The sequence below is a fragment of the Podarcis cretensis genome, assembly GCF_951804945.1.
Source record: "Podarcis cretensis genome assembly, chromosome: 9".
NCBI classification, from domain to species: domain Eukaryota; kingdom Metazoa; phylum Chordata; class Lepidosauria; order Squamata; family Lacertidae; genus Podarcis; species Podarcis cretensis.
The window spans coordinates 41,210,726-41,282,814 of NC_137178.1; the positions used below are offsets into that span (position 1 = coordinate 41,210,726).

At 42.7% G+C, this 72,089-nt stretch overlaps 1 protein-coding gene across 1 annotated transcript; it reads left to right on the forward strand.

Moving 5' to 3' along the window:
• The first annotated feature begins 2,927 nt into the window (after positions 1-2,927).
• On the forward strand, positions 2,928-52,158 carry FHDC1 (FH2 domain containing 1). Its single transcript, XM_079990410.1, has 12 exons — positions 2,928-3,082; positions 15,492-16,119; positions 25,708-25,769; positions 26,372-26,474; positions 32,938-33,023; positions 33,112-33,212; positions 36,168-36,238; positions 36,365-36,472; positions 37,414-37,484; positions 39,185-39,302; positions 43,599-43,763; positions 47,832-52,158. The coding sequence occupies exons 2-12, from the start codon at positions 15,646-15,648 to the stop codon at positions 49,854-49,856; spliced, it is 3,384 nt and encodes a 1,127-aa protein (XP_079846536.1). The 5' UTR covers positions 2,928-3,082; positions 15,492-15,645; the 3' UTR covers positions 49,857-52,158.
• The last annotated feature ends 19,931 nt before the right edge of the window (positions 52,159-72,089 follow it).

The window sequence follows — 72,089 nt, forward strand, 5'->3', positions numbered from 1 at the left end:
ATATCAAATCCAAACTCTTCTTCTTCTAGCAAATGCAGGGGAATTGAGCAAGGGGCACCCAAGTGCAAAAAGAATTAGTGAGAAGTGGCACTTGGCATAGCGTTTCAACTGAGGTTTGATAGTGGAAAGAGTAAATGTGAAAACATGACGGCATCTCAAGTGGCTCTGTTTAACTGGATCCAATGTGGTGTGTGGGTGTCCCTGTGGCATTTCATTCATTCACTCCATACTATTGTATAGGGACGTTTTAATGTTTGATCATTTTATTTTGCTTTTATATTTGTTGGAAGCCGCCCGGAGTGGGTGCAGCAACCCAGTCAGCTGGGCAAGGTACAAAAAATAAACTAGTAGTAGTAGTATGGCCACCCAACCTCTTAGACCACTCTGTTTTCCCCTCCTAGGCCCTTGGTCACTCTGCTTTATGTTCAGGAGCATACCTGAACATATTGAGAAACAAACTAAGGTAATGGAAGAAGTGGAAGAGAGTGAGCTCTTTGAACTTCCTCCTTCAGCACTTTTCAAGGGGGAAGGGAAGGGTAAGCATTCTTGGCACCTCATGACAGTGGGTGGGTACACATAATGAAATACGAATGGATTCAGGTTGTAGTAGCGCGCGCTCTCTCTCTCTGTATAATATGTGTGTGTGTGTGTGTGTGTATATATATATATATATATATATATAATCTGATTCAGATCAGACATACTGAAATCAATAGACTTAAAGTCAATTTTTTTTCTGTGGATCTACTCTATGACTATCAAATGATCAGGAATAATAATGAAATGCAGCATTAGAGCCTGGAACAGAAGTTGTGGAAATTATCTATCCTAGAGTTTCTTCAGGAGATGGGATAATAAGCACCTTCGGGGAATGACTGTAGTGGGAAATTTCATCCCTGGAGAGAGTTTGACACTGACTATCAAGGTCCCTTTTCAGTTGTCCAATATGATACATATATTCATATTCATATGTGAGTAGCCTATAGATTTCTAAGGGATTGCTTTCATGTAATTGTCAGGCTGGTTGAGCACAAAGTGTGGAATGTCAGGAATGCATGCCAATTGCCATTTAAATTGTTATTCAACTACCAAGCAACCAGTTACCCACAGACATAATTAATTTCCTTTACATTGTGTAATACATTTTTATCCCTCTGCGTTTGCTTCATATTATACAACAAAAATATTACACAGTCACAAACCTGGTAGAAGTTTCTTATCTGTCATCCACCACCCATCTCCTTTAGATTCAAATTCTTCCTATTTTAGCCTTCTGCTTCTTTTCCTGTGGAGCTATAAACAAGGTGATTCACTCATATCCCCTTCAAATCCCCCTCCCCCCCCTGCCGTTGCACAAATATGCCTTGTACCTGTTTTGGGTATAACCTCTGAGGATCATCTTGGCCAGCCCCTTGCAATGCAGGAATCTCAGCTAAAGCATCCATGACAGATGGCCATCCAACTTCTGCGTGGAAACCTCAAAGGAAGGAGAGTCCATCCTCTGCTAAGGAGGACCATTCTACTGTTGAACTGCTCTGTCAGAAAGTTCTTTCTGATGTTTAGCCAGAATCTTTTTTCTTGTAACGTGAATCCATTGGTTTAGGACCGGTTGTAGCTTGCAGCTTACACAGTGAAACCCTAGCTCTGTCTACACAGAACATAGAGTGAATTCAGTGGGGCTATCTCCTACATAAGGGGGGGGGGTTAGGATTGCGGTCTTTCTGTACAAAGCCAAGAATCCAATCCTTTGCTCCACACACTGTTCCCTCTGGCCTCGCCCTCCACTAGGATGCAGTCCCTGAAACGTTGCAGAAGATGGAATGCAGTGCCCAGCTGAAGAAAGATGCCCACATGGATCTCAGTAACTTTTCGCATGTAAGTGGACTCCTCTCCAGTCAATCTGTGGTGAATCCCATTTTCAGTTTGCATTACTAAAATCCAGCAAAAAAGGACTGCAGTGAAGGGAATAAATGCAGAACAGGAGATACCGTAGCTTTACCTTACACATTTTAATTGCTCTTCAAAACTGTACAGAAACTCTCAAAAGTGTGGCTCAAGACATTTTACTCTCCAATGTAGACTACATTCTTAGCTACGGAAGCCAATTAGTCTGAAAGTTGAATCCTACTTCAATGGGATAGCATTCTCTACCATGTCACACCTGATGCAACATACTAATGGCGGCCATCTAAGGTGTTTGCAAAAGGTGGCTTTAGGGTAGTGCAACCGGTTCAGCTGCACTAGGTGCCACTCTGCAGAGGGTGCCACAACAATACTGTAGAATGGAGTGCAAGAGGCAGGGGGCTCTGAATTGTAGCGTTGCACAGGACACCATTGGTGGTTGCTTCACTCTGCCATGTAGCAGCAAAAAGGCTTGCTTGTGTGCAGACAATGGGCCTGGCTTCTTTCCTTCTGTTCTCTTTACCAATCAGAGACTGTTGTGACCCCAGCTTTGCTCCAGAACTTTCCCCCTGTACTTTCCCACCTCAATGGCCCTTGTCCACGTGGTCTACTCAGAAGCAAGCCCCATGGAGCTCAATGGGACCCCCACTCCCAAATCAGGATCTGTAAGGGTCCGCTGAGTCCAGTGAGGACCTACTCCTCCCCAGTGTAGGATCTGTGAGCCCCATTGAGTTCAATGGGAGGTCCTCTCCGTATAAAACGCCCAGCTCGCATCCGGGGCACCACCGGCTTGCCTCTCAACTTTGGCCATTCATTCCCACGAGAGCCTGCTCGAACCGAGAGGCTGGGAGGAGGAATCAGAGAACCTATATAGACAGAGTGTCCCCAGCACCAGCAGGAGCAGCGACTGCACCTTTCGGCTCGACTCGGAGAACAGGCTGGTGGCGTTACCTGAAACAGCCCCGCCTAACGCCGCGCCTGCGCGGTGCCGCCTCTCTCCTCCGCCCGGGTCCGGGCCGCAGTGAGAGCGAAGGGAGGAGGCAGAGCAGGCGAGGCAGCGGCGGCGGCGGCGCAGCAGCTCTCTCTTCGCAAGAGTTGGACAGGCAGCGAGAGCGAGTCCGGCGTCCGCGAAGGAGCCCCGGGTGGCCGAGGGCAGCGCGCACACAGCTGGGGGCTCCGGGTAAGTCGAGGCAGCAGCAGCAGCCGCTCCGTCTGGGAAGGCGACGCGTAGACGGGTGGGGGGGGGGGCGGCAGTGGCTCTTTCCAGGGACAGGTTCTCGAGCCCTGTGCAGCTAAGCGGGGGCTTCCCACGCCCGCCCCGCATCCCTTCGCTTCATAGGGGTGCCTCGGTGCGCATCTTCCACGGGACCACGGAGCTGCTTTCCTCGAAATTGCGATCTGGTAGCTCTCCCGCCCCGCGCGACATCCTGGGCACTGCAATCTAGTAATCCGATCTGTAGGTGTCCGGGGGGGGGGGAATTAAAATCCGGGCACGGGCCTTGGGCGAGAGAGGACCCGGCTTTTTTTTGTGGTCCTCTAGAATAACAGAAGCCGTGAAACCTCCCCTCCCCACGGCCCATTTAAGACCGATTCCTCGCTGAGCCCCGGCAGAGGCTCCTGTAATTATGATTCGACGGCGGCAGGCGGGCTCTCCGGGGATCCTCGGCGCCCCCCCCGGGTGAATCTCCTTCCCAGACTTCTCCTCGCTCGCTTGGGGTCTGCTGGGTCCTCCTCGAGGGCAGCAGCAGCAGCAATGTTTGCTTGCGTTCCGGGGAGGCGATCTGCGGCTTTCCTCCCGCCGGGTTGCGCGACTCGGCTGGCGAGCGTGAAAGGGGAGGGGAGGCTGAGCAGCCCTCGCAAGGGCAGAGGGAGCGCAGCAGCAGCAGCAGCAGCATCGGCTCTCCGGGCGTTGCAAGATCATTTTCTTTCTGCTGAAGTTGGAAGTCTGTAGCTGCTGCTCCCCCGCTCCAATTAGTGTGAGGTGGAAGCGAAATAGGGAGGGAAGGAAGAAACCTCTCTCTCTCCCCCCGCCCGCCGTCTCCACACTTTTAAAACACGCCGCGTATTGGTGACCCTTTGATTCCGGCCGCCTCTTATCTCCTCCGGGCTGACCTAAGGCTGCCAAACGCGATGCTCTTATTGCCCTTTTCCTGGGAACCATAAAGTTGGGCGCGGGGTGAGGCCGGGAGAGCGAGCGAGACGGCGCACGTGAGAGGACTTGGCCGGCTGGCGGCGAGAGTTGGCGGGGGGAAGCCGCCGCTGGGTGTCCTTTCCCGGGGAGTCGCCCTCCTCTCCGTCTCCCGCCGCCGCCGCCGCCGCCCCCGGCCAGCCTCGCGCGCTTCCCTCGGGCTGTGAGGGGAGGAAAACGGCGGAGATCTGATTACAAAGCGCCGAGGCCACCTTGGAGCAGCAGCCGCCGCCGCCTCCCGCCAGGCGCTGCCGCCGCCGCAAGGTGCCTGAGGAGCTCGTGTGGGGGGGGGGGCGGCGAGGAGGACAGGCCCCCCGGGGAGCGCGCCGGGAAAACAAGAGGGCTGCCTGCTTGGGCTGCGGAGAGGGCGAGCTTTCTTTCACACCCGGTCGAGGAGAGGAGGACACCGCCCGCGGGGAAAGGAGCTAGGGTGGGAACTCCGGAGCCGGCGTGAGGCGGAGGTCTTGGGACGGGGCAGCGGGGGGATTCGGGGCGTCCGCCGCCTGGGCTGCTCTGGCGGCGGCCGAGGTCTCTTCGCCGCCGCGGCTCCCGAGGGGGCAGCAATCTGGTCTATGCTGCCGCCTCGCCCCGTCTGGAGAGAAGAGGAGCTCTGTCCCCCAACGTGGTCTCTCGTGGCGGTGGGCTTGTTATTTTTAATTGGCCTGTTCTGTCTTTCTTTCTTTCTTCCTTCCCTCCCCCCCTCCAGGATCCGCCCTGAAACAAAACAAGCAATTAAGAAATAATAATAATAATAATAATAATAATAATAATAAAGGTTGGGGAGGGTGATGATAAGGAAAGGGGCGTTTTACACTTTTGTTGCCGTTCATCTGAAAAAGGGGGCCAGGAGGGAGAAGAGCCTTGTTTTTTTTTGTTGTTGTTTAAATCACACCACACTCCCTATAAAACACTGGCTAACAATGGAGTTTCCAATTTCAAGTGTTGCATCCAGGCAACGATTGTTAACCAAACCAGGACCGGGGCAAACGTAGGTGAACCTTTTTCTTAATGATCAACTAGTAGTCGCATTTTCATGCCCAGCCCCTCTTGGGTGGTCTTGTGGGGGGACAAGACAATTCTATTCTTCTGAGTTCATGCCCCCTCCACTTTTGCTTTTATTAGCCTTTTAGCTTGTGAAGTGCAGGTTGCAAGTAGGCAAAAGAGAAATTAAAATTGTTTTTCAGATATTTAAGGGTGGGGTGTATTTTTTTCCTGTTGCAAAAACATGCTTTTTTACAACCTCCAGTAGCCTTAAATTGCATGTTGTGCTGCTAGCCAGAGGGACATTTGGGTTAATTGCTTGAGCTAGGACGATAATATTTCTTTTGGTCTGATTTATACAAAGTATGTTGCTTTTAAGAGTACTCTTTTTTATTCCAGAAGGTATCTGAAGGTTAATTCAAGGTGCTGAAACCCCATCCTTTTAGTGGCTTACTGGTGGTAGCCCCAAAGAACACCAGTGCATCATTATATCTCAGTATCCTCTTTAAAGAGAATTGTACGTAGGCTTCTGGGGAGGATAGTCTCTCCAACTTTGCAAATTCAATTTTGGAAAGCAACATTTGAGAAGAGGGTGCTCTGAGGTTACAGGTGCCTGCCAGTAGATGCCAGCAGCAAAATCGCCAGTAACATTCACACATCACTTTGCTTTCAGTAGTTGTGCTACCAGAAGTAATGTTCACCTGGTTAGTGCAATAGTGTGGTTTTCAGTAATGACAAACTGAAAACTGCCAGCAATGGATTTGCTTCTGAGCAATGGGGTATTATGTGAATTGCTGGCAAGGAACAATTAGCATTAGCACTGCATGGAAAGATTCCTTTCCATGGAAATAACATGGACTTTGTTCCCAGTTTAAATGTATAGGATTGGGCTATATCTTTTATTATGCTAAGCAAAACAGGCTTGTGTTTGTTTCTTTTTGGGAATGAGTTGGATTTCAAGTGCCATTCATTGAGCATAACAGTAGTTGCTGCAGTATCTGTGGTTAGTTGCTCTCTTTACCCATTTTGTATGAATGATGTTATGTTACATTGGAGCACTGAGTTGATTGAAAGGCTGTGGTATATGTGAAACTTTAGGCATCACAGTTCTGATATGGAAGCAGGTATTTTGAAGTCTATTCTGCACTCGTTGCTTGTGGCAGGATCTCTGCCTTCTATGCTCGCTTTATATTGAATGCAGCTGAATATTGCTGTAGACCTTTTATTTTATTTTACAGATATTTTAATGATAGCTCGTTTGTTTGGAAGAATATAAACAAATGGTGAAAAGGCAAATGTAGCTTATTTCTGGAGCAATCCCAATTTGTCTATGGATCCCTGGTGCTAATTACTATCAGACAGATCCAGATGAATGAACTATTTGTAATTCGTTGCCTAAACCTGGTGATGGTCTACTTGCTTTAGATGTAGACTGGAATTCTGTTCTCTCCCATTAGTCTTGTCTCTATGAAATAATAAAGTATAAATTGGTCTTACATATTCTAAGCAGCACCATTCCATTGCACAGTTGTCTTGTTTTGGCATAATGTACTTAAAGGGATCTTTGCTGTGCACACAACATACATTCAAAGCAAATATTTTCCTTCAAAGAATGCAGGAAACTGCCGTGTGTGTCCTGAAGCCACAGTTTTCAGGTTCCTCTGGGGAAAGTCATGTGCTTTAAATGTATGGATAGCTCAGTTGGTTAGAGTATGGTGCTGATAATGCCAAGGTTGCAGGTTCTTATCCCCAGCTGCATATTTCTGCATTGCAGGGGGTTGGATTAGATGATCCTCAGGGTCCCTTCCAATTCTATGATTCTGTGATTCCACTCAGCCTTGCATGTCACTTTTGCAGCAAGGTGTTCAAGTTCCTCTGGTGTGGTACCATCAGTACAGAGGTCCTTGGTCCCACTAAGGAGGAGGAGGGTGAGTAGAGAGGCTCTCCAAACATAGTAGAGCTAGCACACCACAGTTTTGAAGCATGTGAAGAGATACACGTTACCAACTGAAAGGTGCCCCCTTCCTCTCCAGAGTTTAGAATTGCCTAACTGTGTCATTGTGCATCAGCTTTTACATTGCAAAGCAGCTCTGAGTATCTTTTTTGTGCAGAACACAGGTGTGTGTGTATGCTATGTATGATGGCGCTGTGAGAGCGAGCCTTGGGTATGCACATCCCCCTCCTTGGCCGCCCAGCACTCACTCACACCCTTTAATGTAAAGCAGGGCCCTATGTGAGGCTCACTACCGCACCCCACCTGTGTAACCTGAACACCTGGGTTGTATGGGAACCAACCCTAAGACCTCTTAGAATTGAAACACCAGTTCCTTTCAGACTGGTTGTTCAGGCTGTTATCCCACATGCAGCAAAGTGTGTGGCAATAGCCTCCAGTTTTGTACTTGCTTACAGGGTAGGAGACACCTGCTGAAGCAAACTAAGCAATAGTTTTCCAGGCTGCTGTGTAGTTTGATAAGTCTCGTCTTCCTGAATCGCTGGGGGCTGTATGGTGAATTTGCCTTAAGGCAGACCTTGGGTAAAACAAGAGCATCAAAATAAAACCATATAATTCCTTCTCCAATTGTTGGGTTTCCGTGCTGTGCCACAATGAAGTACACCCTTGCCTAAAGCAGATACAACTGACACAACAGTTTGCGTGCATGTTTGTGTGTGTGTATATATATATACACACCCTGCAATAAACAAAAATTGGATGTTTTATCTAAAGCAAACCTTCAGCAAGACTAAGAAACGTGCCTGTAACAAACCTGAATTGAACTGAAATATGATACTTCAAATATAGTTCTGGAAGCAAAATTATTGGGTTGTGCTGTTTTAATATTAAATTTTGTTCTCTGAAACATTTTACCAGGAGAAGCCTACCCAAATCTAAAATTGGCTACAGAATCTGGAATTGAAATACCAAAGTCAGATTTTCATCTGTGCCTGCTTAAATTCATTTTTATTATAAACTCTAGGTTTCCTTGAAAATTCTGGCATTAGGTGGATTTGACAACAGGACAGCTCAGTCGGTTAGAGCATGGTGCTGATGACACCAAGGTCGCAGGTTCGATCCCCATATGGGGCAACTGCATATTCCTGCTTTGCAGAGGGTTGGACTAGATGATCCTCAAGGTCCCTTCCAACTCTACAATCCTATTATTCCCTATCCTATTCCAAAAAAATCTGGAGTGGGTCAGAGATGTAAATGTGTCAAAGCAGCTTACAGTAAAAATTAAACCTATATTGGTGTCAATCTTAAAATAGAATAGGTTATGTCTTCCCCTCTGAGGATGGTCACACAATCCCTGAGGAAAAAGAAAGTAACATGTGAAATAGTGTTAGGCGTGTGACCATGGCAAATCCATATGTACTGGAGCTACTACCATTTGCTGTGCTGCTTGTCTGAATGGTGTGTCTTTGGTAGGGGAGATGGTGAAGCCCATCTGTGGATATCTTGCATGTGTGATTTCACTACTACCTTACCATTTCCAAAAACCTGGCAATTCTCTAGTTTTGCCAAGAAAAAAGGCTGCAATACTGCAGAAAGAACTTAACTGCAAGTTGTGCATGGGGCCTAAATAACCACTGAAAGCTGCTGGTATTTAGATATCTTTTTTTCTCACCTTGCTGTTTCTCAGCTTTTGTGGGGGCAAAGGAGCTTCAGAGAGAATTCTTTCACAATTGTATCATAAAGTTATGTACATAGAAGGCCATTTTCAATTCAGTTTGTAAAACTTGCATCGAAGTGATGTGTAGAATAGAATTATTAAACAAAGCAGTGGCTTCTCTTGCCACTTCCCAACGTCTTTGCCACTCTATGATGCTGCTCAGGAGGCGTGTTTTGTGTCTTCTCCTCTTGACTATAAAGGAATCTCCTTCCTCAACCTCTTGCATCTATTCATTCTGCACATCAGTGCAGTATTAGGAATGTATTAATCACTTCCTTTTAGATCATCCATCACCTGCTTCCTTTACTGATGGACAGAGCAGAGAATAATTTGTAGCATTCATGCTTATCTTGCACATGAGATGTAATTTGGGATTACTGGGCTTCTGTGAATGTTATGTATGTGTGTGATACATTTAGAATGGTTACTTATTAATGCACATATTGAAAGCTAGACGGTCTAGTGTGGAAGGTAACTTCAATTCAGTCCTGCCTGTTGCAACAAAACGTCCTAAGTTAGATGTCTTTTTCTTAATCTCTCTACCATTTTCTCAATTAAGTAGCATGTTGTCAAGCACCCCTGCTCTGTTTTAGAATGCATCAGTTGTAGATCAAAGAAGCCAGTCTTGGAACAATGGCAGTAATCTCATTTAAAAAGCAACGTGATTCTTCAAAACATATTTTAGAGCTGATGGTTAAAGTACCAGCACCCTTGAGCAACTGGGCACAAACCCATGCAAGTTTGCAGTGACTGGGAATTGCATTAAAAAAAACCAACACTGTGTGACTTGCAAAGAAAAAATGAGTTGCAGCCATGGAGAATAACCAGAATAAGGGAAAATATCCATTTCTGTGGATGTCTTGAATAGCTTCTGAAGCCACTTGCCATGCCGGCAAATCCTTGATATATTTCATTATAATTATTGCATAATCAACTCATTTTTTAAATATCCCAGCAATCCAAAATAAACCTCTGTTCTTATAGATGATATTTGTCCAGGATGTATTTACCTTTAATCCAACATCTTCATTCTGTCTCCCCCACTCCCAGGAAGTTTTAGTAATCTTTCAGTATTCCTATAACAAAGAACTACATTGTTGTGCTAATGCAGAATAGTAATTGTGCTCTTTCTGCTGCAAGCTTTTTCTTCTCCTCCAAGACTTGCTTGTGATCTTACTATCCTATGTCTGTTATGCACAGTTGAGTAAAACCCCTGCTAATATGCCTTTTTTTTGCCCAGCATGGTTTTAATTTCACTGTATGCCTCAAACCTACTTCTTGGTCCTTGTAATCCATATTTCATCATGTATTGAAGTTGAATTTTTAGATCTAACAAGTTACAGGATAAGGATCCTACTTCAGGTCTGTTAACTGGTTCCTGGTTACCATCAGTTTAGTAACTTGGCTCTGTGTACCTTTAGACACTGAAAAAAAGCCCACTTGTTGTGCATCCTTGCACAACAACACTTGTGTGTTGCTGTTGTTTTAAAAAAATATTATAAAAATGTTTATATACCTCTATTCATAAATATCAGACTAGGTTAGAACAATAGCGCAAAAAACCCACACAATAAAAACCATATTAAAAAAGCTAAAATTAGGAATCTGCTAACTACTGTGGAAAGATATCTTAAGTTTTTAGTATTTTATCCTAGTAGCTTATACTTGTGGAAGGAAGCACCATGTGCCAGTATAGTAAAATGTTTTTCCCCAAACTATCAAGGGGAAGAAACTGCTTTGATAAACTTACATTTTTTCCCCTAATAAAATATTGTATGAGTGTAGTGTAGTGTAGTGTAGTGTAGTGTAGTAAACTCTGCCACTGAGATGCAACCTAGCATATAGCAGACCTGATTTACGGATGGTGTTTTTATCTTTAAGTTAACGTAAATTGCTTTGCCCTTGCTTTAATGATAAAATTAAATGATAAAACTGGACACTAATAAAGAGAAGTATCACCATTCAATAGAATCATAGAAATGTAGAGTTGGAATGGACCACGAGGGTCATCTAGTCCAACCCCTTGCAATGCAGAAATATTTTTTGCCCAACATGGGGCTTGAATCCACAACTCTCAGATTAAGTGTCTGATGCTCTACTGACTGAGCTATTCCAATAGCTTTCTTCAAAGGAAAGGAGAAAGCATACAAGAAAAACTCTGTAGTGGTATTGTCAATCACTTAGAGAGTAATAGCAAGCATTTGCTATATGCTCTATGCAGGAGGAAATGATCTAAAGTATGGCTTGCATGTTTCTAAACATCTAGTACCTGGATGCCCTGATGGCCACAACTGCATAGTTATGTGTCACACCATAATACTTACTATGGCACAAAAAGTCTGCTGCATCAAGCATGAATGGGCCCTTATTCAGTTCACTTAGTCTCACAACAGCCATACAGATAATTACTACTCCCATTTTATGGAACTCAAAAACTGAGGCTAGGAGTGAGGTTCTTAGGTGACTTGTCCCAAGGTTATTCAACAAGTCTCATGCTCATCTAAGGTTTAAACCTGTTCTGTGTAGTTCCAAGTCCAGTACTATTGACTGCAGTTTTAGTTTTCCTTGCCTGTTTTTTTTTTTAAGTTGTACCTTTCACACATCTTTAAAACGTGGTTCATTGGATACATCTGAAACCTATCTGGTCATTATACGGTGACTCTGTAGCAGTGGAATTCCTTCTCTGTGGAACCTAGTTTGTCCTTCTCAGTGACAACTTCCCAGTATCCACTGAAGTCACAACTGGTCACTTGGGCTTGCGGGTAATGACAGCGATATTGAGCCTCAAAGTTAGTCTTTTTTTGATTGCTGTGTTATGGAATTTGTTTTGGCTGATGGATATAGTTTAATACTCTTAATTATTTTTAAAACTGGTTGTTTTGTGTGTGTTTTGTCTATAAACCACCCTGGGATCCTATGGGAGGAAAGGCAGTTTAGAAATTAAGAATATGTGCTCTTTTTCTGCTATAACTGTGTCTGATATCCCATCTGCATGTTACTGAAATGAAAATATTTAGCAACTTTTGTATGTTTCTCCACACATGTTTAGGGAATGCAAGTAGGGTAATTGGTTGCTAAAATTTCTGTTCTTAGCAACTGCATCAATCCTGGTTTGGCTTCCTTTCTACCAGTTCTGCTACATTTGTTTTCTTGTGGGTTTTCCATTCACCTTTTTCTGTTCACTGTTTTCAAATGTTGTAGTGTTCCTGTAATGCAGTTGTGCTGTTTACCACATCCCTGGTTAAGCCCTCTTCCTTATCTGATTCTTTTGCTTCATCATTTGAATTAGATAGGGTTTCATTGAAGCATTGGTAAAGACTGAAAATAAAGTTGTTGTTTTAAAAAAAGAGAATGAATTTACACTTTAGGATGATTCAGATTTCAAAACCATAAAAGACTAAATTTAAAAATACGTATTTGCTTCCAATGCCGCCTTTACTTGCTGGATGAGAGCAGTACAATTATATGGTTGTTGTCCCGGCTTTTAAAGTTCCCATTAAACTGGTATGAGGCAATCTGGACATACAGGTTTGCCTATGTAAATTCTTAGCTTTGCACATATGTTGAGTTTAAGGTACACATCTTCCTCTCCACATATGATCATTTATTTTACTGACTTTGCAGTAGCAGTCTAAGCAGTGAAGTGTGTCCATGGAATTATTATTTTTTAAACCCAATGTTGCTGAATTTCATTACATAGTTTTGCCAACAGGTGTTGGACTGTTGGGCTGCTCTCAAAATATATCAGGATTGCTTGGGTTTATCCAATATCCAGAATTTGGCCTTCAACAATTATATTAATTTTACAAAATTGTTAATACTCTTAGTGTGTGGGGTTTTAAGATTAAGACCATGGCTTCTGCAATAAACTGCCTCTTACATTTAGAGTGAAATATATATTAGGAATTTCTAACTAGTTTATCATTTTAAATGCTCTTGTGCCCACCAGTAAAGGGTTAGGTTGTCAAGCATGACAGAAGCAGCCTTCTCAGTGGAGGCACCACAGTTAGAGAACTCTCTTCTGAATAATTGAAGTATACTGGACCCCACTATAGTGCAGGCTCTCTTTTCAATGCTCCCTTTCCCCAAGGGTACAAATCGGGTGGCTAACCTGTGGCCGTCCAGACGTTGTGATACTCCAACTTCCACCAGCACTCAGCTAGCATGCCCAATGGTAGGGAATGATGGGAGTTGTAGTCCACCAACATCTATAGCACCACAAATTAACCACCTTAGTGTACATGGTTTATGTGATTCAGGGAAGCTTTCGCATAGATAGCAATGTGTTCCATTCTGATGTGTCTTAAACAGTACATCTTGTGTACATTGCGTTGCGACAGCATGGCTCTGAAAAGTGCCATATAAATACTTTGAATGAATCAAAAATTAGTCCATTGTACAGAATCTCTATATTACATTTGGACAGTTTATTAGCATTTCATTTTATTGCCATGGTGATAGAGGGGTAAGATCATTTTCTTTGTATACTTTGTTACATTTCAATTAAATAGCTAGTTTTAATCTTTATAATGGTAACTGGCTACACAATTAGGTGTTTTTTAATCTGTTTTATAATAAAGAACCATTTTCTAAGGCAGGAAAAATGGCATTTGGTTAAATAGACGTTTCAGGTCCTGCTATGTATGTGGGCAGTGGTTCGGAAAGTCAGTGTGTGACTATGGCTGTGTACAGACTTCTCCTTTAAAATCTGAATTTTAAAAATGAGGATTTTAGTTGGTAAACACCTGACTCCAGAAAGTTGACAGTTCACAAGATCTCATATTAATTTCTCAGAGTTTAAAAACTGTGGCTTCCTATATGTACATATCTTTCATAGGAAGCCTTGACTTCTGCACTCGGTTCAGGATAATTCTAAACTTGCTGTTCCATACAAATGTTACTCTGAACAAGGTGAAATGACTAAATTGCTAAACAATTCCAATGCAATTAAATAAATGTTTGGCACATTGTTCTATTATTATTAGTCATCAAGTTCCCATGGCAAGCTTTGTGGAGAGTCTTGAATGCTTAAGGATAACAATGTTAGATAGTACTATGCAATATGTAAAGCGTGCCTTCCTACTGTAGCTTGGCATCCATACTCGTGATATTAATGATATGAAAGAAATGTAAATGATAAGCAGTGATGATGAAGTGATGAGTCCAAGGTCTACAATTAACTTTTTGTTAATGCAGTTATAACAAGGTTTTAAGTGTTGGTATGATGAGTTTGAGAAGACTACCTCAGTATTTTTTTCATTAAGCTAGTGTAGATCTAGTTATCATAAAAGTAGCTATTAAGCGTTCGGATTACCTTTGTGTTGCATTTAAAACAAGGAAGCTACATTTCAAGTGGAAATATGAAATAAAAGTGTTAGACAGTATCAAATTTTCACTCATTAGGTGAATGGAGATTTGTCTTAACTTTTGAAGTACAGGCTATAGCAATACAGTAATAATAAGAAGAAGACGAAGAGGAAGAAGAAATTATTTCTACCCCGCCCATATGGCTGGGTTTCCCCAGCCACTCTGGGTGGCTTTCAACAGAACATTAAAAACAGAATAAAACTTCAAACATTAAAAACTTCCCTAAACAGGATTGCCTTCGGATGTCTTCTAAAAGTCAGATAGTTGTTTATTCCCTTGACATCTGATGGGAGGGCATTCCACAGGTCAGGCGCCACTACCGAGAAGGCCCTCTGCCTGGTTCCCTGTAACTTAGCTTCTTGCAGTGAGGGAACCACCAGAAGTCCCTTGGTGCTGGACCTCAGTGTCTGGGCTGAGTGATGGGGGTGGAGATGCTCCTTCAGGTATACTGGGCTGAGGCCAAGGCTAAAATAAATTTTATATTTACTCAATTAATGGAATGAATAATACTTGCCCTTTTGCGAAGCTGTATATGTAATTAACATCCCATATTAGCTCAGTGGTAGAGCATCTGCCTTGAATGCAGGAGGTCCCTGGTGTAATCTCTGACATCTCCAGGTAGGGCTGGAAGAGCATCCCTGCCTGAAACTCAGGAGAGCAGTTGCCAGTCAGTGTAGACCAGGAACCCCCAATCTCGGCCCTCCGACTGCTTTGGGACTACAATTCCCATCATCCCTGACCACTGGTCCTGTTAGCTAGGGATGGTGGGAGTTGTAGTCCCAAAACATCTGGAGGGCCAAGCTTGGGCGTGCCTGCTATAGACGATACTGAGCTAGATGAACCAATGGTCTGATTCAGTGTAAGGTAGTTTTCTATGCTTCTGAAAAATAAGTAACAATGTCCTAACACTGGTTGCATAATAAACTTCTTTGAGTATCCCTGTGGATTGTCATGGCTGTCTCCTTCATTAAGGTGCTGCCTCCATTGGTTTGGTCTTGATTTCATTGCTCACTTTTACTGCCAAAGAGGCAAGGTCCTTTGGTGTTTCAACAGCACATTGACCCATTAGGAATGGAACTACTTCAGTAAAATCATGGGCATCCCTGATGCGCATGACCTCCTCCTTGGGATCATAGTCTGTACACTCAAAGACTAGGTTAACAAGCTTTGGGCATGAAGGTTTAAAGCAATGGTCCTTGCCTCTGTTGTTTACAAACATGGCACTGGGGTGTCTCCAAGAGCCCAAGAGCCATAGGGTGGGGCTACTAATTGGTGTGGCTGGATTGGTCATCCTATTTGCACACAGCCTACAAATTGATGCTTAAACCATGCTACTCAGCATATCCAGTCTAATTTTGTTTCTCTCTGCTATTATTTTGTTGCAGGTTTCTGAGAAATGACTGATTTCCTGCATTCCCCGTAGCTGATGGTAAATTAACAGTTCTGGTGTGCAGATAATAAGTTGCCGCTGTGTGTTTGGTGCTCCATGCACATCTGAGGAAGTAAGTCTCTCTCTCTCATAGAGAGAGAGGCTGTAAAATGCACGTTATGAATTGTGTCTCTTTGGTCAATGACAAAGAAAATGGAGCTATTTCAGTTGAAGCTGGATTAATGATTGGAGATACGACAGAACCAGAAGAACAACTGCCTCCAGCACCGCCACCGCCACCACCTCTACCATGTCCACCTGCAGAAGCTGGATTTTCTTCACTAGAAGTGGTGCCACCTCCTCCACCCCCTCCACCTCTAGCACTGAGCAGACCTCCACTGCCACAGCTGGTAAATGGGCATGGCCACCAGAGCAAGAAAAAGAGACTACGTAGCTTCTTCTGGAAAACTATACCTGAAGAACAAGTCCGTGGCAAAAACAATATCTGGACTATTGGTGCTAAACAGAATTATCAGATTGACACAAAGACAATGGAGGAGTTCTTTGGCCAGCAAGAAGAGACGCCACCCCGAGGTTCTAAAACCAAAACTTTAAGGAGGTCCTTTAAAGATACTAAACAAGAGGTAAGTGTGAGCGTACTTCCTCTTCGTTAAAGAAAACCTTATGTGTTGGAAGTTCTTGCCTTCGTTTCCCTTGCCCACTGTTCTTGTGCTGTAGCCTTATTCCTATCAGGAAAAATGTTTGTTTATTAAATCTGCATACTACTCTTCATCTGTAGCTAGAGCCTAAATTTGTGCATCACTCAGAATTGATGGTTGAAGGTGTATGTAAATCAAGATGTTTCGTGCAATGATATGGGGTTAATGTATTTGTAATTTGACATTGCCTGAAGTATTTAAGGATCGTTTGGACTTTGTATATTACTGTGTGGTTCAGATACATCTGCTCTCATGAAAAGGGCATGCCTCTAGCTCTCATGAAAAACTTGGACAGTGTCTCAAAACTTGTGCTGTCCAGAATTCCCACTCATTTTTTATTTGTTAGAGCTTGAGGGGACTCTATGCTTTACTAACCAACCCAATATTTGTTACCAGAACACACTCTCTTTACTGGGTAGAGGCTTGCCTGAAATGCAGCTCCTGCTCCTCAAAGTCCCAAAAGTTCAGAGCTGGAGTGTGCTGAGGCTCTTTGTTCCTTGGCGCCTCCACCATTTGAGCTCCAAGCTTCCAGCATCGGAAGGGAGAGGTGAACTGTTTTGCTGTGCCTCTGTGCAAACAGGTGCTCAGAGCTGGAAGGGAGCGGCAGAAGCTGGTTCTGCCTCTATGCCTGACTAGTGTTTAGGAGCCCTCATGCCTCCACCTCTTCATCCCAGCTGCTAGAGCTGAAGGTGGGAGGTAGAGGCTTGTAATGGATCTATGATAGCACCCTGTAAATCAAGAGTGGCCCTACCATTGGGCATAGTGAAGTGAAACCTCAGGCGGCACATGTTCAAGTGGTGGTATTGCAGGAAGCTCTCCTGGCTGTTTCTCCAAAGTCTCCCCCCTAGCCATTCCTGTCTGTTGGTGGGTGGAGACTCTATTTTTTTTGCTACTTGGTCTGTCCTGCCCTCTCTCCTGCCAAAAAAACCACCCCATCCTGCTGTCTCAGGTACAGTGGAGGATATAATCTTGTCACTAGTGATGAAGTAAGATTCCAGCACCAGTCTATAGTTAGTTTCTCTATTGGGAAGGGGTGCTTTACCCATCTTGATTCATTTAATTTTTAAAATTTGAGGCAGTGTAAAATAGATAAACTAAAGCAGCTTGTTTTATTGCATTATTTTGCGTGTAGCATTTGCATTGTTTGACACAGAATACATGAGAGTGGTGGTATTTTTCTTAATACATGGCTCTGTAGTCTGCAACTCACTTCTTTTCTTCTGACTTTGAGGCAGTGGAGGTGACCCTAGTTCCTGAAGCAAGGAACCTTCCTGAGTCAGTATGGGCACACATGTTTCTGGTGTGCTTAAGGTCTTTGTCTTGGCTACTTGTTAGATCTGTTTGCACATCATTAATTTCTTCATTCAGGAAAATTGAGGTCTTGCTTAGTGAATGCACACTAAGGAAGTCAGATTATCATCCACCGGGGTCAGGGCCTTCTCAGTGATGGCTCCAACCTGGTGGAATGCTCTGTCCCATGAGACCAGGGCCCTGCAGGATTTAACTTCCTTCTGTAGGGCCTGTAAGACAAAGCTATTCCGCCTGGCTTTCAATTTGAACTTAGCCTGATCTTTTATTCCCCTTCCTTCCCTCCCCCTCCCCTTTTTATGAAGATTACCCACTCTGGGATCTCACAGCTAATTCTCCCCTGGTCTCCTTGCTGGCCCAAATAGGACTAATTTAGCCATCTAGCCCTGGTGATCATCTAATGTTAATTGGATGGTTTTTCCCCCTAAATTGATTTTTGAATTCTGAATTTATTGTTATTCACGTTTTATATTGTATTTTATGCTGTTTTTTTGTTGCATCAAATAAGTGTTTTGAATTTGTTGTTAGCCGCCCTGAGCCCGGTTTTCTGAACCGGGAAAGGCGGGGTATAAATAACTTATTATTATTATTATATGATCTGTACTAATGAGCTGGTGAATATTAAAGGGATAAGGAAGTTGGTCCACTAACTATGTACAGTAGAAAGAAGTAAAAGCAGTCTAAAACTTGGAAGTTGGGTACTGCATGCATGAAGGGCTTCCTTCAGCAAAGAAATATTTGTGTCAGAAGTGGCTTTCTTTTCAGAAAATGCTGTATAAAAATGGTGCATGGTGCCATTACCCTCATAAAGTTAGTTGTTTGGATTGTAGCCAGAAGAGCTTGTAGGCAGCACATTTGCTGCCATGCATCCTAAACTGTGTTAGGGTGTTAGGGTTGCAATCCTAAGCACACACATTAGTGAGTCAGCTCCTTTGAGCTCTGTGGACTTGCAATCCTAAGCATGTTTACTGAAAAGCATCACATGATAGGAACATGTTAGCTCTTCTTGAAAATTTAAAACCCATTTAACTTTCATCTCGTGGCAAATGCCTCTAAAATAACATGGGAGATTATTACAAATGTATAAGGAAGACTAAATCCATAAAACAACACTGCATTTTTGTGGAAATATCCTTGTGTAAATATTTTATCAAATTATGTGCTCCCGAAAAAAATAATGTATATCATAAGCAGTTCCACTGCTTATTTATCATTCATGAATGTATGTTCTATAAAGTGATCGTTCTTTTTTTATAATACGCTAATAAGTTTGGGCTGTGCCTTTAGAAGCTTTTGCCTCTTAGCTTTACTGTTGTGTTGAAAATGCAATCTAGACAGACTTTTGGAAAGCTGCTAATGTTAGGTTTTGCTAGGTTGGGTGTCTGTGTGAGGACGTCATCATGTGGTTTGGGAAAAATGTCTAAGATAGTGTGCAAGCACAATTAGAAGAAAATAATGCAGTCTCTGGTAGAAATTCACAGAAAAGACAAGTTCATGCATATAGAACTAAACAAGAACCACCTGATAATTCTAGGAGCACATTTAGAAAAATCTACTTGGAAGCATCTTTCTGTCTGACTACAGATTGTTACAAGTTGGTAAAGGAGTTTGTATACTATGACTAAACACATACACATATTTGGTAAGATTGAAAGGGAGGGTAGCAAAGTGGGTGTATATACTTAAGTGTATTAATCATAGCTGTGTGTACATTTGAAAAGTTACTTCAAGTTCTTGTCCACCTTCTGCAGAGAGGTTGCTACTTGTAGTTTTTTTGTTGATTTTAGTAGCTGACCTCAAACCACTTTATTTCAGAGTGGTTCTATAAATGTTTAATGGTGTTGTCACACAGAAAATAGTTTGAGGTCTCAAAACAAGTTATTTCATTGCCATGGAAAAGCAATATATACATAAAAGGTAAACGTAAATGACCCCTGGATGGTTAAGTCCAGTCAAAGGCGACTATAGGGTGTGGTGCTCATCTCGCTTTCAGGCCAAGCGAGCCAGCGTTTGTCCACAGACAGCTTTCTGGGTCATGTGGCCAGCATGACTAAACCACTTCTGGTGCAACGGAACACCATGATGGGAGCCAGAAGGTAAATGGCATTTACCTTCCCGCCACAGCAGTACCTATTTATATGCTTGCAATGGTGTGCTTTCGAACTGCTAACTTGAAAGAAGCTGGGACAGAGCAACAGGAGCTCACCTAGTCATGCGGATGTGAACTGCTGACCTTCCAATCAGCAAGCCCAAGACTCAGTGGTTTGGACCAGAAAACATACTGCACGTAAGCAGAATGTGATGATCTGAAGGAATTTAAATATTTTGCCTGAAACTGTTGGGTTAGATTAAACCCCTGCCAAGTAAAAATCAGCAGTGAAGACCAGGTTGTTCTATGGCAAAGGATGCAAAGTTGACCCATGGCACAGTTTAGCTTGCCCATCACTGTGTATCTGTAATATTTAACCAAACTATGGATTTGTATGAGTGCAGACAGAGGCTGGGGAAAAGACAGGTCTACCGTTAATACTAGGGCTCTGGACTAATCACAAATCAGGCCAAACTGGATTGATCCAGGATTTGCCACAGAGCAGGCTGAGGCAGTCTCTTGAATGGCCTGGGTTGAGGCCACCTGGAGTGATCTGGGGCTGTCACAGCAGGAGGGGCAGCTGGGCAATTGGGCCTGCTTCTACCCCCCCCCCCACTACATGTTCAAATAAAGTTTAAAACCCTGATTAAACATGTGATTCGGAGGGGGATCACATATTTAATTAGGATGCATCATAGGCATACCAACTTCCAGACACTGGTATACAATTATGATGGTAAACTAAAAGTCATTCCATGCTGTCTTCAGCATGTGGCGCAGGCATGTGTATGCCTGGTTCAGTGTGACTGGAAAGCAGCAGAAATTGATCGGAAGCTTTTGATTCCCACTATTACAATCCTGAGAACAGGCCCCTAGAGAGCAGTTGAACAGCTGAACCACAATTGATTGAATGCTTTACAGCAGGCATAGGCAAACTCTGGCCCTATGCCTGCTTTCCAGTGTTGCCATGATGAAAAAACATGGATCTGAGGCATATCTCCATATGATCCCTCATATTTTTACAAGAGATTCCACCTATTAAAAAGTAGGCCACCCAGTATATGAGTTCTGTGATTTGGTGATGGTGTTCTTGTCAGCCTATGTGAAAATCATGAAGATCCATGTGGATCTGTGCCTTGGATTGATGTCTTTGTGGCAAGCACTGGATCTGATTTTATTTTATTTTTTTTACTCTGCAGTCTACAAGCATTAACTTTTTTTTGCTGGTGTTTTGGAGAATTCACACAAATTCAAGACAATTCAATTTAATTCCGCTGCATCTGATTTTTATCCATATCTCATGGAAATTGAAGAATGTGTGCACACACAACCACATACAGTGGTGCCTCGCAAGACAAAAAGAATCCGTTCCGCGAGTCTCTTCGTCTTGCGGTTTTTTCGTCTTGCGAAGCAAGCCCATTAGCGGCTCAGCGGCTCAGCTGATAAGCGGCTTAGCGGATCAGCTGATAAGCGGCTTAGCGGATCAGCTGTTAAGCGGCTTAGCGGATCAGCTGATAAGCGGCTTAGCGGCTTAGAAAAAGGGGGGGAAAGGGAAAAAAACCCGCAGGAACTCGCAAGACATTTTCGTCTTGCGAAGCAAGCCCATAGGAAATTCGTTTTGCGAAGCACCTCCAAAATGGAAAACCCTTTCATCTAGCAGGTTTTCCGTCTTGCGAGGCATTCGTCTTGTGGGGCACCACTGTATTGTGTATTTCTGTTTTGGACAAGTGACAAGGGAGGGAGAGGGGAAAGAATGAACCAGAGGGACTGAGGTGCTATGGCACCTTTCCAAAATTCCAGATGTGATCATGGGGCCCAAAAGAATGGTGACCCCGGTGAGAAAGGAATATACAAGTCTTTGTTGATGCCCCAATATTATTTCTTTATCTGTCTTGTGATTTTTATCTATGGCTCTAGAGCAGGGGTTATCAACCTGGTCCCTACCACCCACTAGTGGGCGTTTCAGGATTCTAGGTGGGCAGTAGGGTGTTCTACGGCACAAGCCGAATCCTTCTTCCATCGAGCACTGGTGGGCGGTAAGGGAATTTTACCATCAAGAAAGATGCATTAGTGGGCGGTAGGTGTAAAAAGGTTGACTACCCCTGCTCTAGAGGGTTTTTGTTTGATTTCAGACTTGTTCATAAAGATGAATCCAAAATAGGCATGCAAGGGTCGAAGTGCTGTGAAATCTACTTTTTCAAAGTTGTGGAAAAAGCAGTTTAAAAGTGAATTGCCAAATGACAATTATTGGACTATAATCTTGTGCCAGGTGAAAGAAGTGGGAAGTTTTTACTCAACAAGAGTATAATAGTAAATTATTCCCATGCAGATGAGGAAAACTGAGTGCTCTTCAAATATAAGTAGTATATAGGTGTATTCATACATATACACTCTGTGTATATGTACATATACACACACTCTGTCCTAATGAATGGAGTGGAGTGGAGTGCTGAATGTGGATATTACTGCTGAATGTGGATATTACTTTACATTGCTAGTGAGGAAGAAGGATATTGGTCAAAAGGGTTGGGGAAGGGGAGATGATTGGAAGAGAAGACATCTTGGAATTTCATTGCAAAATGTTTCACTTGTGTAGATGACAAATTTAAGAGATTTTAAAAGATTAATGTGTGTTGGGGTAAATTATAATTCCAGATTTTTCCTATCTAGAAGAATACATAACTTTTATGCCGAATTGAAAAATCTATGTAGACTAAAGATGTTTGGGCTTGAAAAAGCAGAATCTGGTCTTCTGTCCATAGATCTTTCCTTCAAAAGCCACTTTTTTCTACATTCAGATAACTCAGTTGTTTGACTGCCCTATCTCTCCTTCCATTCATAAAATATGGGATAAAAGTGGGATTCACTTAATGACTCTGAGCAGCTGGTTATCCAAAAAGAATGGAAATGGAACACCTCAGATAAAAGATGATGGTGAAGAAAGAGCCTTTGAGCTCTGTTTCAAGACTGAGAAACATGATGAAAATTGTAGCTTGAGCTTTCAGTCCAATGCATGTGTCTTGCAAGTTTGGCTTCAAAGGCCAGGAAAGAACTAGTGTGTTCACTTTCAGGTTGAATCAAGTTACAATCTGTTTAACATCTTTAATAGAAATGAGCTATCAACATTGCACTGAGTGTAATTTTAGTTTATATCAAGTGCTTGATCTTGGTCATCTGTATGACTAAACTTTATATATGACTTCAGGTCAGGAGGCATGAGGTTGCAGAGATGCTCAAGTCTCAGGACTGTAGAAATGTGGAAATATGCTGACATACATTTTAAGTAAGAGCAGAGCCAAGCCCCAGAATGAGGTGATGGTTGTCAGGAATGCCAAACAGGATTTAGGAGTGATAAAAATGTGGCATTTACATGTAAAAGCACAGATGATAATTGCCATGTGCTGAGCAACACTTTAACAGGTTTTAACTTTTGTCCTTGCTTGTCTTCCTGAATTTTTGAGCACTTCCAAAGGGTGGGTGCTTATTAGTTCCTGAGGCTTCCTGCTAAATACAGTACTTGTTTGAAACATCTGAGGGCAAGTGTTCAAGAAAGCATGTTGCATGAATCAGTAAGCAAAAGGGAGAAATTTGTTGGTAGAGTGTGGAAAAAGTAATGCTTGTTGAACAGAGACAGCTCTTTTCACCTTGCCTGTTGCATCGTCTTCAGTATCTGACTGCACAGCTCACTAAGAAGGTCTGATAGGTAGATGTTTGCAAAAGAGAGAATACGCCTCAAGTTAGTACCCACCCAAGGAGTTGGTGTACTTTTATCTATTTCACGTGGTAACTTCAAAATTGATAGTATGATATGACCCCCCTGGGGGCTTATGTTTGCCCCTCCCTTTAACATAGTGATCTGGTATCTTTTAACACATCTTATAAAAATTATAAAGGATTCCCTTGCATCTAAATATGGGTTTACCAGTTAGCCAATGAAATTGCTGTTCTAGGGGTCAATGAAAGTACATTCAGGAAAACATTTGAGAACAGATTAGATAGTAGATACAGCTTCTGTAATGACAGTTCAGGCCGTACTATATGCGTACGTTTTCACTTAATCATGTACTCCTTGCTTTGGCAAATATTCAGAAGGGGTTGTTCTTTATATAAGACTGGACTTGCACTAGAAACATCTAATTAAAAAATAAAACTTAGTATTCATGTTTTAGTTATAAACAGCATATCGTAACAAGTGGGGACTATTGTAATGTTTGTACATTCTCACATAAACACCAACAGTAATTTATCAGGAAACTTAGGGTCTTGTTATCAATAGTTACGGTGTTCAAAATTAGCGAGGTGCCTGGCACATTTTGTACTTGACTATTGTCCACTTGCAACTAAGTGAAGATGCCTGGGTGCCAGGATAGTGCCTGACATCTCCACCATCTGGAGGTACATGCCCAGGGATCAATGGATCTTGGCTATTTTCACTGCTTACTAAGAGTCAGAAACAATGCAACTTAGTCTGTAACTACTTTCCAGACCATAGAGTCGTTTGGAGGAGAATTCTGATGTCACTTCTGTTATCAGTCAACATTATAGCATTGGAATGACTAACTGATAACTCTGACTTTGCATGAGTCAAACAACTGTATTTTGTGAGTAAAGTGACCCCTGACCATTAGGTCCAGTCGCGGACGACTCTGGGGTTGCAGCGCTCATCTTGCTTTATTGGCCAAGGGAGCTGGCGTACAGCTTCCGGGTCATGTGGCCAGCATGACTAAGCCACTTCTGGCAAACCAGAGCAGCGCACGGAAATGCCGTTTACCTTCCCGCTGGAGCGGTACCTATTTATCTATTTGCACTTCATGCTTTTGAACTGCTAGGTTGGCAGGAGCTCACCCCGTCGCGGGGATTTGAGTACTACCACACAAAAACCACAATTCACATTTTCACCCCTGCTTCAGGGAATTGAACAATACGGTATATTTTTAGTTTTAGATTACCAAGTGTGGTATGTTATGCTATCCTAAGAGGAATCTAACTGAGGGTTGATAGACTAGTCACTGTGTATGATGGAGCCATTCTTGTACAAAGACATTATGCATTTGGGTATCTGCCTTTGCCGGCCTACAGGTGACAGTTGTCATAAAGCAGTTTTCTGCTGCTAATGAACTGCATGGGGGTTAATAGCAGCAATGAAAATCTAGTTACCATTGTAACATTTTTACCTAATAACATAAGGTGGCATCATTCCAGGTAATTGTTTCTGGCTTTTTTAGATTCCAGGGTGGAATGTGGTGAAGTACTGTGTCTGGAGTGTGCAAAATGGAAGCCACATACTTATTTGGGCTTTTAGCATTTCAAGACTAGCCACAGATTCAAATGGGTAGGCAGGTATATCAAAAGGAGTCAAGAAAACTTTAGAGGGTTAGGATAGTCTTCAGGCTTCATTTGTATTTTATCTCCCCCCCCCCCGGCCCCCAGGGTCCTACTCGAGTGTAGGACAAGCTCCAGACAACATTTTCACCTTTGTTTCTTATCATTCATTTGTGCATGTGCAACTATGCGCAGCAATGTTGGCTAACCCCCTGACTGGGCTACAACTCCCACAATTCTTGATCATTTGCAGGGGCTGATATAGTAATTATAGTATTATAGTATTAGTGCTGAGGTAAAATGAATTTTAGTTAGCATGAATGTGAAAACCGTGGATCCAATCTATTTTTTTTGTCAGATGGATATTAAACAAATAGCATCATAAAGATGCAATGCTGTTTTAAAAAAGCTTAAAGTGTATTATTTATGTTTTAAGGCAGCAGTACTTAAAGTCAGCTTCAGTTCGTAGAGGTGATGATGTTTGATGTGTAACAGTATGAACTGTTAACAGTATTGTGCTGGATACATGCATTGTAAAGTTTGTATAGGAAAAAAAGAGAAGTAATTTCTGGTTTACAGAGAGTTGGCTCTAATGGCAACTTCTTTCATGGTGTATGAATGTTTACACAGTATTTGGGATTATCTGCATATCACAGAAGAATTATCCTTGCATTTGCTATCGGATAGAACTTTCTTCTGCTTTTCCATGCCAGGAAATGTAAGCAAAGTAATCCAGCATTATTAAAACATTCTGTTTGAACAAGCCTTTTAATGCATTGCTCTCTTTTTTTCAGATTAATATTTTGGATGCCAAAAGAAGTATGAATATTGGGATCTTCCTTAAGCAGTTTAAAAAGTAAGATGTTACATGACTATTGCAACTGTCAGACATGGTGATAAAAATATGGTAGAAAATGAGAAATACCTCACCATAAGTAATATAGCTAACAAGCCCAATTTAACTAAAAAATGGGGTACAGATGAGTCAACTTTACTTGTACTGTATTTTCCCTATACATGTGCTAATCTTACATTCCATTCTGAACACTGCATTTGTAAAGTTGAGCAGTCTATAGTTAGATACTTCATTTTCAGTTGAGCTCAGTGTTTCACTTCAATGATTGAAACCCATTACAGTTTGAAGATTAATGTTTTATTTTTCTAAAGTCATTTATTTTATGTGTGAAAAAGGCAAAGAGTAAGAATTGTGGGTTGTATTGGCATTAATGCATTATTGTTTTACACAGTTGTATTCATTTCAGTGGAACCTGCAATAAGGACACATATGAATACCATGCATAGCCACGGAAAGTTGTATAGCAATGAAGCTGTCATAGCATATAAAGCAAAAACAGCTTGTTTGTGTTCTTGAACATGCAAGAAATCTAATGTTCTATCTTATGGAAATGCAGACTTCCTAGATCAAACTGTATTTCTTTCTTATATTTCCCCACCAAGATCAGTTGAATCCATAATTGAAGATCTCCACTCAGGAAGAAGTGATCTCTATGGTTCTGAGATACTACGTGAACTCATCAAGTTATTGCCAGAAACAGAAGAGGTAAGAGGAGGATTGTGTTGAAAAACTTCTGTAAATTGAACAGGGACTATTAGCTACATGTTCTTGAAGATGAGAAAGATATGTCTTTGGGGGGCGGGGGATGTTCTAACTGGCCAAGATAGTGAGTCAGATCCAGACTTGATCCTGTATGGATGGAAGGGTTTCTTCCATTGGTTCTGGGAGCTAAGATCCCGCAAAAGTTTCTTATTCCATCTGCAGCCCAAGTACCTAAAACAATGTTCTAGGGGGTCCCCAAAACTCCCACGGGCAGTTTTTCAGGGAGCACTGGTAGCTTTGGAGAGTAGGAGGGATAATCAATCAATCAATCAATCAATCACCCTGCCCCCTTTCTTCAGCAGCGGTGGAACTTTGCTGAACTCAGGTCAGGATTAAACAAAAAATACAATGCTTATCCTGTGACTTGCTGACTAATGTCACAAAACCTGACATTACAGCAGCCTTAAAGCAATGTTAAATTTGAGCAAATGTTGTTTAGGAGGATGCTAAAGCTATATATTGCAAAGGTGGTGTTATGGAACCGTCAGTATACATTAGGGATCTTAATTACTCCTTTCCTGTTGTGCTATTGAGCATTTTTTGAAAACATTTTTTGTTACGTATTCAGTCTTGTTTAGTGGAAGGATTGTATAAGTGATGAAACAGTTCTGATGGACAAGAAAAGACAACCCTAAGGAGTAGGAAGGCAATAGCCAGTAACAGAACAGGCCAGGAAAATCTTTCTGGGGGGAAACTGGATTGGATGGAGGAACTAAAAGGAAGAATGGAAATTTGAAGCGCAGTAATAGAGAAGTTTCTCCAGGCATAAGAGCAGCATGGTTGAGAGAAGGTCTTCTATGTGCTAACAAAAAGAGAGAGAAAATAAATAGATTATTGGGGACTGGAGAGTAAAAAAGTCCATGTAACTATAAGAACAGAAGTTTGTAGATACTGAGTATTTCATGGAAAACCAACCCTGACATCCACGACCACCACAGAATGTTCATGTGAATCTCTTTTCAGATGGAGGACTATGTCATATACTTCCCTGAATATATAAACTGGCTTGCAGATGTTATCACTAAAGGGAAAGGTGGCTTTAGCAGAGACCAGTGTTGAGGCCCAGGATGACCCAGTCATAAAGGAGTGTCCCAACAGTAGATACAAACAGGGAAAAATGACTTCTGGTTCCTCCCCCCCCCCATATCTAAAAGAAGTTGTAAGACATCTTCTCCTCCAGCTTGTGTATAAGAAGAGAAGGAAGGAACAAAGATGAAGACATGGCAAAGGTTGCATATTTAGGAACAAAGGGAAATGGGTTTCTCTAATGGTGGCTCCAAAGGAATAGGATGTGTGTATGTGTTTGGTGGTTTTTTTGGGAGGGGAGGGAAGGTGAGCAATGATTTCTGCATTCAGTCTCAGATGCAAGAGAAGGGAGAAACATGTATGTGCACATGTGTGAGCACACACACTAAGTTCTGGGTCTGAAACGTGTGGAATGTCAAGGATTGCCTTGGGAGTCTTCTAAGGAAAGCATAGCTGATTCCATGAGCACGTGAGTTCCCAGGAATGAGAAGAGTGACAGTAAGCATTGTTAAAGACGAAGAGCTGCCAAATGAGATGACTTTACACAGATGGACTGGGAAAGAAGAGAGGGTGGTGTGCAAAGCCAAAGGAAGTGAGGGAATAGTAGTATTGCAATTAGGGTTGTGTTCAAGTGTATGCCATATCATGGATGCTTTTGGTATAACTCAACATCAACATGCTTCGACTTGCACAGTTTTACTGCTACGGTGCAGGAGTAATTAAAATAGTCACACTTTGCAACATTTTGCTGGATTGCAAGCTAGCTCTTTATTGAAGTGTTAGCTTGAAGATCTGAGCAAGCCAAGAAGCAAACTATTGTTGCACTTAAAACAAAACAAAACAAAACAAATAAAATAAATTCCTTCCAGTATCATCTTAAGAGACCAACTAAGTTAGTTATTGGTATGAGCTTTCATGTGCATGCACACTTGCTGCTGGAAGGAATCCCCCCCCCCTTTTATTTTGTTTCAACTACGGCAGACCAACACAGCTACCTACCTGTAACTGTTGCACTTAAGGCAGCATTTTAACTACCCAAATTCCCAGTGCACTGTATGCTACAATTCTTTAGCCATTGTATTTGCTACTAGGTGTATAATAAAAAACATTCTGGCTTTTATTACGAGTTCATAAAGTAAACAGAATTCAGAAGGCGGCAGCAGTCACGCTACAGGATCCTCTTGCATTGCTCCCTGAACACATACAGAAGTCCACAAATCTTGTGCCCCTTTCCTAAGTTCTCAGAAGACAGAAGGGCTCAGGATAGGAGTAGAATCTCATCTCTGACTTCATGCTGGAGCTGCTCAGAATGTTTCTATAAAGTGCAGTATGGAGACTGGGAAACTTCCCCTACAAGCTTAGGTTCAGGAAAGAGGCAGGGCCTTTTGAAGCTCAGGAAGTTGAAGATAAGGGCAGGGATGATTGCCAGAGGAAGGACGGACAGTTTCCATAGTGACTAAATTTATGGACTCTTGTTTACACCGTTTCGCTTAGTTTACATTGTTAAAGAATTCAACTTTCATTGATTCAGAGTTGAACAATGTATCACCCTGTTTACAGGTCCCAGCCCTTGAAATATTTCCTTTGCATAGTGTTCCCTGCCAAAGTATCTATCTATCCATCAGTAGCAAATGGCTCATTAGGAAGCAATAGGCTACTGAAGTTCTTCTCTCGAGCAGTTATTCCTTATTGTACCTGCTCAGCTAGAAAGTGCATATTTCTTATTTGTCAGAGGCTTGTGACATTTGGAGCAAAGTACTTAAGCAATGTTCAGTCGTTGGGTTGTCTTTTAAAAAGATGTACGAAAACTGAAATGCAAATAGGTTGGGGGAAAGAAAAAGAAAAATCAAGCATGAAGATAGAGAAGTGGCAAGTGACTTGTGTTGTGTTAAATAATACATCATTTACTTTGTAATATTTTTTTGAGGGGGAATGAAATATTCACACCTGTTGCATTGTTGTATACGCAAAATAACACCAAATCATGAATGTGCAAAACTGTTTTTGGGCCAAATCTGTACTTAATAGCATAGAAATACCTTCCCTGTAGCAAGATCTACTAAATGCAGAAACTATATAGGTAGGACTTGCTTCATTCTTTTTCATTCAGTTGCTGCCCACCTCCCAGGCTGACAACTGATAATATATGTGATGTCCAACTCATAATTCTTATACTAAGGAAATGGGTTCCATTCATCTCTTTGGAAGAGTTCCAATCTCTTAAATGGGTGGTGCATATTTTCAAAGACCCCGTTCATAAACCACCCTTATTTTATAGATTGTCACCAGATAGATTCTGCTCTGCATTTGGATATTTGCATTATCTGTTTCCATACCAATGTTCGTAGTCTCAGTGGAGAGGGAAACAGCAGGAATCCAAACAACCCATGTGAGCAGCATCACTGTGTTAATGACTTTGTGAGGGAGCCAGACATTTAAGTCTATAAAAATAATGGTAATTGAACAAAGGGAAGCTTTGCTCCAATGTTCTCCAAGTTTTAAAACAGGCTTGGTCAAATGCAGCCCTCCAGCTGTTTTGGGACTACAACTCCCACCATCCCTAGCTAACAGGACCAGTGGTCAGGGGATGATGGGAATTGTAGTCCCAAAACATCTGGAGGGTCTTTGAACATGTGCAGAATGCTTTTGCCTTCACAATACCTAATCACACCATGTATCTCCACCCCGCCCCCTTGTCCCCTTACAAATCTGGGATTTAGTTTATGGATCCATACAGTAAGGGGTGCAACTTCTTGCCATGTCTCTCACTTCTAGTTTTAGAAATCAGAACCAGGTGTGCAAAAGGGTGAGGGTACGATGGATTGAGAGAAGCTGTCCACCTCTATTCCGCCTAAACAAGCCTATTAACTTCATACCTTATGAAATATGCCTGCCCTGATAAAGCATAGCCAGTTAACGTTGTATTTGTATTTTGCCTACCCTTGTCTTCAGCGTGTGTGGGTGCCTTTTTTTTAAAGTACCTTATGAGTACTGAAGCCATCTGTACACCCACAGCTTCCACAATCAGTGTCTATGAAGGATTCAAGGAGCACTAAACAAATACATAACAGATATTACGATCATTAATTTGCATACTAAGTAGGAGTGCTTCAATTATCTTTGCAGCAAAGCCATTATTAACTTTTTAAAGAGGTTTTTAAAATTCTTACAGGTTTGCTTTAGGTGCTGCAAGTTTAGAAGTATGTAAAAGTTTGATTTTAATTTTTTTAAGTAAACTGTTTTCCTCTTCATGTTCTATTAATCTACCCACAAATTGTAAAGTATGTAGGCTCACATTTTCCAAAAGTAATGTAGATACCATATCCTTGTCTGAGTAAAGGCCAAGAATGTGTGAAATTGTCCCCCTAAAGGAGAAAGGGAGGGAGGGAGGGAGGGAGAAATGAGACACAACTTGTTTTTGATAATTTCCACGGTAATGTGTTGGCAGGCTGTCTCGTGCTGTCTTCTAGCGCTCAGTACTATTAACTGCCAGGTGTGTTTGCCTTATGCCAGTTTTGTGACAACATGGAGATTGATCTCGTGGTCCTCTGCATGCCTGATACCTGTCAGACAAAACATTTCAATGATAAGCAGTCAAATGAACACATTTAATGCTTGTGGAAACCTCTGCTTTTCCTAGCAATGCACTTATTCATTGATGCTTTCTGCTGCCCCAAAGCAATATTTTGCATTCAGGCAAAGTCTGAATCGAGCCCATGTTTAAAACAGGGGAGTGTGTGAGTGACAGTTAAATTTAGGGGGGGGGGAATGTACCAGGCTCCTATCATTTTTATATTTCATCACCTGCTGAAAATGTTGGTTTTGCCCAAATTTCCTAGATAATTAACTGGATTCAGTGTTGTTTGTTTGTTCTGTATTTTATTATTTTATGGTTGTTTTAATTTTTTTTATTGTACATTGCCATGAGATTTGTTTTGAGCTGATGGCTTAAAAATACTCTTATACAGTGGTACCTCGGCTTACATACGCTTCAGGTTACATACGCTTCAGGTTACACACTCTGCTAACCCAGAAATAGTGCTTCAGATTAAGAACTTTGCTTCAGGATAAGAACAGAAATTGTGCTCCAGCAGCGCAGCAGCAGCAGCAGGAGGCCCCATTAGCTAAAGTGGTGCTTCAGGTTAAGAACAGTTTCAGGTTAAGAACGGACCTCCAGAACAAATTAAGTACTTAACCCAAGGTACCACTGTAAACAAATAAACAGTTGAACAACTCTTTGCCCCCTTGTTAGTTCTAACCACAGAGAGAACTAGGTCATTTTTCTAGAGTCTAGCTTGTTTGACAGTTACATTTTCAAAAAAGTATGGTTGAAAGAAGAGCAGGTTTATCGGACACAGCTCAGCCCTGCAGGGAGCCAGACACACCAAGAGCTATGTAGGAGCAGCTGGTTTGCTGTGATGCAGTCTCCAGACAAGGACTACTTGCTACACATACACCCTGCCTGAGCACACAGCAGCTCAAGGGCTCATAACTCACAATTCCATTTTCCCCTGATAAGGAGCAAATGGTGCACCACCGCTCAGCAGTTGCCATGTGTGCAAAGTTCCTGTCATCAGTTGGCAACAGTGTGGGTCCTGGGAAGCCTTTGTCCTGCCTTTCCTTTATGAAATGCAAGCATAGGCAAACTTGGCCCTCCATATGTTTTTGGGACTACAACTCCCATCATCCCTGACCACTGGTCCTATTAGCTAGGGATGATGGGAGTTGTAGTCCCAAAACATCTGGAGGGCCAAGTTTGCCTATGCCTGGTGAAGTACCTTGCTATGAATGATAGTATAAAAACATTTAAATAAATAAATGTGGGAGCAAAAGAAAGTGTAAGCTTGTTTTAGTAAATACATTTCAGGCATGGTGGCATACTTCCTAGATGTATGCTATCAAGCTTTGTCAAAAAGAAAGCAAGAAACAGAAACAAAAAACCCCACCCCACCTCTAAATGTTTGTATTAAACAAAGTGTCTTGGGCTTGAACTAGATTTTACAGCAGACAAAAGGCCCTTGTTAGAAACAGCAGCCCAGTGTCCTATCTCTCTCCCCAATAAATGTTAGTGGCAGAAAATGAATGAGACGGTGTTGTGCTGAGATATCCTGCTCCTGCAATAAAAATAGTAGACATACAGGTGAATCTGGAGAAGAGAAACTTAAAGGACAATGGCAAACCCGATGTTACTTGGTAATATATGCATGGGCATTGCTTTTGATGTGGCTTTCTGCCATAAGATCTGGTCCTAGCACCAAAAGCAATTTTTAAAATCATGGTGAGCTCTTAAATCTCAGTTCATTCTTTAACATTGGTTTGAGCAGTGACCAGTTTGATTCTTATCAACCTCTTGTCTCTCTCTCCCCACCCCCATTCCTAGGTAAAGAAATTAAAGGATTTCAATGGAGACCTATCAAAACTGTGTCAAGCAGATTCTTTTATGTACCTACTAATCCAGGTGCCAAAGTAAGGAAACACTAAGCCCTTTTCTATTCACTATAAATTCTCTCTCACTTGTACACCAGTTCTAAATCTTAATTTGTTTGTTTTTCAGCTATTCACTGCGACTTGAAGCCATGGTGTTAAAAAAAGAATTCTCCCCATCTTGTACTTCTCTTCAGAAAGACATGACAATTATAAGAATGGCTACAAAGGGTAATTAAACATGCTGCAGCATGCATTAGGCACTTGTTTTTCTTAGCAGGTTAATCAACTTAACTAGAGAGATGAGATCTGGAATTTCAGGTACCTATTAGCTATTTAAAGGAAGCTAGCCAGCTCTGACACATTCCACAAAAGTGCGTGTGTGTTATCAGTCTGATATGTGTCTCAAAATTCTTAACTTTGATCACAAGGCCACATTATTGAAGTCATTTTCCCACTTGTTTGTACTGATGATACTCCTTTCCTGTATATGAAATAACTTGCAGTGTTTTCTCATTTGTGGAGTAGTGGCATCCATTCTGGTAATTTTCAGCTGGGACCCTTCATACAGCCAAAACACATGTCCATTTTTTTCACTTTATATTTCTATGGTTGTAGTGCTGTCATTGTGATCCACCTTGAATCAGGTTGTAATCAAATCAAAGACCATGGTTTGATGTTGGTTTACAAATTTCAGCTTGTATTTAACCCTGGTTCATTTCTATGCCCTGCCCACCTGGCTACAGAGCAGTTACAATTAGGCAAAACAAGCTATGGTTACTTGCTCATCTACAAGACTGATCCTGGTTTGTACTGCAAACCACAGTTAAAATAAACCATAGGTTAGTATCCTATATGACTGAAGCCTATAAAGCCTTGAGAAGTTCTCCTTACCATTACTCCAGTCCCTACACTGCATTTCTCACCACCATTTCAGGTTGGCAGGTGTGCGCACTCAGGCTTGAACCTGCTTTTAAGAGCTATAAGGTCATTGATCGCTACCCACTTGCTAAGCGCACAGAGCAGTATTCTGGCATTAAGGGGTAATGGCTTTATGGTAAGCGCTTGAAAATGAGGAGGGAAGCATCAGCATGGACTTGACTGTACATAGAAAATGTACACTATTTCAATACGTTAAGAATTGCATATAGGTTAATTATTCTGGTAGTTGTTGTTGTTTAGTCGTGCCTGACTCTTTGTGACCCCATGGACCAGAGCACGCCAGGCACTCCTGTCTTCCACTGTCTCCCGCAGTTTGGTCAAACTCATGCTGGTAGCTTCAAGAACACTGTCCAACCATCTCGTCCTCTGTCGTCCCCTTCTCCTAGTGCTCTCCATCTTTCCCAGCATCAGGGTCTTTCCCAGGGAGTCTTCTCTTCTCATGGGGTGGCCAAAGTATTGGAGCCTCAGATTCAGGATCTGTCCTTCCAGTGAGCACTCAGGGCTGATTTGCTTCAGAATGGAGAGGTTTGATCTTCTTGCCGTCCATGGGACTCTCAAGAGTCTCCTCCAGCACCATAATTCAAAAGCATCAGTTCTTTGGCAATCAGCCTTCTTTATGGTCCAGCTCTCACTTCCATACATCACTACTGGGAAAACCATAGCTTTAGCTATGCAGACCTTATTTGGCATCTGCTTTTTAAGATGTTGTCTAGGTTTGCCATCGCCTTTCTCCCAAGGAGCAGGCGTCTTTTAATTTCATGACTGCTGTCACCATCTGCAGTGGTCATGCAGCCCAAGAAAGTAAAATCTCTCACTGCCTCCATTTCTTCCCCTTCTATTTGCCAGGAGGTGATGGGACCAGTGGCCATTATCTTAGTTCTTTTGATGTTGAACTTCAGACCATATTTTGCGCTCTCCTCTTTCGCCTTCATTAAAAGGTTCTTTAATTCCTCCTCACTTTCTTCCATCAAGGTTGTGTCATCTGCGTATCTGAGGTTGTTGATATTTCTTCCGGCAATCTTAATTCTGGCTTGGGATTCATCCAGTACTATTTCTGATACGTTTTATTTCTTGCTGGTCAGTGATTTAATTGTGGTTTTTTAAAAAACTATTTTGTAGTGTTTATTATGATGGTTAACTTTCCTAGGCTCTCCCAAGAGGAAGGGTGGGATCTAAGAAAAATAAATCATACTATATTTGTAGCTTTGTTTAAACACTTCATACATCCAAATTAGCATTTTGCAGTTCATGAACTGACCCAGAAACTGCAGCGTTTACTCAAACAGACCATTCTAAGTTCCTGTTTCATTTTCTTGCTTCCTCCCACATACTCCTTATAATGTATGAATTTAATTGTGGCCTGGGTACATAAGCACTGGTTACAGGAAAACCTTTGTCCTTTAGGTCACATCTATTGAACAAGAATAACAGTGGCCTCTTTCAGAAATGTGCAAATTAATAAGTTGAGGAATAAAAAGTGCTTGTAGGCTGACAATGATTTGTTGGCTTCCAATGCAGCACACTAGGTTAATCAGTATATTGAAAGAACTGTGACTCCCCAAGATGATGTTGGATTACATCTCTCATGCTCCCTGACTGTTGACCATGCTAGTTGGGGATGATGGGAGTTGTAGCCCAGCAACATTTGGAGGGTTACAGGTTAGTTGCCCCTTGCCTGACAGCCTTGGTGATACTCAATAGACAAAACTGCATTTTTTGCCTCTTCAGATTTCTTGCCCTTCTTTCATTGGTAAGCGAGTGACTGAAAACATTTAACAGTTAGGAATAGAATCATAGAACTGTAGAGATGGAAGAGACCATGTGAGCCACCTAGCCCAAACCCCTGCAATGCTGTTATCTTTTGCCCAACATGGGTCTCGATCCCACGACCTTGAAATTAAGAGTCTCATGCTTTGCTGACTTAACTATTCCATAAATAATGTCAAGCACCTTACCAAGCTGTAGTGCTGGTTTGTACATCACTGTTAAGTGAACAGGCAATCTGGTCATACTCTTTGCAGAGTTGGTTCCAAAATACTCAGTGTGCCAGTCAGCGTGAGGCTTGGCAGTAGGGCTTTGGCTTTTCCCTTGCCTTGCTTTGGAACTTTCCTTTAATCACCCTCCAAAAAAATAATAATGCCTGGTCTGACTGCAATTTTTCTGGAGCAATAAAATCTTTCTTGGATGCCATTTGAAAACAGCCCATGGATTCAGAACCTTATGTTGTTGTTGTTGTTTTTGCAGAGCTAATGTGCTGTGAAGAGTTACATTCCATATTGCACTTGGTCCTTCAGGCTGGGAATATTATGAATGCAGTAAGTGGACAAGCTTCATTTGGGGGCATTGGGGGGAGAGGGTCAGAATTTACAGTACTGCAGATTGACATCTTGTACCTCTTCTGTCTGTCTTTTCCATCATCCCCTCCCCTCTCCACTCCTTAGGGAGGATATGCTGGCAATGCAGTTGGCTTTAAGCTATCCTCATTACTCAAGTTGGCAGATACAAAAGCAAACAAGCCTGGGATGAATCTGCTTCATTTTGTTGCTTTGGTATGTAAATAACAATCATTTCCAAGATAGCAGGCTGCAGAAATCTAAGCAGCAGGGGGAGGTGATTGATAGGCGCGGGGGGGGGGGGCATGCATGCCACAGAATTTAAGAGCAACATTTAATTTTTATGGTTATTGTTAAGCTCTTTGCAGGTCTCATTAATTTATTATTGCAATACTAAAATGTGCAGAGTAAGCATGTAGTTAAAAGTCTTGGAACAAGCACTTTTTGGGTATTGTATTTAAAATTTCCAATTCTAGATTGTCCTGTCTACCTAGCTATGCCAATCTTAAACTGTTGTTTGTGAAGAAGCTACCTCATCTGATAGATTACTTGCTGATAATACTTCAGGGTGTGTGCGATTCTCATAAGATTTAAGAGGAGGGCAATGCCCTCGTATTTCTTTTGAAACTGGTTGCATAGATTAAGATTTTCCTTACATGTATATAATTGTCAATTTGCAATTAGTTTAACCTTGATGGTGATTATAGTTAATCTTTGCCTAGTTTGTTCTAAGTCTTAGCATTAGTTTCTGTGACTTTGTGAATATCCCTGTGCAAATAGGTTTAACAGCTAATCTGAAGGCGCCGGGGGAGGGGGACAGAGAAAAGAGGGGATATTAGGTGGAGATTAAGCAGGAAATATTGTATTAGATTGCATACATGGCATTAGTACACTTCTTTTGCCTAATAGCTCTCCTTAGTGCACCTGGGTTGAATTCACTGAAGGATTACTAATTCTCAGGCTCTCTAAAATAGAAAATGTCTTTTTTACCTTGTTTAATTAGATCCTTCCTAGCCTTCTAAAAGAGAGTCTTCTAAAACAAACACAGCAGGTTTAAAACAGAAGCCTCTTCGGCTGCACTTCCAAAAAGACCTCTAAGTTTATGTACTGTTTCAGCATGGGAGTGGAATTTTATGGGGTCATCTTGTTTGTTTTAGGAAGCCCAAAAGAAGGATAGAGGTCTTCTAGCCTTTTCAGACAAACTACATCACGTTCAGGAGGCAGCCAGGTAAGCAAGAAAACTGAGAACGTTGACTGGGAACTTTTTTCTTTGTGAAGCACTTCAATACATGCACAAAGTTTTGGCGTGAAAACTGAGATCTTAACAAGTGTTTACTATAGACTCTGTGGTTTCATTTTCACTGTGGATAGAACGATGCCTGAAGCATGCCTTCATGTTTAGAGGTTTTCTGAGTTTATCTTTAAGGGCTTTTCAGAAGGACTGCTAACTCGTTCAAGGTTATTGGTCTCCACATAATTTTGTTGATAGAACAACTGATTAGAGTTAAGTATTGGTATTACAGGGGATTATTTGGTGATTTAACAACTTTCCTCAACTGACCTAGGTAGGGTAACTCTCTTGGGGAAGAATTATCCCTGTGGTTTGGTGACAAATCCTTAAAAAATCCTGCAAGCAGAAAACCAAACTTCAAAGTCAAGTTATGTAAGGTTGACCAGAAATAGTGTAGTTGTTTATTTTTTTAAAACTGAGAGCTGATAGCAATTTGCAGAGAACTAATGAACTGAGAACAACAATTGGTTCTCTTTTTAATTGATAGTGAGTTATAATGTGGTTGTTAAGAAAACATACATGTTTCCCGTTCCTTTTCTTCTCTCATCACCAGATGGGGAGCTCTGTTACAGGGGTGATGAGACAAGTGACTAGAGCTTCTTAAAGCACCTGATAGGCAACCTGTGACCCCAGAGGCCACATGCAACCATGCCTACTAAGCTGTCACATTCTTCCATCCCATTAGAATTCCTTCCTTATTCTTCCTGGCTTCTTAAAGTGTTTTCTCACTTTCTGTGTAGGTTTACAACAAGGAGCAATACTCTGTTTGATTAACATTTTGTTTCCGTCTTTTAATTTTTCTCTGGTTGGGGGGGGGGACACTCCTACCCTACCCCACCAGTCAAGCTGTTTGAGAGCATATTGGTATGCTTCTGCCATGCGTGTGCAAAAAACGCTAATGTTAGAAAAGAATTAACTTCCACTTGTCTATCAGAACATTAGCTGTATTGGTCTCTTACACAGTACTAAAAAACCACTCTGTAGATCCTAAATTACCCATCGAAACAAAAAGCTTGCTGCTAAATAGGGTTGGGATTCTAATCTAAGGTGAAAATGGAAGCAAATTCTGGATTAGTTCATCCATAACACTTTACTCTCTGGTTCTGCCCGCCATTGGTCTGTGTCTCCTGACAGATTATTTGGAATATTGCCCTCAAGAAAAAAAAACATTGTGCACTCAGCCCCTGCCTTAAAACTTAGTTAAGTTTCTGTGATGATGTACCAAGAATGGACAGGGCTGCACAGAACAGGAGTTGTAACATTGCAGATGTTCCACCACTGTTACGACTCCTTGGGTGCCCAAGATCTGTGACTCGGGAATCCCAGGCTCTTTTAATTTAGTGACAGGTAGTCTGGGGAAATATTTTGCCCTTTGGTCAGAGCCCATTACTGAAACTTCTTGATGAAATTCCTTTGGCATAAAACCTTGATCACTGAAAATAATGGGAGGAGAAATTATTAGGTCATATCTTCTACTGTGGGAAGATTTGCTAAACTGGCAGGTCCAGTTTGTTCACCTTGTTGTGTTATGACACTTGCTGTCATGTGTGTGTTTTTAATTAGTTAGGTAGTCAGCACTTATTGGTGGGTAACTCTTCTCTCTAAAATTGCTTTCAATTACAACTCTTTCCTTGCAGAATATCTCTTGAAAATATAGAAGCAGAGCTCCATTCACTCTCAGTCAAAACAAAGTGTCTTAAGGATAATATTCGGCGGGACTCTGAACTGTTTCACCAGATGGAAGGCTTCCTCCAGGTTTGTTGGGAGATTTCTGCCACTTCAGTTCCTTCTTATGTCCATATTCTGCACCCTTGGTGAATTTCACAGGCTGTAATATTTAGTCTAGGAGTGCCCTGCCACAGTGTTTCATACTACTGGTAAGCATTTCAAGGGAGCCTTTTTACAGAGAAGAATGCTGAGTGTGGGGGCAATCAGGCTTAGGCAGCTGCCATCAATAGGTAAGAAGTAAAGGGACCCCTGACGATTAGGTCCAGTTGTGGCCGACTCTGGGGTTGCGGCGCTCACCTCGCTCTATAGGCCGAGGGAGCTGGCATACAGCTTCCGGGTCATGTGGCCAGCATGACTAAGCCGCTTCTGGTGAACCAGAGCAGCACACGGAAACGCCATTTACCTTCCCGCTGGAGTGGTACCTATTTATCTACTTGCACTTTGACGTGCTTTCGAACTGCTAGGTTGGCAGGAGCCGGGACCGAGCAACGGGAGCTCACCCTGCTGCGGGGATTCGAACTGCTGACCTTCTGATCAGCAAGCCATAGGCTCTGTGGTTTAGACCACAGCTGCAATTTTATCTGCTCCTTTGAAGAGCAAGGATACATTGCATCTTAAATTAGGTGGCGCTAAACTGTATTTCAGTAATGCTTCTGAATTAAATTATTGATTTTATATTTTGCTTGTGAAGAAGTAAAGATTTTAAAATCATTTTTCCCTCTAGCAGACACCCCTCCTATTTGCTGCCTTTATCCCTGGGTTTGTTGTTTTTGGAGGGGGTAGCTTTATTTTAATTTGACGTGTTTGGATATCCATTGCAAACAATTCCACAAAAGCTTCAGTTTAAATACTGGTAGTCTGCAGGGAAGATGCTGATGTCATCCAGTGGTTTGCACAACTTGGCTTTCCAGCTTGGCTTTCCTGGGTATGCATCCCGAGAACCCCAGCTTTTTGTAAAGAGAGGAACAAGTTTGTAACTCTCCCAGTTATGTAGGGAAACTTAAAGATTCTGGCTGCTTTCTGACCCCTTCCCATAGACCTGTTTGCTTCTTGTGAAATGCTTGATGTGGAGACATTAGAGGAGATGAGAAACAGTCTCATTTGTCTCTGTACATGAGTACAATAGTAATTGGAGTAACACTTCACCTGTGGCAATGTCTCAGAGAATATGTGCCTAGCACATCAGATTTGATTGGTTTATAGCTCCCAAATTTTTAAATAATTTGCATCATTTTCTTTCTATGGAACTTTGATTTCTGAATTTCAGGAAAGCATAGTACCATGGTTTTTTTTTTTTGTTTATGGTTGTTGTTTTTAAATCAATGAGGTTATTTTATGAGTGGCTGAAAACATCTGTAGGAAACAGCATTTGCTCGTACTGTTTTCTAGCAATAGCTGCTAAAACTGTAGAAAGGGTTAGCACTTTGCACTAAACAGAAGCAACCACGTTTTTTTTCAAAAAATCCTTCAACTGTAGCTGAAGGTGGGGACCTTGCAAATCTTGCTCTCAATGGCTGGGTGCGAGAGATAGAGCTTAATTCTGGTTTCTTGCCTTACCCCTGATTTAAGCTTCTGAATATGCAGTGAAATCATGGCTCAACTTGCTTAGCCCAGCTCATTCCCTGGTGGGTATGCTTGGAGAGATAATAGCGAGACCTGCTTGTCACGATGCTTGCTGGCAGGCAGATGGGAGAATCTGGAATGCTGCTTTAGCCCTGGTTTGCTTGGAGCAGATGTATAAGCATGGTTAGCACAAACCAGAGTCTACAAACCCAGTTCAAACAGTAATTTCATAACCTGTTTTTGTGTTCACACTTTAGATATTCAGGTGCAATTTATTTCTTGCTCCGGAGAACTTTAGATTCTGTGCTGCACATTTCCTATAGTTGCCTCTATATAGGTTCCCACGCGCTGCTCAGCATATTTGTTACCATGTCTCAACAATTGCATTCTGCCCCATTGCTACTAAATTTGCTGTATTAGGCCATGTTTAGAATCTCTTTAGCATCCATGTTTTTTGTTTTAAACATCAGGAGTAATTTCAAATGAATCGCTCTTCATTTTACAAGGTTCACCTTATATAACACTTCCTAAAAATGGTGGGTGAGTAACCTGATTTAAAATTTGGCTTCTCCCATCCTTGTGAATAAGCTACTAATATGAAAGGTGGAGCCAATTTTCCATGTCGCTCCTTTAGCTTATCTCAATAAATACCTTGTTGAGTGACACTCTTTTTTTTTCCTTTTTGGATGGCTGACAAAGCGAAGATTATCTACCCTTCTGAAGGCAACATTTACATGCTCCCCATTTGCAAACCCTTGGGCTCCCCATTTGATTTCTTGCTTTGTAAGGGAAACCACCGAGAAAACAAAGATTAATACATTTCTGGCACTGGCTTCATTGTTAAATAATGCTCTTTTATTAGATGAGTAAAGGTTTCTGCAAGTACCTGTGTGCATGCTTGTTATGAACAAATGGGGATAGGAAAACAACAAGTTAATCTTCTTAAAATCCATGGCTGCAACATCTTATCTTGATGAAACAAATGTTGCTTGAACAGTGTTTGTCAAATCTCAGACTGGATTTGAGTTTCAAACTAAGTGTTCCTATAGGCAAATTCTCACGATGTTTAAAAGGCTGAGTTCTTGCAAGCTGTCTAAAAATGTGTTGTGCTGGAATTTTAGTGTCCATATAAAAACATAATATACCGTATTTTTCGCCCCATAGGATGCACCGGCCCATAGGACGCACCAAGTTTTTTTGGGGGGAAATAAAGAAAAAAAACATTATTTCCCCCCCCCCCGGCACTTGTGGGGCCGGCAGCGGGGAGAAGCGCTCTTCTCCCCGCCGCCCGCCTGCAGATCAGGTCCAGGGGGAGCGAGAGGACGCGCTGCGCCTCCCAGCTGTCCCCGGAGCTTGCGGGGCTGGCGGCCGGGAGAAGCACGTGTCTCCCCACCGTCAGCCTCCAAACCACATCGGGAGACAGCGGGATGGCGGCGTTCCGCCTCCCCGCTGTCCCCCAACCTTGTGGGACTGGCGCTGTGGCTCTCCTGAAGCCTGGGGAGCGAGAGGGGTCGGTGCGCACCGACCCCTCTCGCTCTCCAGGCTTCAGCGAAAGCCTGCATTCGCCCCATAGGACGCACACGCATTTCCCCTTCATTTTTGGAGGGGAAAAAGTGCGTCCTATAGGGCGAAAAATACGGTAAGCTTGCTGGATCACTCTAGCATCCTGTTCTCACATTGACCAACCAAATGCTTGTGAGAAGTAGGATTTCCACCTTTGGTTGGGCAAAATACAGGACATAAATATCATTTTCCAAAATGGATATCATAAATACAACCGGAGAGCAAGAGTTTGAGCTGACTCACCACCACCATTGCAAGGAAAGCCTTTCCAGCGTTTTATGTGCTCCGCTGCACTCCGGACGCTGTGCTGAGTATGCCCAATGAATTCTTTTTCTTCCAGTCTTTTCTACCTTTCATTTATTACAGTGGTGCCTTGCAAGACGAAAAGAATCTGTTCCGCGAGTCTCTTCGTCTTGCGGTTTTTTCCTCTTGCGAAGCAAGCCCATTAGCGGCTTAGCGCTATTAGCGGCTTAGCGGATCAGCTGATAAGCGGCTTAGCGGCTTAGAAAAAGGGGGGGAGGGGAAAAAACCCCGCAGGAACTCGCAAGACATTTTTGTCTTGCGAAGCAAGCCCATAGGAAATTCGTTTTGCAAAGCACCTCCAAAACGGAAAACCCTTTCGTCTAGCGGGTTTTCTGTCTTGCGAGGCGTTCGTCTTGCGGGGCACCACTGTATTTGTTTATTCACTATTGCTTCTAATAAACTAGTCTTGAAGGTTTCAAAAAACCTGTTCGGTCAGTGGAAGAAAAGGTATATATGTTCATGTAGGGCAGCAAAGCTTCAGTCAAACAGCTCCAAACACTATAGTCCTTGTAGTCTCGAGCCAGTTAACAACAACAACAACAACAATTTATTATTTATACCCCACCCATCTGGCTGAGTTTCCCCAGCCACTCTGGGCGGCTCCCAATCAAGTGTTAAAAACAGGACAGCGTTAAATATTAAAAACTTCCCTGAACAGGGCTGCCTTCAGATGTCTTTTAAAGATAGGATAGCTGCTTATTTCCTTCACAACTGAAGGGAGGGTGTTCCACAGGGTGGGCGCCACTACTGAGAAGGCCCTCTGTCTGGTTCCCTGTAACCTCACTTCTCACAATGAGGGAACCGCCAGAAGGCCCATTAATCCTAGACTTTAACAGATGCTAAAACTGGTCAGTCTCTGTTTGGATCTAATTTGTATTTCGGTTTTATTTTAAGTTTGCGGTAAAAGAGATAAAAGAGCTGGAGCGCTGGAAACGGGAACTGCTGAAGGAATCACACGCCCTTATGGACTTCTTATGCGAAGATAAAGAAACCATGAAACTGGAAGAGTGTTTTCAGATATTTAGGGATTTTTGTCTTAGGTTCAGCAAAGCCGTTAAGGTAAGAAGAACATCTCTACAAAACTGTAAGAGTAGTATTCAGCTAAGTTGTACTTGGCTTTTTGAAATTAACAGATCTAACTTAATCATGCTGATTGACTTTATTCTTTATAAATAAAGAATTTATTCTGAGTAAAGCTTTGTTGAATATTACCTGAAATATCCACTGACTTTTATGTAACTAAGCTACATTATTGTTGGATGATTTTAATAGTGGTAATCCTTCATATGATATGTAAGGTTACCAGATTTTTTTCCAGTGAATCCGGGGACACTTTTCAACTTCAGTGGATTTTGTATGGGGACTGATTTGTAAATCCAGGGACTGCCCCCGGGAAATGGGGGCGTCTGGTAACTTTAATATAATGGAACAAAGTTGTGTGTGTTGTAGGACACCTGTTGCAACAATGGCTTCTTCCAACCTCAAACCAACATTTTGTTACAGAAAAGATTTTATTAAGCTATAGTTATTTAAATTTCATTGTTTGCTGGGCACAGTTTAGGATTATTTTAATTTACTTACTTATTAAATTTGTATAGTGCTTTAGATCTCTGCAAGCAAATCCCCACAATGCTTTTTCTTGGTTTGTATTATCATTAATGGGTGAGGGGGAAAGGGCATTATCAGGTCCATTGTCTTGTGTAGTCCATTGTCTTGTAGCCCAGTTTTTTTGGGTGGGAGCAAAGACACCACCAGCCATTGTCTAGAGATAAAACTGCAGGTGGCCACATGACTGGCCTCTGTGCCCGAGGCATGCAAACACTGCAATCTTTCTTGTGCTTTTTTAAAATGACAATAGGCAAAGTGCCTGGAGTCATATATGTATACTGAAGAGCATTTGGCTCCTTTTGATCCAAAAGGTCATGGATCTGTGGCCTTGAACTGTTGAACAGCAGTGTAAGCAGGTGCACTCAGTGTACGTTTTTTAGTATGCAGCAGTTGTTGCTTCTCAGAATAAAAACGCTGCTAACTGGATGAAGAGAGTGGTGTGTGCCATTTTATGTTTCAGCTCTGGGGCATCCATGAGAGAGAGAAGTGTTAAATGGTAGGGGGTATCCATTAGAGTTTGGAACATATGGCAGTAGGAATCCTGGGTTGCAATTCCTACTCCTCCATGGTCCTTCTTGTATGCTTTTGGTAAGCCTCTGGGTGGAATTGAATGTTAGTCTTTCGCAGAGTACACCCATTGAAATGAAGCCAGGTTAATCATGATTCTACAATTCTATGTTTATTAACTTCAGTTGGTCTACTCTGGCTAGGACTAGCATTGAACACCTCCCATTGGGCAGGAGTCACCTAACAAACCCCATCATCAAAATCTGTGGTGGACTTTGGGCTTTAAGATTTCAGCAGCATCCTGTGTGGCACCAAAATTTGGTGCCCCCCACCTCTTGCCTTCCATTGTCCATTGTTGTTGTGGCACCCTCTCATCTTGACACCCACTGCAGGCAGACTGTTCACCCCCCCCCCCTAAATTTGCCTGTGGCAGAAGTCCCAGGCTGCAACAGTATTGCAACAGATCCAAGGGTACTCAGGAGGCTAAACCCAAACTTAACCATTATTCCTTGATTTATTGATTTGCATAGATAACAGGGGAAATCCTTTATCTGTTGGGTCAATTTGCACATATGTACTAGTTGTGTGAGCAAAACATATTTAGCTGTAAGCTGCCCAGAGTGGCTGGGGAAACCCAGCCAGATGGGTGGGGTATAAATAAAGTAGTAGTAGTTGTTATATTTGGTACTGAAGAACTGACCTGGATTCCTGTCTTCAGAATGTTCATCAGGCAATGCCCACATGCTTTCAAACCGATTGTCACATGGCCTAGAAACCTTATACTGAATTTGACTTTCCTTGCCAAATTCTGAGCTTGCTCAGAAATTGAATTTAACCATAGTGGGGTGTCAGGTGGTGAGGTGGTTGCTCACGAGTAACCAGGCAGGTCTCTGACCTGTCTTTAGCAGGTTTTTATTTGTGCAAACTATTTACAGTGCAGGACCAGAAAGTTCATGTCCGTCTCAATCACTTGCAGATTCCGGGAGTGGCCCCTTCCGGTTCCCACCCCCCCAGCATAAGAACTTAGACACCCCAAATGTCCGCCTTCCCTCCTTGTGTTTCACCCCTCTGCGTAAACTGGGCGACGGAAACGGCATGCCTGTTTCCTGGCCGGCCAGGCTAGGTGAGGCGCTTGGGCTCTCAGTAGCATCTTTGAGCCCTCACCTCACTCAGCTTTCCCATTCCCCCTCTGCTCCACTGGAGGTGTGGCTTTCCCCACCGCTGGACAAGGAGCTGCTCCTCAGAAGCGTGGGCGGCTCTCTGTATTCCCATGCCTCCCTCCCCTGTTCCGATGGCAGCCCCCTGTCATGGGGGACATACTGTTTTGCAATCATAGCCCTAAACTAATCAATTGCTGAAGCTTGGATGGGGGCATATCATTCATATGGTGAAGAGAGTATAGTTGCTCCGAAAGGAGAGTAGAAGGTTGCTTGCAGAAGGTCCCGCATTCAATGACTGGTGCTTCCTGTTTAAAAATAAAGAAGAGGGTAGATGGTGACAGGAAAGATCTCTCCCTGAAAACCTGGAGAGCTACTGCCACTCAAGTCACTTCCAGAGTGAGCTTCTTAACTGTCCATCCTAATTTGTTTACTGGGAGGTTTGAAGGCATTGGCTACAGAATGAGCACTCATTCTGATTTGATTGTGGGAAGGTTAGAGGATGTCAACTTCAAGCATTATCCCACACTTTTCTTGCATCCCCATCAAGGTCCTTATAGCAAAAAGTAATATTTTAGGGAGGGGGCAGGGAGGGGGATTGCTGTGCAGGAGCACCCAATCAACCTGAATTGTGCAACCTGAATTTTCTGGTATGTGATTGAACCTGACCTTTAAATAGCAACTCTCTGGAAGAAGCCTCAGATGAGACAATAAGCGAGGAACTGGCAGGAGGTATGCTGCCCATATGCTATTTAGATCAGTCCAGCAGCCTCTTCTCAGTGATTGTCCAAATGGTGCTGAAAAATTGCCACTCTTACGAACCACCCCTTCAACCAGTAGTTGAAGTGGGAAGCAGGCAGAGTATTGCAAGCCTTGGAGGATATTGGACATGCCCCATCTCTTCTGATGTTTGCAATGCTCCAGTTGCCTCCCTCTTCAGCTACTATAGCTTTAGGAAGCAGAGGTTCCTAAAGGCTTCCCTTGCTGTTCTGTTGGGAGCTGGTACCTCAAAATAGCATTTGTGAAAGGAGCAGCTCTCTATTTGCCACTGCTCAGCAGCTTCCTAATAGTTGACCTGGAGGGAAGGAGGAGATCACAGTGGGGAATTTTAAACGTCTCCTTCTCCCATGGAAGTGTGTGCCTGGGAAAGGAGCTGCATCCCTTGTCTAGAAAGACGCACAGTCTGACCAGGTATGAGACAGCTTCACATGCTCCACTTGTAAGCGTTCCAAAACCACAAAATGTTTGGTTTGTTTTAGTGCTTTTAGGTCGCATACAATCATGTATGAGCAAAGGTTTAGAGTTTCCTGTTCAAGAAAGAGCAAGAAACATCATGTCATAGGCACCTTTGCCCTTTAAATAAACAACAACTTCTTATTTGAGAGAGCACTTTGAGAGTAGAAGTAATAAATATCTAAGAATTTATCCTTCTGTATATACTCTGTTTGTGAAAGTTTAACCTGACCAAGAATTTTATTACATTTACCTGGCTGACCTGCATTATGGTTTTTTTGTTTTGTTTTTTTAATTGGAGGCTTACTTAAGCAGTACCATTTAACTAAGATTCAGAACAATAGTCATATTAAGTTGAATTACAAAGAAAGCTGCAGGATAATGAACCTGAGCATGGAAAGCAAGTATGTCATAACATCTTCACCAGCCAGGCCTAAATAGATGCTTTTGGGGGAGGGAGTGTTTTCCTGCTTTAACCGGTACCTAAGCAGAAAATTGTTGTCATAGTAATTTGTACTCAAGAACCAAACTCAAATGACAGGGAAGAACATGAAAAATGTAAAAATGTTAAATTTAAAATTTTTGAATTCCTTTCCCCCGCCCCTTCTCTCTTTCTAAACAGGAAAACAAAGAAAGAGAGGCCCAAGAACTTCAACAGCAACAGCGATTAAAGGAGTTGGAGCTAAAACGCCGATCCTGGGTTGCCGGGGATCTCGGAGCTTTTGGCAGGAGCAGCAGTGAAAATGATGTTGGGATGTTGACCAAGAGAGGACTTGAAGAATTTCTGCCCTTCTTGCAGCAGAGACCGCAAAGTCCTTCTTACAGAAATGTCAGCACCAGGCGTTCCCGGCATTCCCTGGGAGTCACTGCAGACAGAGAGCTGTTGAGTTTCCTGGAGACCTCAAAGGGTGAGGATCCAAACAAGTCCAACAGCCTTCCTCGTGAGCATGCAGGTCAAGCAAGACCCAGCGTGGCCTGGACTGAATCTAGAGAGCCTGGAGATCTTGGTTTAACCAACTTGCACTTGCACCAGGCACCGGAAGAAGGCGTGGAGTGCAGCTACTTCCAGTTGCCCCCATCTCATTCTGATCGCATGGTAAGCCTCGAGGACGATAGCACTGCCCATGCTAATCTCTACAGCGACCAAGAGAGTGCTGACAACGACAAGTATAGATTCGATGTGCCTTGTACGAAAGCCACAGATGCAGCCCCCTGGGACTTGTCCCTTGAAGAAGATGAACATGTTCCAGGGCTGCTGAAGCTTGACCCCCATGAACCAGATGATGTGGAGGACCTATCTGCAGTTCATTTTGAGGCTGATGTGAGAGGTTTGGAGACTCTGGGTGACTCAAGCTTATACACTCCTGGCATAGTAGCTCCTCCTGTACCAGCCTTCAGAAAATCAAAAGCTGACCATGCAGCCAAAGTAGCAGGTCATGCCCCTGAAGCTCTGGAACCAGGCAGTGATAGCCCCACATCCTCAGAAGGTAGTGTTTCAGGAAATAAGGCACATGGACCAATGTTCTGTGTATCTGAGACTTCTGACTGTTCTTTGATGTTTGATCTGCCAGAAGGAAATGATCCAAGGCTCGGGGGCAACAACCAAGTGAACAGCAAAGACGGTGCTATTGCCCCTTTTAGGAATGATCTTCAGGCTGGTGGTGATGCCGTTTTGGGCCTGAACTCGCTTTCTGCTGATAAGGATGACTCCGGCAGCAAGTCAGGTCTCCCAAAGGAAAAACCTGTGAGAAGCAAAGATGCAGCGGGGCCAAAGAGAAATTCTCTGAAAGATAAATCTTCAAGTGCTGCAAAACCTGGCAGTGGTCCTCTCAACCCCCCCAGACCATCAGTTAGAACGCTGAATTCTTCGGAGAATGCGAGCATGAGAAAAGTAGTGCCCATTTCCAGATCAACTAAAGCAGCACCCCCGAGCTGTACCAAAAAGCCAGATCCTAAGCCAGCACCCCGAGACACCGGTGCACCTGAAGCACGACTCACGCGTCGCAACTCCATCCGGGGCAACTCCGCAGAGGCAGCGCCAAAACCTCAGTACAGGCAGAGCACATCTGTAGAGGAGCCGAAATTCCAGAGGGGGACGGCAGCTTCAAGTAGCGGCCATTTTGAGAGAGAGCCGCTCCAGCACAAGGGCTCTTTCAAAAAGCCAAGCTCCAAACCAGTCAGGTATGTCCCCAAGTCGAAGAATGACGAAACAAAGATGTGCCGCTCTTTGACCAAACCCCCATCCCCTACCGAAGCCAGCAAAAGCACAACGGCCCCTGTCCCCAAGACACCAGCTCCAGTTCCGAGCTTTGCAAGGAATACAGTGGCCTCTTCTTCAAAATGCGCCAAGGTGGATTTGCCAGTCCCTTCCAAAGCTCCAGCCCTCACAAGGTCTCTGTCTCAGAGGCTTCCTAGGATGAAGATGACAACAGCCGCTGACGACTCTTATCCAAGGGAAGGTGGTGGAGGCACGCTCAAGCGAGCAAATAGTGCTAGGTTTATCAAAAGGAACACTGACAATGGTGACCTTCTAAGTGTTAAAGCGGAGCCCGTGCTAAAGGAACAAATGATAATGGAAAAGTCAACATCTCTCAAATGTAAAGATGGAAATCAGACTACAATAGGGAAACTGCTGAATCACTTTTGAAAATAAAGGGTGTGTGTAGTGTTTGGCAATACAGAATGTGAAAACCAGCTCTTTTAAACACTGCATTTTCCTGCTGTGTGAAATAACCCCAAATGTTAATGTATTAATAATACCAAATGCAAACTAAAGGTACATTGTGTGGATCCTGCTGTATGTCTGAACTGAATGTATTGACCATTACTGTGATGGAATTGCTGTAACAAAGTTCCTTTGCTTTTGGGAGATAGTACCTCTACATGAATTTTACACGCTAAAGGAATGCATCTGTTTAATGAAAAGGAAAGGAAAACAGAGCTAGGGATTATGGCCAGTTGTATGAACACTGCTTTTCTGAAAATGCCGTCCTGAATTATTTTTTGGCAAAGTATGGAAAGCAGATGTGGATCGCTTTAATTCATTGGGTCCAAGAAAAAAAAAGTGTCTGTTGCTGGGTCCATTGCTGGCAATTGGACACAAAGAACCTCTGGCCTATAATAGGATCAAACAGGATATTGCTGTGTTCCGGGGGGGAGGGGCGTTGGTTGTAATATCATCTGAGGGATTTGCAGCATGTCTTAAATTGTATGTGTGTCTGTAGGAAGGAGGGGAAACTCTGCTGGGCAGAAGGTTTATTCTCCAAGAGTGTGGCAAAACTGCCTTGCATGTACAAATAGAATAGTCAATGGAATGACTGGTGCTGGAATTAGTAGGATTAGCCTGAAGGTTGTGACTTTCAGAAACCACAAGTAGTAGCTGGGGGAAAATGGCTACAGGTGACTTGTCTTGTGTCAGTTAACATGCAAACTTGCCAGCTTTTGGCATATACAAAAGTGCCATATTTATATTACACATCACAGATACTACGAGGGCTACAACCTCTAGCGGAGCACTTTTCCTGCCAATTCTCATTCCCATTCGTTTTTAACTACTGTCAGGTGACTTTAAAATGCTGCTATGGCTCTTATTGGGAAGAGCCTTTGATTTCCCTGCTGCCTATTTTCTTTTATCAAAATCACCAGCTGGCCCAAAACATGCAAGTTCCTTCTTTGCGTGACAAAAAGCTCTCCCCCTCCCCCAAATTTTGGTAAATTAAGCTTATTTTGCTCCTGATGCAGATTTTAACACTACTTTTTAAACTTCACTTTTTGATAAGCTTTGTTTTTATATATAAAAAAGACTCTGGTTCACTGCAAAAAAAATGACATCAGGTCAGACTAAGATACAGAGAATGAGGAAAAACTTGTCACTACGAGTTCTGCCTTCCCTTTGGTCCCTTTCCAGATACATATAAGTAGGTGGGGAAACTGGCTGTTGCTGCTCAGCCTATGTACTTAAATAGTTGCTATCCAAGTCATCTATGAAAACCCTTTTTATTAAAAATACCCATGCAATGGAAATAGTTGGACAGATGACTTTGAGCTGGTCATCCCTCCCCATTAGCCCTCCCCACTTTTTCTTCCTTCCTTCACCTAATACGAAGTGTAATCAGTCACAACAAGACAGTTGCACTGATGTGACAATTGAATCTTGAGGGTTGAGTCCCTCCATTGATGGGAAAATCTTTGATCTAGCAGATGCTTCCACTAGCAGAAGGAAGACCATTCTCTCTTCCTTCTGCAGCCCCCTGTCCGACTCCCATCTGCTCAAGGGAGTGGGGGAACTTCAGGAGTGATGTGGTAGATGTCTGCAGGAGAAAGGAGAGATTTGCTAAAATAAACTCCCTCCAGTTCAGTTCATGGAGCCTCCATTGGCTCAGACTCTTTCGTCAGCAGAGAGGCACCATGCTGAACTTGACTCAACCAACCAATTCTACCATTTCAGTTCATGGCCTTACATTTTTATTTTTATTTCTTTGTCCCATTATAGAAATAGTTTTCGGGAACTCCTCAGAAAGTATGCCAGAATGTCACCAAGTGTGCTACTGGGCCCTCTCAAACAAGACACCATCTCAGTGTGAATGTTGACTTGGGCTCCCTCTTTATAGCAAAGGTGCTTGGAAGGAATCCTTGTTGTTGGTTTCATAAGCTTCTTGGGTACTCCTCCCTCCATGGTTTGAATGCAGTCATCTGTCCATTTGGCGCTACCTGTATCTTTTTGTGTGCTCATCTGCAAAAGCAGGTGTTGGATTTTTTTTGTTACCTTTTGATGGTAGTAAGCTTGAAAAGAGAAAATAATTTAAATGTTACATGTTCGGAAATTGTAAGTAAATTTCTATATAAGAGTATCTGTAAAAATGAACTGGATGTATTTAATGGACCATTTATACATTTCTGAGTTTATCTTGCTAGTTTAATAAAGTTCCCATTTATGGGGGTTTGTGCTATATGTTTCCATTATTCCATTGTAATTTTGATCAGTGTTTGAGGCTCACATTGGAGCAGATCATGCTTAATTTGGTGTCCCTGAAAGGAAATGAATGCATTTTGAATAAGGTCTAAAATATTGGGTTGAGAACATGTTTCTTTTCAATGGTTAAGCCTTTCTGAAACTAAATGGGGTGTGCTGGAAAATGGATCTTGAATGCCTATCACCCTCATCCTAGGAACACAGAAGGAACCCTCTTGCATTAGATCCTAGTCCATGCCTCAGCCAACCAGCTGCATATAGGAGGTCCACAAACTCAACATGAGGGCATTAGTCCTCTCATGTTGTTGCTCCCCAGCAACAGGTATTCAGAGTCCTGAAGTCTCTGGTCCTAGAAATAGCATATAGATATCATGAGTTATGGCAAAGGCTTATGGGAGTTGTAGTCCAAGACATCTTGGGCGGCACCAGTTTGGGGACGGCTGCTTTAGAATACGAAGATCTAAGATCAGATAGCAACTGTGGTCAAATGAGGCCTTTTTGAATGTGAATGCATATCCTTTGACTCTTTCAGTGCACACACTTCTAATAAGATATATTCTTTAATATGTGTGCTTGTTCTGCTGTTAAGGATTGGCAGTGGAGGGTAGCAAAAATGGATCTGTGTGTGTTGTAGCAGCCTAGTAAAATTCAAGGTCAGAGTGGAGAGGTGTGATTTTTGCACACACACCCTGGGCCTGAGCCCTTGATGGGTGCCAACCTAGCTAACACCCAGGTACACCCCAGAGCCCTCTGTTTGTTGGGGGCAGCACTCAGACCCTGAGGATCAGGGAATGTGTCTCTTCTTTCCACCTTCCCGAATGGGGGAAGAATGTTTGAATGAGGTTATCAAAACAGTCAATGGAGCCACAAAAACTCTTCTTCTTTTTTTAAGAGTGTAGCCTTTGCCTGGATATTTCCACAGCATAAAGCACATGGCTTCCTCCAAAGAATCATGTGAGCTGCAGTTTGTAAAGGGTGCTGGGAACTGCAGTTCTACAGAATTCTTTGGGTGGAAGCCATGTGCTTTGAATGTATGGTGTGCATGTGAGGTAGAGACTTAGCAAGGATATTAAAAGCAGCTGGGCCTTGCAAACTGGAGAATTTGAACACACCTGAGTGGATAACTTTTTAAAGACATGGCTCTATTTATTTTGATTAAAAGACATTGCTGCAAAAGCGTGATATGTTAACTGCCAATTGCCATTTTAAAAAGGGGTGGGTGGATTTAAAATAACGTTGGGTGGAAAGCCTCCTCCCCTTTGCTAGTGCCTGTATGCCAAGAAGCCCAAAGTTATTCTATATTAAACAGCAAGAAAACAAACCTGTAACAAAGGACTTGAGGTGAAAGGTCTACATGTGGAGGGACTACAGCATCCGGCCACGATACAGAAAGGACAACAATGAAAGATCACGAACCCTGGACATGCAGCCAAAGTTAAAACCTTTCCCAGCCACCCAAGAGAATATTAACCATGTCTATCACACCTAGTACTATTTTTATTTGGTCTCGTATCCTTTCTCTCATATCTGGGGATAACCAATATTGAGGGTTTATATAAAGCGGATACTCATTGCCAGTTCCTTTTCTCAAGAGATGTATATGTGTTTGAGCTGCTATATGGCCTGAATATCTTCAAACATCCCTGTCATATGGACCTATTCAATTCTGGATTTTGTTTTCCTATGTGATTCTAAATGCTGCTTTTCTACCTGTTGTGAGATCTATTGGCTTATATTCTACAACTGGATGAATTGCCTCAGAACAATTCCCACTTGGGATATTACAGTGCTATTTTTTTCAGGCACTGGGTCTGAATAGGACTCTAGCAGGGCTGTTGCTGAAAAATGCATGCTACAGTTTTAACAGAAAATGCCAGCTGTGTACAGATGAGTGTGTGTGTTTTAAACAAAAAATGGCCCTTCCCTAACCATGGGCAATCTTCTGTGAAATTAAGGCATGCTTTAAAAATACATCCCCCAAACAGTTGCAGAACATTTCATTATCAAACTGCTATCCCATTCCCTGTTGCACTTGCTGACAGTGTCAAAAAGAAAATTTCAAACACGACATCCATTGACCCTGAGAAACTAGCAAAGGAACTGCAAGCTGCAAAAATCCTCCCCTCACAACAGGATCACTTCCTTCTCTTTGTTACTCCTTCCTTGTGATTTGGATTGTGGATTTCAATGCAAAGATAACCATTAGCATAGTGAGTTCATGTTGGGAGGGTTCTTGCAGATGCAGAATCAGTTTGAACAGGGGGGTGGGGTGTTCAGAAGAGGGTAGGAATTGCATAAGTTGTCAGCTGAAACTCCATAGTAAAGAGTGTGGGAAAATTCCATCTTAATGTTGCTGCTTTGATAGGAGCAGGAGCAGCATTGCATATTCAACCTCTGTGTTTTTTCACAAGCTTCACATATTTCCCTTCTTTTCCTAAAGTTATGTGTTAAATACTCTGACCCATAAGCTAAGTCAAAAGGATCTTTTTAATTCAAATACCTTGCTGTCCAGCTGCAGCAGATTGGAAACACAAGCAAAACTGTAGACCACCTGAAGCAGATTACTATAATTGCAGCTAAGAGTTGACCATGTCAACAAAACAAAACAAAAAACTGCTGGTAGAATAGCTGTAACTTTGTCCAAAATGGGTTTGGTTCTCTCCTCCCCATGGCTGTGGAGTTTTATCACAGAAAGCAGCAGAAATAAGCTTTCAAGGTGAGTGTGTAGTATTCTATTAAAATAAAATAAAATTGTCATGTGTGCTGTATGTTGACCCACCTGTTTGCTAACACATTCGTTTGTTCTTAAATCCAGTTGCAGAATATGGCTCTTGTATTCACCCCATGCTGAGGAAATGGGGAAATTTGCATAGGGATTTCCTCTTCATAGTGAGTACTGTTGAAGCTACTCCTATGTTGCAGGGGAAATATGGGTGTCTGCTTGGGTAAGGAGCGGGAAAGAGCACTAATGTTAGCAGATACGTGACAGATACAAATAGCTATATTTTCCTAGTGGCAAAAAAGTTTATATCACAGCATTAGGGTGGATTGCAGTATTAAAAATACCATGTTAAAATAAGTTTAAAACAAATTGCAGTCGAGAATAGGATGGGTCCTAAAATACGTATTGCTAGTGTCAAAGACCAAAGAGGTATGTCTTCAGCATATGGTGGAAACTGACTACATAATAAAGGTGCCAGACACACCTCTGTGGGGATGGAATTTCTGCCACAAATTCCTCTCCTGGGCCTCTCTTGGATCACCACCACCCACGAACATCTGAGGGCAGTGGAACAACTAAGGGGGCCCCTCTGCTAATCTTAAGACCTAAGAGACTCTGTGGGGAAGGAGGAAGTCCGTCAGATATTGGGGTCCTTTAAGGTTTTAAACACTAATGTGAGCATTTTGAATTTGGCCTAGAAGCCAGTGCTGTTTAGAAAGGGGGTAATATGAGTTATAAATGGAAACCCAGTCATTAATTTGGCTACTGCATTTTGGACCAGTTGAAGCTTCTGAGTTCTCTTCAAGGACAGCCCCATGTAGAGTGCATTGCAGTTTAAAAGTATGCATGCAGTATGGCAGCCAAATTGTCTCTGTCCAAAAGGAACCTGTCCAAAATTGATTTGGGCTGAAGCATCTGGATTTTACTCATTTCACATATAGACTAATCTGTGTGTGGTGAAAGTTATAAAATATTATTCAATAAAAAGTATAAATTTAAAAGGCCATTTTGTGATGGGAGGGAATGCTTCCATCTCCTATGCTGGTTTTTTTTGTTTGGGGGGAGGAATTGCATTCAGACATAATTATGCATAAGTGCTAGTTAGTGCATGAAGGGGTTAAAATTACAGAGTTGTGTTCCTAGACTCGGTTAGTTCAACTCCCCTCTTTCTCCAACAAGGGAGAAAGTGAAGCTTTTTCTTCTTGTTCTCCATTCACCTTTTCCCTGTGCCAGTAACTGATCAAGGAGGACTTGCCTAAGCAACCTCCAAGCTAAGAGTATGTGTTTGAATCTATCTTTCTGTATGTTCTACCCAAGAGTATTCTATCTGTGTTCTCCTTGCTGGTGCTTGTATAAACGCATGAATCTGACCTTTGGAATGTTTTGTAAGTAGCAGTGTGTGGTCTGCTCTTTGCAAGAGGGGCAGACTAAATGGGATATGCAAAAGGTTTAACAGCATACATTCCTAATGCTTCACCTTGCTGCTTGACTTCGTGAATTTAAACTCTGCTACTAGGGCTCTCTCCTGCTGAAAGGTGTATTTAGCCCTGTGTTTTGAATCCAGGCACTCAGCCAATTATTTTATTTATGCCCCCCACGTGTGTCAGAGATTTCTATTTCTCCCACACACAAATTTGAGATTGTAATAACTTTATTATTCTCCCTACAAGGTTACTGCACTGAGATCCAACATGGCTAGGTGATCGGTTCATGACATAGCTAATGCAGCATGGTATTAGTTCATTGCATACTCTCATCTGAATCCCAAGAACCAAAATCCACCTTAAGCCCCCCCTCCCCCCCCCGAATAACAAAGATTAAATCTAATGCTTTACCTGGTACAACTTGTTTAGCCAGCTGGCTGTATGCAAATGGAATTAAGATGTCACAGAACAGATTCAGGTTCAATATTAGGAGCAACTTCCTAAAGCATTAGAGCCCGTGAGCAGTGCGAAAATTTGCATAGGGATGTTGAGGAATTTATTCCTGTGTCGGGCCTTTGAGAAGGGTCTAGATGGTCATCTTTCAGAAGTGCTGTACGTTTTAAGTTTTCTGCTTCAAGGTAACAATGGCCTCACCTCTTCCCTCTGTTCCTGCCGCTGACTTGAGGCTCTAAGAAGTGCTTCAAATGTCTTATCAGGAGCTGAAACAACATTACAAATGAGTGATGAAAATTCATGCCAGTGCACGCACTATCAAGGCCTTTTAAACAGAATTTATTGTAGCTTTGCTTACTTATATGTACAGCACTTGTAAATAACTTTTTTGCAGACCCCATTTAAGGTTCTCCCCTTTAAAAAAAATGGTGCGAAAATGCTTCACCTACCGCAGGGCTAGTTTATTATAATTATTTTCTATACCACCCTTCATCTGAAGATCACAGGGCACGTTACAGTACAGAAACATAAAAATACATACCATAATAACAAACAAAACCAATAGACCCTCCCCCAGTTTAAAAGGCCATGGATTGTTTAATTACGTAACCAAGGCCTGAGAGAAGAGGAATGTTTTTGTTGGGTGTCCAGGTTTAGGTTTAATTTTTGTGTGTTTGATTACAGAATTTTCCCAATGCTAAGGTTGTTAATGATTCTATATAAAATTGTGGTGTTTTTTTTTTAAAAAAATTAAACAGTCTTAAAAGTTGCAGTATTTTTAAAATGTTTGCACGTGCACTTTGTGTTTCCCTTACCCGTCTGATATTTTGGTTTTTCTCTAATTCCAACCCTCCCTTTAACTATTTCCAGGACAATTTCCTCCCACTCCCATCCCCTTTATTGTCTCTTTTTTCTATCCTTCTCTAACAAGCCCTGCTGTAACTTATATTTTCTTTGTTCAGGTTGCAAAGGGTTTTTTGCTCCAATGGCTTCTTTCTTCCCCCCAACCAAAAAACAAAACATCACAATAGTGAAGTTCGGTAATTTTAAATTCTGAACATAACTGTCATCCAGACCACATCTCTAGATAGTAATGTTTATTACTTCATTCATTTCAAAATGTGGTTACGCCAGTGTGGCTGCCTTTTCATATCCTCATTCTCATTTTTCTGCCCCAAAGCCAAGCCACCTGATGGTATCAAAGCTGGTACACTTGAGTTGTTAACCTGGAACACACCATCCTCCAGTTTCGAATATATGATACCAACCTTAGCCTTCTAAACTTATGAGGGAAGAGAAGCTGGGGGAAATACCAGACTACCTTATGGAACAGTGTCTAAAGCTTATAGCTGCCACTCCATTGCTTTTCTGCCATCGTGCTGAACAACGGTTAATGACCCCAAATAGAGAAACTGGACTTATTGTGCAGAAAATGGATAAAGGTTACTAATAAGATATTTCAAGGGCAGTTATAGGCATGAAAATATTTCCTGCCTGGCCAGAGATTCCACTGCTACAACTTTTCCCATCACTGTATCTTTGATGCAAAAAAGTTGTACTGTACCAGCTATCAATACATCCCACAAAACATATTGATATACAATGCCCCAATCTCCTCTGAGCAGATGCACAAGATTCCAGACACTCACCCAGTTGGGCAAGCAAGGCACAGCAGAGACTAGTGACTTTAAGAAATAGGGTTTATCTACACCAGGCATCCCCAACCTTCAGCCCTCCAGATGTTTTGGACTACAATTCCCATCATCCCTGACCACTGGTCCTGTTAGCTAGGGATCATGGGAGTTGTAGGCTAAAACATCTGGAGGGCTGCAGGTTGGGGATGCCTGATCTATGCGTATTCACACTTGGATCTACTGTGGAGGGAGTTCAGAGCATTACATCTTAAAATGCCATTTAGATCCAGTGACTGTTCATTTTTAAATTTGCCATTAAGAGCTAGAACTTAGTGTTTTGTCCCCACTTTTTGCCTCAGTTCTTCAGGCCGCCTTCCTGAAAAGCTTAGTTCAGCCACAAAGATCTGCCCTATATTTCCTGCTGTGAACACAGAGACAAAGACTTCATTCAGCTCCTCTGCAATCTCCTCTTCCTTCACTTGCACACCTTTGACTTCTTTGTTGTTCAAAGATCTAATTGCCTTCCTGTTTTCCTACTTTAATGTTATATAATTGTGGGACCTAATATTTTAAGTGATGAGGCGCATATATGTGTTTGTGTCATCTCTTATTATCTGATTGCATATATTTTGTCTGAGTTAGTGTCCCTTTTTGTTCCCCACATTTGGACAAGGCTCCCATTTTCTAAAGAAAGCGTTCTTTCCCCTCATAACTTCTTTGCTCCTTAACCTTGCTGGCATCCTCTTGGCCCTGGGGGTATGTTTCCTAATCTGTGGCATAAATTCTAGATGAGCTGCTATTATTGAAGTTTTGAATAATTCCCAAGCATTCTGGAAAGATTTTACCCTCTCAATTTGCCTTTTCAATTCCTCCCCTTTTTTAAACCAGTCCCCTCATGGTTGAGAAGCTTCCTCATCTGAGCACCAGAGATGAGGAACCACCAGCTACTGAACCATCCTGCTTTGTCTGGATCCACACCTGGCTCCTCCCAGCATCCCTGCATTACACACACATCATGCATATGTCATAACTCTCTCCCCCCCCCCAATCTTCTGCTCAGTTGGCACCTCTGAACCTAGCAAAAACTGTGAGGGAAGGTGCAAAGCAAGGGGAGAGACCTGGAGGGCTGCATTTGATTGGCTCTTGAGCCTGAGGTGCCTCATCCCTGACATGTATTGCAGGGAGGTATTATAAAAGACACTGCTGGGAAAACAAGTTAACGGCTGCCAGGAAAAAAAAGTGGTAAAAGAAGCAAGAAAATAGGAAACCTCCATATGACCATATGAGGAGGAGTGGTTACAAAATGTTATTAGATAATATAATCTTAAAGTGTGCCAGGAGAGGAGAACATAAATTGACGAGGGATTTTTGTGCCAGAGTGCTGAACGCCTGGGGTGACCATTATGCAACACCATGGGTTCTGTGAGCTAAAAATCTTTTAAATAAAATCATTTAAGTAATAACATAAAGAAAAAAGTGGCTGCCTGTCTTTTCCACCCTCTGCAGCTGCTATTAGGGAAGGAGTTATGGTGGTAAAAGAGAAAGGAGGTCTCCCCCAGGCTGCAGTTCCCGTCCAGTTGGATGTTGGCCACTCCTTTCATGATTGCTTTTAATTATAAAAAAAGAGAAAGGTCTGATGATGGATCTCCCTCATCCCATGTAATCTGGCTCTTCTTAGCTGAACATCTTAGCAAATCAGGGATTTCTCATCCATCCTTAAGGTTATTCACACACAAGACCATGAGAAGATCCTGCAGGATCAGGCCAAAGGCTTAGCTAGTCCAGCATCCTCTTCTCCAGTGACCAGTCAGATGCCTCTGGGAAGCCCATTGTCAGGACTGGGATGCAACAGCACTCTCTCCACTTAGGATTCCTAGAAACCAACATTCAGAGGCATATTGCTTCTGCCGATTGATTGATTGATTGATTGATTGATTGATTGATTGATTGATTGCATTTGTATTCCACCTTTTTCTCTAAGGAGCTGAAGGTGATGCACCTGATTCTCTGCTCCCTCATTGAACCCTGCAGTAGACAAGGCTGTGAGACAGTGATGGAGCCAAGGTCACCCAGTGAGCTTCATGGATTTGAACCCTGGCCTCCCAGATCCTAGTCCAACACTCTAAACCCAGTGTTTCCCAAACTTGGGTCTCCAGCTGTTTTTGGACTACAGTTCCCATCGTCCCTGACCACTGCTCCTTCTAACTAGGGGTGGTGAGAGTTGTAGTCAAAAAACAGCTGGAGACCCAAGTTTGGGAAACACTGCTCTAACCACTACACCACACTGACTCCCTATGGAAATAGAGCAAAGCCATTCATTGATTGCCTTATTTTCCATTAATTTGTAGAATCCTCTTTTAAAGTCATTCAAGTTGGCGTACATCACACCTTCCTTCATTCTTGAACAGATCTTTGCAACAGCTCCTGAATGCAAGTAGCTTTTGCTTCCTGATATGATTGGCCATGAAATTTGTAGGATGATCTGGACTAGCCAGCTCATTGTCTCCTACATTCCTTCACCTCCCTTGCTCTACTCTTACAGAGTAGGTGTGGTGACCCAAGACAGACATATGTTGCATCAACAGTGTGAGAGTACATATATTCAGTGTTCAAAGATTCACTTTAAAGGTCACTTTTGCTGCTTGCATGGCCTAATGGGCTTGCTGTATTAGAACCATGGGTAAAAGTGTGTGTGTGTGTGTGTGTGTGTGTGTGAGATATAAATATAAGTGGGTGGCCCTGTGGTCCAAACTACTGAGCCTTGGGTTGGCGGTTCGAATCCCTGTGTGTGATGGGGTTAATTCTTGTTGCTCAGTCCCAGCTCCTGCCAACCTAGCAGTTCGAAAGCACGCCACCCCCCCAAAAAAGTGCAAGTAGATTAATAGGTACCACTCCGATGGGAAGGTAAATGGCTCTGGTGTCGGTGTTCCGTTGTGCTGGACACATGACCCGGATCAACTGTCTGCAGACAAACGTCGGTTCCCTCAGCTTTAAAGCGAGATGAATGCTGCAACCCCAGAGTCATTCACGACTGGACTTAACTGTCAGGGGTCCCTTTACCTTTAAGGAAGAGTATGGATTTCCCTACCCCTGCATAATATTGCCTGCAGCAAGGTTATTTCCTCCCATCTTCAGGTGCTCAAAGGCTAATTAGCACATGAGGCTGGTGTCAATCTGTCCACTTAGGCACAATGCATGCATCTTACATCTCACCTGCTCTGGGAGTTTCTCAAGCAATCCACATATCCCTGCAAGCAGCTATCCATAGTATGTGGTGTCAAATCTTTTGCAAACAGTACCATTAAAAAAACATGTGATCTGATTCCAACCAATACAGAAGAATCTGGAATAAGTGGAACATAACAGCTGTCAGATTGGAATTCTCACCTGTAGCTGTTTATCATTCTAGATAGCTAAGTCCCCTATTTGTCTCTCTCTCTCTCCCCCCCCCCCCTTATCTGCAGAGAGCAAACATGCTCTGTACACACTCTCACTATCCTTCTGACTTTGTCTTTTTGACATTATGGGGAATTATTTTTCTCTCTTCAGAAGTCACAGCCGGGAGTTCTATAATTAGTAGGTATTGACCAAAGCATTAATGCATGACTTTGTTTTTTAAATGAGCAAGCTTTGATTTTCCCTTCCCCTCATTAAGAATGTGGTTAACGCACGTAGCCTTGAGCTATCCCGATCAATCTCGAGTGAAAGGACTTGGAAGGCCATCAGTTATGAACTGTAATTTCTCAGCACTGTTCTCCCCACTTTGAATCAATCTTGCTCTCTGATGTCTATATTATAAGCATGAAGTGGTTTAATTGTCCTGCTCCCTCCTGCCTGGAATCTTGGGAGTTTGCCTTTTTATGAATGAAATGAATTGAAGGACCTCAGCACACACACATTGCTGCAAGGCTGAGAGTTCCTTGTAGTGATAGTAATGGATAAGTCCCTTTTTATCTTTATCACATAATCAATTGATAGAATTCACTGCCACAGGGTGCAGTACACAGCTTGAAAAGGGGATAGACAAAAAATTCATGGAGGATAAATGTGTCAATGGCTGCTTGGCCATGATGGCCACACTGTGTTCAGATGTCACTGAATGTCAATTACTTGGGTTGGGGGGGGGGCACAATGGTGAGAGAGGCCAGTTGCCCCCATGCTCTGTTTGTGAGTTTCCTGGAAGCACCTTGTTGGAAATTGCAGGAAGCAGGATGCCAGCCTAGAAGATGAATCTTTGGCTTTATCCAGTGGGGCTTTTCTGATGCCCTTGGCTTCTATGTGGAGAATGTGCCTGAAGTCAGTCTCTATTTGTTACTTCTGCAAGGGTGCCCTTGTTTTGTAGGTGCAGGCAGCTTCACAATTTATCTTCAACACCTCTCCGGAGCAGCTGACGTGGCACTAATTAGGACTTCCGCTGCAATCGTGCCTTAGACGAAGTGCCATGGTGCAATTTCCAACTGTGGTCATTTGCCAGTGTTTCCTCCATCCAAAGTGATGGGCTCACCAAAGCTGGGAGGTTAGGAGTAGGTTGGTGAGGAGGCAGGAGTGGGGCACTTTGCTAATTGCTGTTTGTGGGTGCTTTGGATGCTCTGGTAAACACCATTGTGCCCCAGCCCGTTTCACTGCCAACCTGATCTTCAATCCATTTGTTTACTCAACAGTGGGGTGAGTAATAGGGTGGTTTGCTTCGCCAGAGCCACACCAGGCAGATTCAGAGTGACTCACCGCAGCTTGAGAAGACTTGCATTGCTTCCTGGGCTACCAGAAAGATGCAATCATTATCACTTGGTGATGGAACATGTGTGGGATCACATGTAGAGCTGGGTGAGCAGCCAGGCAAAGCGCTATTCCAAAAGGAAATGCTGCACGTAAGGCACCAGGAATGCATTAATCATAGGGACAAAAGTCAAGTTGGGACACTTTCCCTCGCAGTCAAGCCTCAAGATGCTCAAAGAGACACCTGAGACTCCAGCACTGGGTCAGGGGACCTGCAGCCCTCCAGATGCTTGGGACTTCAACCCGCAACAGCAACAGCTCCAGCCAGTGGCCCCAGAGTTCAGGGATGATGGGAGTTGTATCCCAGCAATATCTGGAGGGCCATAGGTTCCCCACCCTACCATAGTGGGCTTTTTATAGTGGGAAAGCTGGAGTGCAATAGACAGGAATGTCAATGAATGAAACACTTCACTCACATCCGCTGTAAAATGCAGAGTCCTGGCCAGAAGGTCAGGGCAGTCCAGCACTTGCAATCCATCGTATGGCACTGTGTTTCTCCAGCTGTTTTTGGACAACAGTTCCCATCATCCCTGACCGCTGGTCCTGCTAGCTAGGGATGATGGGAATTGTAGTAGTCCAAAAAACAGCTGGAGGCCCAAGTCTGGGAAACAGTGGTATGGAATGTCATGACTTTGAGATGGGCAGGCCTTGAATGTGATCATAGCTGTATGATGTGCAGTGACTGATTTAGATGTATACAAGAAGGGCAGCTTTTCACTTATCTGACAATTCCAGCATTCTTATCTGGGGTGGGGGAATGGATAGAGTTTCCACCTTTATGCTAAATGCTGGATGCAACAACTCTGAAAAGGTTTGATTTTGAAAACACACAGGCGAATCCACATAATTCCCTAATATGTGTGTGAGCTTGCGTGTGTGTTAAATATGTGAACATGGGCGAGGGGATTATTTGCTTGTTAACATTTGGATTTGGCAATCGTGGAGAAGTGATTTCCTAGCCACGGCTGTATTAATTTATATAATGCAACTGACTGACTTCCTAATCTGTCCGTGCTTTACCCAGCCAATGAAGCTGCAAGTGATGTCATGCTTGTAACTTGATATCCCTGCTGGGAGGACCTGCGAGGCTGGAGCGCCTGTGTTTGCGAATTGAGATTAGCTCAGTGCCACTAGGAGAGAAATCCTCCCACTTTGTTCATCTGATTTGCAGGCAATGTTTATTCCTCCAAGGGCCACCAAACCCTGTCCCTAGACGCTGCCCTTAAGGCTTCTGAGACTGGCAGCAGCTGTTACCCCAGCTGCAGGCTCCTGGCTCCACTGTTTCAGCATTGCCGTGTCTGAAAAACTTGCTAGTCTTGCCTTCACACTCTTCTCTTCCTTTTTCTAGCTGAGCAGGAAGAAGAAGCCTTCCAGAAAGTGTGACTGTTCAATCTCAGTGTTGCAGAGGTGGAACAATCTCACTTCCATCACTAAATAAAGAACAAATAGCACAAGGTGAAAGAATTTGCTTCTGTTCTTTCCCATGGTCTGTTTTATATATATATATATATATATATATATATAGAGAGAGAGAGAGAGAGAGAGAGAGAGATAGATATAGATATAAATATATAGATATATATAGATATAGATATAGATATATATAGATATATATAGTTTGCAGTGCAGAATGATGCAGAGCTGGGATACCGTGCATAAATCTCTCTGGTCTCATGTCTGTTGAAAGGCATCCAAATAATGGATCATGATAGGAGTTTTCCTCCCCCATCGGGGTCCCCCTAGTGGTGTTAGGCTTAAAGGTAAAGGTAAAGGTACCCCTGCCCGTACGGGCCAGTCTTGACAGACTCTGGGGTTGTGCGCCCATCTCACTCAAGAGGCCGGGGGCCAGCGCTGTCCGGAGACACTTCCGGGTCACGTGGCCAGCGTGACATCGCTGCTCTGGCGAGCCAGAGCCGCACACGGAAACGCCGTTTACCTTCCCGCTGGTAAGCGGTCCCTATTTATCTACTTGCACCCGGAGGTGCTTTCGAACTGCTAGGTTGGCAGGCGCTGGGACCGAGCAGCGGGAGCGCACCCCGCCGCAGGGATTCGAACCGCCGACCTTTCGATCGGCAAGTCCTAGGCGCTGAGGCTTTAACCCACAGCGCCACCTGGCCCCTGGTGTTAGGCTTAACCTTCACTAAATCAAGAGGCAAGGTCCTGGGAGCAAGGCCAGGTGGGTTGCAGGCAGCAGGCATCAATGAAGCGGGGTGGGGCAGAACAAGGCAGAGGTGAAGACCAAGAAGAATCATTGAATTGTAGAGTTTGAAGGGACCACAAAACCATCTAGTACAACCCCCTGAATTGCAAGGATCTTCCACCCAACGTGGGGCTCGAACCCATAACCCTGAGATTAAGAATCTCATGCTCTACGGAGTCCTGTTATTGCTCAGAATGGAGAGGAAGACTGGCCAGGAAGTTTTTGTAGGATTCAAGGAGACTCTTCTAGCATTATTCCTCTGCAAACGGCTTCTTGTCACATCTGGCTCTTTGGGTTTGTAGTTCCCTGCTTGGCCAGAACTTGGCAGTTGCACATAGGCTGAATTTTTGTTCTATGCATCTTCCAAGTCCTATATTTAGTGGGCTTGAGTCCTCCTAGCAACAGGTTGTTGTGGCCGTGCACAGGATGAAAACTATCATCAGCCAGCAATATTGTTTAGGGCAATCGTATTTGGAAAACAAGTTTGATATCATTTTGAGGAGCACAACGCTATGTGTAGAAAAGATAAATACCAGTTAAGTGCTCTGTGACTTCCTCATTACACTATATTAAACCACGAGGTCTCGTCGGAATGTGCTCGGCAACCAAAGGATGAAGCAACAGCCCTGTAAGGAAAGGTTGTGGGATTTGGGACTTTTTAGTTTTGATAAAAGGTGAGTAAGACATCGTAGGAGTTTGTGAAGTTATGCATGGTATGGAGAAAGTAGATAGAACCAAGTTTTTGTCCTGCTGTCATAACACTAGAATGGGTAGACCTCTAGTGTTGGAAGATTCAGGATGCATAAAAGAAGGTACATAGCGCATAGTCTATGGAACTCCCTCCCACAGGAAGCAATGATGGGCACCAATTTGGATGGTTTAAAAGAGGATTAGATAAGCTCATGCAAGATATGGCTGTCAGTGGCTACTAGTGATAATGACTATGCTCTGCCTACATGGTCAGAGATTGAATACCACTTGCTGGAAACTGCAGGAGAGAAGAGTGCTTGCAGGTTTCCCACAGGCACGGCAGGCTCTTCTTATGCCTGGGAATAGACCCAAATTGATTGAAATCCTTGGGAAATGTTTCCCATGACTAACTTACTGAAACTGATGGAACTTAAGCACAACTAAACTGCTCTGAGGTTTACAGTATCTTTGAAAAATGGAGGGTTCATGTCAGAATATTAATATTGCAATAGGAGAATCCTAACTCTTCTTCAAAAGAAGGTCAGTTGTTTTCCTGCCCCTATCCTGACTTGGAAAACATACAGAACAATTACCCTAAGAATAGATTAACAAAAGAGGGCCTATAAAGTCAGCAACTAATTCTAGGGAAACCTCTCAATGACTATCTAGGATTATTTGAGTTTTAAAATGGATGAGACCAGGCCTGCAATGACTTAATTCAAGTATGCTTAAGTCCATGAAAGCTGGTTAAGAAACTTAAAATTATGTGCTTTGCAAATTCCTATTTTCACTACAATTTTCAAAAATGCATTTTTCATGTTGCAAGATTTGGCCATTTGGGGATCTTGTTTGTTTTCCCATTTCTTGTGCTCCGTATAATATAAGCCATATCTTCTGTCCAGAAGGAAGAGCTCTTGGGGACTCCAGAGCTCCCTTCCCTACTATTCCCAGCAGTTTGATGGATAGCATGCATGGCCTGAGCCATTACAACACCTTTCTGCTACATTCTTTCTTTATTCCTGGACTTGACAAATGTTAGCACAAGAAGCCTGCCTTTCTTCAAGCTATATTTGTTTAAACCACACGTCCATGATTCATTGTACCACACTTTAGCATGAAGATGTTGGAAGCCTCCTCTAATTAGCACTTAGCTTGGATTATAAAAGGGGTGATTTAAGGTAATTCATGCTCAAACCTGGAGGCTAGGGGCAGGTTTGCACATTTGGGTGTGGGCACCACCTACATTTGGGTTTAGGCAATTATGGTTTGAATTCAGTGTAGGTAATGTAACAGACATAAGTTTCTGACCTCTCCTGAAATGCATGCTGTACACAAACCCATCAACTGGCAATTATCTTACAGTACTACTTCCGCTGGCAAAAGGGATCATTAGGATTAATTGATGCATCATTTTTGGTCTTAGGTTATTTTTCTGTTCACTTTTTAGCTGATCCAGACTAGCACCAGGGGATGTGAAGAGGGACAGGAAGCTTCAAGCCATGCCCCCAATATGGATGAGCTAATATTTACTCTTGAAACAAAAAAGCCACTCATTTAGTAATTACATGAATGTCATATTTCATTTGGCTTCAAAACTGATGAGTGTAATGTATTTTCCTAGGATTCATGCAAATGCTAGACTCTGAAGTGTAATGTTTGACAGTCATGGGCATCTTAAACATCAAGGCTCATTCATTAGGCTTGTTCAAAGCTATACTAAGAACCCTTTGTTTGTCCCTAATACAAGGACTCAGTTGAAAGGGGTCCACTTCCTTTTGTGCTGGATAAACAGTGAGCTAGTTAATGTTTTAGCTTGACGATTATTGAAATGAGTGTGGTTTCTGTACATTATTATTGGCTATTGGCCAGATGTAAATTCGGTTTGGCTAATCACGAGAGGATTAGCCCATTTTTAAGTTGCCTCTCCAATAACTTTGAGCTGCTGTACATTCAGCTGGCAGTTGAACAACACAGTGCGTGATATTGTGCTTTAGGAGACCCTGTTCTCCTAGTAAATCCAAACAGCTTCTGTAGATGCAGCTGGAAAAGAATCCAGTGGTAAACATTCACTCACTAAATAATCGTTTTGAAATTACTCATACTTAAATTTTCTAACACAATGTATCTAAGGTTGTAAGCCTAAGTACAGTTACCTGGGAGAAAGTTTCACCGAGTCCAGTGAGATTTAACTTTGAATAAGTATTACACGGTAAATTCTTTTTAACCATCTACAGATAAATATCCTACAAACAAGCACCTGTTGCTGTTGGTTGTTCTAGTCTTCTGTGATCTCATATGCTTTATATCCAAAATGGAGAACCTGTGGACATCCACTCCCATCATCTCTAGCCAGGGCTTTTTTCAGCCGGAACTTGCTGGAACTTAGTCTGGCACCTCTCAGGTGGGCACCATTGGCATTATAAGAGGACAAGGGAGGCATTCATGGTGAGTTCCGGAACCTCTTTATCTAGAAAAATAGCACTGTCTCTAACCATTGGCTATTGTGGCTGGGGCTGATGGGAATCCAAGAATATATGGATGGACACAAGTTTCCCACCTTTGCTTTATATTTGCATTAAATGAAAAATGTTACAACCCGGACAGGTTGGCAGGGAATCGCCCGACATAATAGATAAGCAAGATGGCTAACCTAGAAGTAATTACATCAAATGTGAGGGGGTTGGGAAACCCCATCAAAAGAAAACACATCACCTCATACATAAATACCATAAATGAAAAATGTTCAATTAAACTGTGTGTGTATCTGAAACTCCAGCTTTCATTTTTAACTAATTTGTATAGTGCAGATGTTAGTCTCTCTGTGAACACTCCCTTATGTTACAAGATGTCTTGTAAATATCGCTATTCATTCTTTCCTTCCTTTTTTAGCTGAAATGACGATCTTTTCCACCAGGCTGCAGAGTCTTGGTGAGCTCAGTCTCACCTGCGGCTGAGAAGCAAGAAGATAAAATGCCATGAGACGATGTTTGCAGAGGGTGAGTGACAAAGAGACCATGACACAAAACTCCTATGGTTGTTTAATCAAGATCTCCCTGTTTCATGTAGGTTCTTGACATGCTTGTACTCTTTTCAGTTTGTATTGCACAAAATATTACTTCACCCTGTTCACTTACTCTTAAGTGACTTAGACTGAAGTGCGGGAATAGAGAAACAGTACAGTAGTTTGAAGAGAGAACAAGAGTTTTGAGAGAGAAGGAGAGGGTTTTCGTTCTAGGCTGCTGAATATATTTAGCCTTTAGCCTTGATTCAGTTTGAGCCATTGCTTGGAAAGCTTACTTTATTATTTGTTTTAAAAGTATTTACATACCAACATATCATAAGTTGAAACAGTAGCATGGCTTTTCAGATAGGTAAAATGGTGACTATAATGGCCGCAAATCAAACACAGAGTTAAGTGTGAGGAGATATCCTGTATACACACACACAAACATACTGTTCCCCAGAAAATTATAGCACCTACTTTCAGGTGTAATGCAGAGGATTATTTTTTTAAAAAATCAGTGAGTTTAGTTAATCTGAACTACCTCGTTCTATGCACTGGTTTGACCATTGTACAAAGGTTGTGTAGAAGGAAGGAGATGTGTTTTGCTATGTGCAGAAAAGCACAATTCCTAATTGCATCTTCCCAAGGTCCCAAACAATTCACTGGAGTGGTGAAATTGTGCAGACAAGATTGGAGGCCTCTGTCAGCCTCATGAACTTCATTCTTAAGGAACATTGTATCTCCTTTTCCTTTTGGAAAAGCTACATACATGGGTCCATATGTGGTTGTGTTAGGATGGGCAGATGAAAAAGAGGGCAGGGGTCCCTCACCTTTTAATTGTAATATTTCAGAGCCAAATACACACATAGATAAATGCACACACACACACACACACACACAGAGAGAGAGAGAGAGAGAGAGAGATGAATGTGAGTACCAGGGTCATTGGCAGCTATACTCAAAGGTATTACTCCATCCTCTTTGTGCTAGAGAGTACTAGCCATGATACTTAGGCTGGATTCCTGGGCACTTTTCCCCATCCAAGCAATTGCTTGATTGTGGTGCGGTGCAAATCCAGAGTGCATGTGAATTGCACTCGAAGATCCACCAGGATGGAGGCTGCTCCTTAAACCATCACTACTCCTGTTTCAGCAGTGTCTACGCAGGAACTCATTATTCATGATTTCATCTTGCTACTTAAAATGCGTAATAGCTCAAAGGTTCCGTTGATGGATTTCTTCCAGCTCTTTGATGAGCCAAAGATAATTTCTCCATGTTCTCCCCTAACCAGTCCCCACTCCCTGTTTGTTGTTTAATGTTTACACTTGTGCTACATGTCTCTACTAGACTGGAAGATCCCCAGGGCAGGGATCTTATCATATTTGTCTAAGTAGCATGCACACCCATGAAGTGATAGATAGTATTTGCAGCTGCAAAGCATGGTGGAAATTGCTACAGCGGAGTAAGCATATATGTTGGCTTTGTGTGTAATACCCCAGACTTTCGGTCCCTGTCAACTGAATACTCCATGGAAGCAAACAGAAATCTCTGCACAGCAGTCTGGCACTCAGCAATCTTTTCTCACGTTATTTGATTGACATGGACAGAAAATTGCCTTTCCAAGCTCTTTGTGCCTGCTTCATGTTTCAGAAATCAAGCCCAAGCATAGGAGTAAGGACATCTGACTATATAAAGTGCCTTCATATTCCCAGTCTTTTACAGCTTCCTCTTCCCCAGAACACCTTCAACAAAATTATATCTTCTGCAGACCAACATATTTGAGTAACTTACTATTACTACTACCATACACAGCATTTTAATTTGCAAAGATTACTACTGCTGCTTTTGCCATCCAAGTACATGGCACTTTGCAGTGCAATGTGGGCACAAACAAAAACAAAAACAGGTTCCTGCCCTTTTACAGTCTTTGTGTTGAACCCTACAAAGTACATAATTGCCACTTCTATTGTACAGGTGGGGAATTGTGACAGCATGGCTTGCTGAAGGCCACACTACGAACCTCTGATGAAGTTGGGACTTCAGCCAAGGTCTTCCATGACTAAGACTAATTCCCTCGTTCTCCCCTCTTTAAGCCTAAGGGCAGGATAGCCAACACAATGCTGGACTACAAGCTCCAGATATTATTGGGCTACAGTTCCCATAATCCTCTGACCATTGGTCATCCTGGCTGAGGCTGGCAACATCTGGGGGGCAGCACATTGGCTACACCTGCTCATACCCCTTCTCCATGCATAAGAAGAGCCCTGCTCCATTGGACCAAATATCCAACTTTTCATGAGTAAGCAAACAGACCCTTCTCTGAAAATCCCACGCACAGGGAACTGAAGGCAATGGTCCTTTCCTAGCCGTTGCTCCCCAGTGAGTTGTATTCAGTGGCATGCAGTAACTTTGGGAACTTACACAAATTTGGTGTTTCCTCTTCTGCTTACCCTCCCTCCTTTTCCCTCTTGTGTCTTCTTTCAGATTGTAAGCCTGAGGGCAGGGACTGTCCTGTTTCTTATTGATCTGTAAGCTGCTCTGGGACCTTTTTTTGGCTGAGGTGCAACTGTGTAAATAGAAGAAGAAGAAGAGTTTGGATTTGATATCCCGCCTTTCACTCCCTATAAGGAGTCTCAAAGCGGCTAACATTCTCCTTTCCCTTCCTCCCCCACAACAAACACTGTGAGGTGAGTGGGCTGAGAGACTTCAGAGAAGTGTGACTGGCCCAAGGTCACCCAGCAGCTGCATGTGGAGGAGCGGAGATGCGAACCCGGTTCCCCAGATTACAAGACTACCGCTCTTAACCACTACACCACACTGGTTCTCGATAACAGATAATACAGAAACATGAAGGCTCCATGCAACTATCATAATTAATAGCCAGCTATTGTTAGACGGGTATCCTTATTCTCTTCAGTGGAGACAATGAACACACCCTTTTCATACCGTGAGCTGCTTCCTCCTTGGATGCAGTTGATGGGAGATGGCAGTGTGCACAGTACTTC

Bases quoted from the DNA above. Each gene is read 5' to 3' on its own strand.
- FHDC1 (XM_079990410.1), top strand. From the start codon at position 15,646: ATGCACGTTATGAATTGTGTCTCTTTGGTCAATGACAAAGAAAATGGA. The intron at 36,239-36,364 runs GTAAGTGGACAA...TCCACTCCTTAG, and splicing joins CTGGGAATATTATGAATGCA to GGAGGATATGCTGGCAATGC. The intron at 36,473-37,413 runs GTATGTAAATAA...TGTTTGTTTTAG, and splicing joins TGCTTCATTTTGTTGCTTTG to GAAGCCCAAAAGAAGGATAG.